Here is a 72,089-nt window from a genome sequence, read left to right as displayed (position 1 = left end):
GTAGCTTTTGATCGTGGGCTGATTGAAGTTTTATGTGGCTTTATTGCAAAAGTTACTGCTATGTGGGTCGAATTGTACATTTATTGTAGGAGGCTTTTATTAGTCCATAAGTTAGTGTAGTAGAAATGAATCAAAAGATGCAATAAAAAATGAGAAAAATAGCAAAAAAAGAAGAAAAAAGATAAATATCAATGGAGGTCATAGAGAGGTGTCACATAGGATTGTCTATGCCTAGCTTTATATTATATATAGATTTGAAAAATTATGAAAATGACTAAGGGTATTAATTGGGGAGCGGGTGAACTGAATTTGGACGAATTAAAATGAATTGAGTTAATAAGTGGACTAGTTAATTACTTAGCTTGAAATGGGATGAATTGAAATGGGCTATTAAGTGAGTCATAATCCAATCCATCCTAATCTTACTCAGTTTCAAATTTTTTTTTCTTTTCTTATAGTTGAGTTAAATATCTATTAAACTTTACCTTTCTTTATATGTTATATATAACGCATCAAGCAAAAAAAAAAAAAACTTTTAAATTATACATTAAAAAAAATTCTCATGAGTCAATTGAGCTACAAATCAACCCAAATTTTAAATGAGCTAAATTGAGCGGGTTAAAATGAACTGAGCTAATAAATAGGTGGGCCATTAATTCTAGCGGGAGAAATGGATTTTTGGCCATTTACAAACTTTTTTTAGTTTTATGACATTTTTACAAGATATCTTCATTTTTTACACATAAGAGATCTGAAAAAGATATTTTTTTCTGTTCAAATTGTAAGAGAACAAGAAATCCTATTTCCTCTACTATTTCAACTATAACTGATGAAAAATGTCTATTAATAACTTCACCCGATTGACACCACATCTTATTACTTGTAGGAAGATTAAACCACATCTTATTACTTGTAGGAAATAAATCATGAAATGAAACTCGTGATGACGAATTGACGATGAACCATGGGCCATGGTTAAGGCAGAATGTCGTCAGCAGGCAAAGAAGATCTTGTATGACAACGAGATGAAAAAAGCAAAATCTTTGGTTTCTATGACTTTAATTTTGTTGGTTAATTTGGTTGGCCAAAATTGAATAATTGCTCCGTCTCAATTTGTTTGTTTTACTTTCATTTTTATTCTGTTTTAAGATGAATGCCGTTTTCCTTTTTTGGCTACTCTTTAATTCAACTTTTCACATGGCATGTTTAAGATTATATGGTTAAAGGACACTTTCATACATACTACATATCTTTTGTTTAAGACAAGAAGATTTAAAAGTTTTATTTACTCTCTTAAACTTCTTGTCAAGTCAAAACCAAACAAGCAAATTAAAACGGAGAGAGTATTTTTAAGGTGTTGTCTGATCGTACCTATTTTTTTTAAGAATCATTTTCCTAAGATCTATTCAACTTGGCATACTGTGACTCTGTGAGATAGAGAGGATTGGAAATTGGAGAGGAGTTGAGGGCGTAAGGGATTCATCCAAATCCTTTTCGCTAAAAATTTACACTTTACGTATATATATAAGGTTAATTATTATTTTTAATTATATATAGTAAATGTCGAATTTCCGTGATTTCTTGATGTGCTTCCTTTTTATATGTGAATCCCCTTATTACAAATTCTCATTCCGCCACTGATTAAAAATGAGGTTTGATGGCTACTCCAATAGGTGCCACAAAATGTTATAGTTTTAGTGGCGAGCCTTGTTATTGCAACTCATGTGGAAAAATAAAATTTTAGTGGCGACCATATTAAGTTGTCACGAATTGTTCCAAATTCTCTTCCTTGAACAACAAAGCTTGCCTAAAATGGAATGGCAATCTATTAGAAGTTGCCGCTAAAGGCCATTTTGTGGCGACTTATACCCACTAAAATTGAAGCTTTTGTAGAAATGTGTATGGGACAATATTTTCAGCTTATTTTTCAAACATCATAAGATGACTAAGAAACACACTTATTAGATTTTCACACACACGCACATATAAACTTTGTGTCGAAAGTTATGAGTTCAGATCAGAGGTGAATCTAAGATTTCTAGAAGATGGCGCACTGCTAAAGAAAGAAGAAAAAAAAAACAACTGAGTATTGATCCTTGAACCTCTATGAAAATAACTTAGGTTCAACCAAGTACACCACTAAACCTTTTATAGCATGAGTGCCAGAAGGTAATACTAAATACATTTTAAGAATTATGCACATGATATACCGAGTTTAATCGGGTGTCCATAGGTTCACGTGAGTTTTTTTTTTTTAACACCTAAATTAGTCATTTGTTCAGATGAATCCGTAGCCAAAAAACTACATCCACCCTTGGACCTTGTATGTTTCAAAGGTTATCTTGTTATATTTTCTTTTATGTATATTTAATTGGCTATAATTAATATAAAGCATCGTTGTTCTATGGGGAATTGATCACTTAATGTAGTTTTCATATTTTATCGGTCTTAATTTATTTGTATCTCTACTTCATGATTGCTACAATGTCTAGCCACTTGTCTATTTCCCAACATTTTTTATTAGTGAATATATATGTATACATAGTGGAAAATTTTGTGAAAAGTCAAAAAGCACATAAACAAAAGGGGAATTTATACATTTTGCTGCTCGGCTAACATTAGTTTCAATCGCTAATATATTTTTTACTACTACTACTATATAATAAACGGCTAAGAGAGGAGCTTAGGGTCAGTCAGGAAATTTACTCCTTTTGCTGATCTTAATAGCATGATTGACTGAAAAGGCTTTTATTATAGCTATTGCATAGACTTCTTTAGTGACTTCACCAAATTACCCTTAGATTATGTCATCAACATCATGATCACTATCAACTAGCAGCCTTTTGAACAACTTCTTTTTACTTTTCTCTTTGCTATACCCGTTGACGTGGCTATTTAGCCTTTTGGTAGTTATCCTGGAAAAATTGTACTTAAAAAAACGAATTGAATTTCTACTTGATTATTATCATATATAATGTAAGATTTTCATTGATTATTTATGATAAATGTTAGATTCATCTGCGAAATTAATTTAATTTTCTAGACATTGTAAAAATTGAATTGAATTTATTATTATTTCCGTAAGATTGAATTTTTAATTGTGATTTAACTTTCTAAAATTAATAGGACAAATTAGATTATAAATTACAACACAATAAACATCCGCATTTTAGCTTCATCTCAATTTACGTGGCATCATTTCATACTAAACACAAAGTTTAGAAACAAAAACACTTGAAACTTCTGCTTTAAAAGATGTCATATAGTTGTGTGGCTACAACTCATCTCATTAAGAAAAAAATGTAAATTTTGATATTAAAATTGTTTCTTCATATCAAAAGTAAACTATTTTTTTGGACAAAACAGTATTTCTTGTCTTGCAACCACAGTACTTTGAGTTAACCAATATTTATATCATTTTATTAAAATTTTGTTCAATTTATTGTTAGTTGTTGATTGTTGAGTGATCTGTTTCAAGTTTAAAATTTATCATAAATTCATAATATACATTCTGTTAGAACAAGAAACAAATAAAAAGGGTTATTAAGATTTGTAACTTAATTATACTTTTTAACGTTATCATAAAAAGAGATAATGTAAATTCATAGACAATTTAATCACCAAATTTCAACATTTTCAGCTGAGTTTGGGCCCATGCGCAACACGGGGTTTTGTAACTACTCTCTCTGTCCCAATTTATATGATACACTTTTCTTTTTAATTTGTCCCAAAAAGAATAATACATTTTCTTATTTAGCAATAATTTAACTTTAAACTTTACCTTTTACGCTTAACGAGATGATTTATAACCACATAAATATCTTTAGCTTGTTTGAAACGGAAATAGTAGTTATTATACATTTATCTAATTCTTTTTGATGGGCAACTATTTAAATTAATTTTTGTTGTTGGGCCATGAAGAGCCTATTGGGTACTAGGCCATGTGACTAAATTTGCATGACCCTTTTAAAAGAAAGGCTCTTTCACCCCAACGAAGAAAAGAAAAAACTAAAAGTGGTTGGGGGTGGATTTGGGTGGTTGGTGGAATGCATTTATAAACTTGTTTTCTCTATTTTTATTAAAAAAATTATTTATTTTTCAATTTTTTTTATCAAAAAACATGAAAAAATTAAAAAATATTTTTCGAAAAATATTTTCCTGCATCCCGAACACACCCTAGGAGAAAATGATGGATAGTCAAAGAAAGCATTGTACGGTAATGCTTTTATGAAAGTAGTAGTACGATACAACGTAGAAAGAAGCAATTGGCTTCAAATCCATTATTGCGAGACACCGTGGAGAAATTTTCACAAGTTATTTTTCTTTTGGATAATTATTTAGTAAACTCTGCCTATTAGATTTAACCGAAACTATTGAGAAACAAATTAGCACGAAATTGCTTTTAGAGATATAATTTTTGTAGTTTCAACTATTTTTAGATTCTGGTACAAGTTTTTGAGGTGTAGTTTCTGCTATTTTTTATATTTTTTAGTGTTCAGTGCAGTTTTTTGTGTTGCATATTTTAGGATTTGATGAGACTTTCTTAGTGTTTATGATTAAATAAGTTGTCTACAATTTTCATTACATCTAACAAACATAAATTGTTAAATATTTGACAAAGAATAAAAGTGTTAAACTTTGACGTACTTAAAAGACCAAAACTGTTCAGTACATATTTAAAGGACTATTTTGAACCTACCATCAAACATAAGTGACCATTTTTGTCATCACTTTCTCTGGGAAAGTATGTAAATTTTTATTACCTCCGAAACTTTTGTATAAACAAAACTGACTTCTGCATTCTCAAATTATCTTCTCTCATTTGTATCTCTTTGCATGATGAGTTATTCTGGAAGCTTGCTTAAATTGACATGGTGGTTAAAATTTATCAAAAGAGGGCAAAATCATTGGCGAGATTGGAACATTGTCATTAAATAGCTTCTCATATTAACCTCTTAGATACTCCCTCCGATTCATAATAAGTGTCTACTTAGCTTTTTATTTTGGTTTCAAAATAAGTGATCACTTACATAATCAAGAAGGAGTTAACTACATATATTATTTTGAAGGAGTTAGTATTTTCTTAAGAAGTGTGCAAAAGACTAAGCAGACACTTATCTTGAACCGGATTATATACATACTTTGTGAATGCCTTAACCTCTTTTAATCAAAGCTATTTTGTTGGTGCCCAAGATTTTGAATCTCCTTTTTTCTGATTTTAGTTTATTGGGAATTTTACATAAATGACTACACTTTGGGGGTTTAAAATTTGTCATAGCTACAGTTTCAATATTTACATTGCGTAGCTACAGTTTCCTCGCTGTATTCAAAAAATGGCTCGTTGTATTCATAAAACGGCCTAGCTGTATTCATGAATACAACGAATAAAAAAAATTCAAAAATTCCTTTCACTGTATTCAAGTCATGTGTATTCAACTCAGCTGTATTCATGTCAAATGTATTCAACTCAGTTGTATTCATCTATAGCTACTTTTACATTGTATTCACTTTATTGTATTTAAAAATTAGTGGTATTCAAACAACATAAATACAAAAAAAAAATTGTATTCAACTTGCACAACTGAGTTGAATTTTCCCAAAAAAATTAACGAATTCACTCAAATACTGAATACAAAAAAAAAAAAAAAAAAAAAAAAAAGAGAGAAATGTCCCCGCTGTTAAAAAATTATAGCCGACTATCATTGTAAGAACTAATTACGATTTTTCTGTCGAATTCCCAGATCCCCGATCTCCCCTTCCAATCCATAGCCTTGCGCGTGATAGAGGATCTCTAACAAAATATCGCGGTGATTTTTACCCATAAATGATGATTATAAATCATGAATACAAACAAAAAAGACTAATAAAATGCATTTCAACAGTAAGACAAAATCATTTTTTTTTTGGATTTCTTAAATGAAAAACATTTTGGAGTCTAAAACCCCTTCTGAATTATTTTTTCGACATCTGGGAAGAAATTTGCTCGACTCACACTGACTGATAGCATGAGTCCACACTTAGCAAGCACTACAAGCTTTATTATTGAGATTCAATCCGCTGAAGAGACCTTGAGGCTTGCATATTGGATCTAGGCAACCTAAATAGAAATCTGAATGTGTAGTGGTATTATACTTAGCAGGCATTGACTAAAGAGCTTTCTTCTATGTAAAGGACGGGAAAGTGACTCCATTGAAGTAGTACAAAGAAAGATGAAAGAACTAGGGTTGCTAAAGGAGAGAGAGTTGAGGGAGAAGAGAGAGAGGATTGAGGGAAAAGAATGATACAGTGGGTAGAAAAGTATATTAAAAGGCATTAGTTACATTGTGTAATTGATATACAAAATTTAGCTATGATATGTAATTAAAATAAAGTATAGCTACTAAATGTAAATAACTTCTAATGTTTGTCACACCATGTAGATTTCCCTAGTTTATTTCACATGATTATCGATTGGGCCTTGGGCTAGGAAAGTGAATGGGTTCATTGGCACTTATGACCCTATTTTATGCTGGTCTTTAATTTTTGTACCTCATAACAAACAACTTTTTTGCGGAGCATAAGTTTATATTTTCACATCATAATATCCCACAAGTTATGCCCCATGCCCTGCTAGGCATAAATTCAATTGTGAAGGACAAAAATTAAAGACCAACCCATTTGAAGGACAAACCGTGCAATTTCTTCGCACTTTTTAGTTTAATATGACTTTAACCAAAAAACAAAGGGCAATTTACACATTTGGCCGCTCGGACAAAAATAAGTACAGTCGCTAGCCATATATACACTATTATATATCAAAAATGTATACTTTATGTATATTATACATTAATATACAAAAGATATATATATATATATATATATATATATATATGTGTGTGTGTGTGTGTGTGTGTGTGTGTGTGTGTGTGTGTGTGATGGCTATTATTTATGTCAATTTCTCAATTGAGTATAGTTTTCTGGGCCAAAGTAGAACAATAATTATTATGGGCCTGAGTTGTGGACACTATAACATAACATATAGGGCAAAAAACATATATGTACATACTAAGAGGTTATTTATGGAATATGATGATACTTTTCCGTTTACAAAATATATCAATAGATTTGTTACAAAATCTATACAAATCAGGTAAATTAAAAAGAATTAAATAAAACACATTAAATAAGGTAAGAAGATTGCTTTCATTATTTTATCCAATTTTCTCTCTCCAATCAAAATTAAAATATATTGATACCTGATTTTCTCCATGCTCCCTTATTTCATCCACTTTTATCTCCCCATTCAAAATTAAGAGATTGTTCTCTAATTTTCTTCAACTTTTATTCAAAAAGTCAATACTAATCGGTAGTTTTTATATACATCAGAAAACATATATGTATAATTTTTATATGCAATATGTATAACTGTATAAATTTGTTATAATTTTTGTATATGAAATATGTATTAAAATTATGTGTATTTTGATTATGATAAAGTGCATATAAATTGTATAAAATTTAATCAAAGTATGTATAAATTTTGAGAAAATATGTATAATAAATTTGTAATTGATACAAACCATATTCCATACAAAGTTCATATACCAGAAAATAAATTTGTGTATGCAATATGTATAAATGTATAAATTCGTTATAGTTTTTATGTATGAAATATGTATAAAAGTTGTATGTATATTTTGATTATTATAAAGTACATATAAATTGTATAAAATCTAATCAAAGTATGTATAGATTATGAGAAAGTATATATGTATATTAAGTTTTTTGATTGATACAAATCACATTCCATACCCGTATAATTTTCAACATTTTTTAGATTAATTTATATCGAATTTATTCGCATTCCATACACACTATGCCACATATATCTAAAAAATGATAGTATATAGCAGATTCCATACACATTTCATACATATACTAGTTTTCAACATTTATACATATTTCAAACACACAATGATCGTACATATCTCAAAACGATACAATTTTTATATACAATTAATACACATGTCAGTAATAAAAAAATATTTTGTAATATTGGTTTGAAAATTTATATTATGAGAGAAGATGAATTTTAGGTCTAGAAATGGTGTCTATCATAGAGGGAGAGAGAGAGAGAAAGAGAGAGAGAGAGAGAGAAGAATCTTTTAAAAGGGGAGAAGAAGTTGATTGGTAATTATCCTATAATTAAGTTCACATTTAAAATCAGATTATTTTCCTTAAAAAATGCTCAAAATCGTGGGTATCTCATTAAGTCCAAATCTGATATTCTATTTGGTATACTTTGTAATTTTGTTGGTATATTTTGTAAATAAGAAAAAATATCTTTATATTTTGTAATATAGAGTTTTAAGTAGTATTATTAAGTTATTTTTCCTAACATATATACAGGGTATACGGCAGCAGGCAAGATAAACTTAAACTTAGGGCAACACTTGATGATTATAAATGCAGGTCAAACATGATTCCACATTAATATTCTGACAACATTGATTATTTTTTGTGTGTATAATGAGCTTATGCTATCTGAATATGTGGTCCTTGTATTAAGCTGATGTTCCACTTATTGAATTCCAAATTAAATCTGAGGTCCCCAAAGAATTCCTAATAACAGTTCACTACGAGAACATAACATTCTCTATACAAATATGTTCCTAAAGTCAAAAGACACCTAAAATAAAGCATACATATTTTTAAGTTCAAGTATAGTAGAAATAAACAACCAAAATATACATAATGGAATCTTCAATTATCAACATTAATAGAAATGCTTCTTAATTTGGGTAGTTGATATTGAAATAAATTTTACCCCTTTGAATTTGTGGGACCTTAATTTTCACCTCCATTATAGCTTTGCCAGTTTGTGGTACAAAGAATCAAAAGATTGGCATGTCATTTTGCATTCAATGTGCTCAGATATGCCTAGAATTGAACCATGGTATAAAAATTCGTTTTGGATAATTATCTAAATTTACTATCACTTTGAGTAACCTAATGGCTGCAAATTAAAAGCCTAAAAGCTACTATATGTAGTGACAACTTTGAATATGTCACAGAAAGCAAATGAGCCGGTAGAGCTATTTGCCAAATCTACCAGCTCCACAGGTGCAACTACATAATCACAACGTGCATTTTTTTTTTTTAATAATTATAGTGTTCAGGTCGTCTTGCGTATACCTTAATTCTCTTAATGGATATTTGTTGTTATTACTAACATAGGTGTTAAATATTTGTGATACTTAGGCCCCGTTTGTCCATAGATACCAATTTTTTTTTTATTTTGTTTTTGGAATTTTTGAGTTGGAGTTGGAGTTGTGTTTGGCCAAGTTTTTTAAATTGTAGTTTTTTGTAAAATGTAGTTGTAAAAAAGTGAAAAAAGTGAAAAATTTTGAAAAACAAGTTTTTTGAGTTTTTGGTATTCTGGAATACAACTTCAAGTTGTATTTGGAATTCTCATGGCCAAACGCTGATTCCGGAAAAAAGTGAAAAAAAATTCCGGAATAAAGTAAATAATTCTTATACCCAAACGGGAGCTTAGATAAATGGGGGAAAAATCATCTAGCTATATATTTTAGTTTATCATGAGATTGAACTCTAATCTTTCGTGATTTTCACCCATCAGTACAGTGAAGCGTCAACTAGGGGTGTAAGATGGGCAGATTCATAGAATTTGTATGAGTCAAAATTAGCTGAGTTAATAAATCTGTGGATCATTAACCCGCCTAAAAATTACTTGTGCGGAGATATCTGAATCAAGATGAGCTAAACAATAAGTCGTAACTAATTTAATGTCATCCTTTCTTTTCTTATAATTTGCTTAAATATCAAATAAAAAAATCATTATTATGATTATATATAACATATAAAATTTTAGAAAAATATTTTGACAAGATTTTTATGTATCAATTTGGACTATATATTTAGTCCAAATCACCCCCAACTTTTAGATAGGCTGAATTGGATGAGTCAGGATTGATTAAGTTAACTGCCCAAATTAACTTATACACGTTAGGTGAGTCATCTTTTCATGAGCTTTGTTTGTCACCCCCAGTCAACTTATTATTGTTGCACGCTACATAAAGCATCCATGAACCCAACCTTCTCATTATATATATTAAGAGTTAATAGCACTATTAATTCCTCAGTTATTGGTAAATTTTAATTTTAGTACTTGTGATATACTTGACTATTAAACACATCTAATCTTCAATTACATGAAATATCCACTTTTAATCTCTTTGCTAGTGAATATTCATATAAATTCGTGATTATTAATCGTTCCAATTTAATTACACATGTGTTATGTTAAGATTGTATGCTTGCTTCATATATTTGGAGGTACTATAACTTCTAAAAATAGTGCAAATATAACATATTAAGGGACCAAACACACATTTTAACTAATTAAAGATTAAATGTGTTGAATCATATATCAGAAGGACCAAAATCATAACTTATCAATAACTAAGAGATCAATCCTATATTTAATGTTTACTATTTCCATTTAAAGTTCAATGATAGTTCAATGATGCAGTGAAAACGCTTTTAATACGATTTTCCTTAAATCACATTTCACCCTGGATTTTTGTTTATATTGTTTTAAATGTAGTCATATCCATCTTTTTGAATTTGGACTTATAGAAAAAAGAGTGAGAGAAATGAAAATCACTTGGACCCATAAGTTTTACTTTAACAGAGAGTAATTAATAGAATTAGAGAGTCGTAACTCCCAGTATCCTCATTGACATCAGAGATGGCTTTGGAAAGGAAAAAAAAAAGACGTCGGCATCACATGAGTCTAGCCAACTCAAAAGGCACGACCAAATCCAAGACGAACACGACCATCGTTATTGCTTGTCTTTTCAAATTTCAGGTTCTATGAGAATGTAAAGCTAGCTCAACTAAGCCAATCTAAAAAGAAAGAATAACAAAAAAACATTCTATTAATTTGGTTTAAATTACTCCCTTCGTCCATTTTTACTTGTCCTATATTATCTTGACACGTCTTTTAAGGAGTCATAAATAGAATGATAATTTTACTCTATCACCCCTAATTATTATTAAGTCATCTAATTATTGAAATCAATCACATACTTTAAAAGTTGTGCAGTTACTAACAATTTTTTGAAGTTCCCAACCAAATAATTAATGATAAGGGTAAAACAAGTATGAAATGATAAATTATCTCTTGATTTTTCAAACTGAACAAATAAAAGTAAATATTTATTTTTAGTTTACAGTACAAGTAAAAATGGTCAGAGGGAATATATTAAAAGATACTCAATTCATAAAAGTTACTTCTGAAAAAAAAAACTATTCAGTTAAAAGGAATCTTATGGACCAAATGGCTCCTTCTTGAGATGTTTAGAAGGGCGACGTAAGGCTAAGTAATCCGACTTCCGTGTGATCACTATCCGCCAACCTGAGGTCCCCTCTACACGCTAGACTAGACTGTCAGTGTCGTGTAGGAAAACCGTGTCGTTAACAATTTGCAATGAGAGAATTGAAAACGAAAATGCTTGCTTGTATTAACAGAGAATTGATTACAAGAGAGCTGGGGTGTTCGAGGGGGAGAGAACACCTTTGCAGAAGATTTGAATGCTTTTTGATTTCACCAACTATATCCCCCCTAATAATGCTTTAAAAAAAATAACCCAAGCTACAGGAGTAGACATAAAAAAGCTAGAGAATCATACTACAAGTACAGAAAGTAAACTACTCTATATTTACATCAAAAGTGACCTAAACTAGAGTAGGTCCATTACAGCATCTTCGGATCATGGCACTGTCGCGCGCACCGGGATGCGGGCACGGTCGGGCGCACGTGGGCGCTGGCTGTCGTGCGCAGGCGCTGGCACTGTCGTGCGCGCGCGGGCGCTGGCTGTCGGGCGCGTTGGGGGCACAGACGGTCGGGCACTGCGCGCGGGCTGCCTGGCATGGGCGCTGACTGCAGGCAAGCGTTGAGGGCGCTGCTTGCTGATGGGCGCTTTGGGCACAGCCGGCTGGTGGGCTCGGTCACGAGCAACCGATGGGGCGACATTGGCATAGGCGTTCTTGTCGCTTGGTGCGACCGAGACCACGGGGTCGTCCATGACACTGGGCCATGGGGTGCGAACAAGGGGTCATTGGGCATGGCGGTAAAGCCACCCATGACATTCTCCCTCACCTGATTTGGCGACGTCCTCGGAGCCTTCCTTGCAAGGTAATCATCAATCAAGTCCTGGAAGGCCTTCAAGTCTTTCGCCCTTTCCCATGTGTTCTCCTCAGCATCGCATCCTATCCATTTCACCAGGAACTCCTGGTGGTCTTTGCGTGATGCATGAATCACCCGGTCATCGAGTATGGCTTCTACGGCTCTTTTTCCAGATGTTTTGTTTGCTCGAATACCGGGTATTGTGAGCTGGCTCCTTGAGGGATCATCCTTGTCTTCCTGAAAAGGTTTCAATAGGCTGACATGGAAAACTGGATGTATGTTCCACCAAGCTGGGACATCAACACGGTACGCCACTTCCCCAATGTGTTTCACAATGGACAAAGGTCCAATATATTTTTGCAACAGGCGAGGGTCGTTAGTCCCCGCAAATAGGTACCGCTTTGGGATTTTCACCATCACTTTGTCACCAACTTGATACTCTACGAAACGGCGATTCTGATTAACATGTTTCTTCATCCGCTTCTGGGCCTTCTCAAGGTAGCTCCGCACTATCTCTAGGTTCTGCTTCCATTCCTTAGAGAAGCAGGAAACTCTAGGAGATTTGGACACATTTGGGGCATCAACAGTATGTGGGAGGAGTGGTTGCTGCCCGGTAACAATTTCAAAAGCGCTCTTGTTGGTACTCGAGCTCTTTTGGGCATTGAAACACAACTGAGCAGCATCCAAGAGCTTCACCCAATTCCTCTGAGAACCAGTCACAAAGTGCCGAAGATATTCCTCCAGCATGCCATTGAACCGTTCCGTCTGGCCGTCAGATTGGGGATGAAAACTCGAACTATGGCTCAACTTGGAACCCATGCACTTGAAGAGTTGGGTCCAAAAGTTGCTAGTGAAGCAAGAATCACGATCACTAACAATATCCCTGGGTAGACCCCAATATTTAACAACGTGCGAAAAGAAGAGTCGAGCCGTCTCTTCCGCTGAAACATATTTAGGGGCCGCAATGAAAGTAGCATATTTGGAAAACCGATCCACCACAACCAGAATGGTGGTCAGATCTCCGACCTTGGGCAAGCCAGTGATAAAATCTAGCGAGACACTTTCCCAAGGCCTCATTGGGACAGCTAGAGACTGCAGCAGACCCGCTTGGGTCAAGCGATCAGACTTGTCTTTCTGACATACTCAGCAAGTCCTCACATACTGAGCGACATCATCTGCCATCTGGGGCCAATAATATGCACGACGCAACAGCGTCATGGTCCTTTCCTCTCCCGGATGGCCTGCCCAAAGAGTATCGTGGCATTCCTTCAGAAGGGTCCTCCGCAAGTCACCTCCCTTAGGCACATAAAGACGGTTCCCTTTGACTCTGAGAAACCCATCTTCCATATAAAACTGGCGAGTTTTTCCCTGCTCTGCGAGGCTAATCAAATGTTGAGCAGCAGGGTCCTTAGGGAGTCACTCCCTTATCAGATCTTTTATGGGTGTGGAAACTTCGCTTCCCCTAATGGCGGCGAGTAAACACACCGACGCTAAGTCAGCCCTTCGACTCAGCGCATCAGCAACCTGGTTAGTCTTCTCGCTTTTATACTCCAAGTTAAAATTGAACTATGCGAGAAGTTCCTGCCATCTGGCCTGTCGCCCGTTCAGCTTTGGCTGGGTCACGAAATGACTGACATCCGTGTTATCCGTCTTCACAACGAACGGGGTCCCCAACAAGTAGTGCCTCCACAGGCGTAGGCAATGGACGACAGCCAATAGCTCTTTCTCATGGGCAGCATAGCGAATCTCTGCATCCTTTAGTTTCCGGCTCTCGTAAGCAACCGGGTGCCCATCTTGCAACAACACCCCACCTAAGGCGAAGTCTGAGGCATCAGTTTGTACTTCAAAAGGCCTGGCCATATCAGGAAGGGCCAGGACTGGGCTACTAGACATAGCCATCTTCAGCAAATCAAAGGCCTCTTGGCGCTTGGGAGACCAATCCCACGGCGTGACCTTCTTCAAAAGTTCTGTCAGTGGCACAACAATGAGTGAGTAACCCTTCACGAATCGGCGATAGAAATTACACAACCCAAGGAACGACTTCAAGCCATGAAGATCCTTGGGCGGCGGCCAGTCCGCAATCGCCTGAATTTTCTGTTGGTCCATCTTTATCCGCCCCTCTTCAATGACGTGACCAAGAAAGTCAATCTGTTTTTGGGCAAAGGAGCACTTAGATAGCTTCACATACAATTCATGCTCCCTTAGCCGAGTCAGCACCTTCCGCAGATGCTCAAGATGTTCCGCCAGTGTCTTGTTATAAATTACAATGTCGTCCAGGTAGACCACCACAAATTCGTCGATATATTCCCAGAATACCTGGTTCATCAAAGTGCAAAACGTAGCAGGAGCATTTTTCAAGCCAAATGGCATGACCAAGAAGTCAAACGACCCATATCGTGTCATGCAGGTCGTTTTCTGTTCATCACCCTCGGAAATCCTCACTTGCTAATACCCTGTCTTAAGATCGATCTTTGTAAACACTGTGGCACCACCCAACCGGTCAAACAGATCCGCCATCAACGGGATAGGATACTTGTTCTTCACTGTGATCTTATTTAGGGCTCGATAATCGACACAGAGCCTTAAGGTACCATCATGCTTCTTTTGTAACAACACTGGTGAACCATATGGAGATTTTGATGGCACTATAATCCCTGCGTCCAACATTTTCGTCAATTGCCTCCGAAGCTCGGTGAGCTCGGGTTGTGACATTCTGTAAGGTGCACGAGCAGGTGGCTTCGCACCCGGCACCAGCTCGATCTCATGATCCACATTCCTCCTTGGCGGTAAGCGCTTTGGCAGCTCCTGTGGCATCACATCTTCGAACTCCTTCAAGAGCTTCTTCACGGCCGTAGGCATAGGGCTAGGAGAACGCTCAATATCCTCAATACACAAGGTAGCCAAGAACGTGTGTTCTTGTCTCTTGACCCCCTTGTTCAGTTGAAATGCTGAGATGTTCCCGTCCTTCATCTTTCCTGGTAGTGCAGGGATGAGGCAAGTCTTGGCCCCATTTATTCCCAACACCAACAGTGCATCCGCAAATGGAAATGGGATGACATAATTTTCCCTCATAAATTCCAATCCCAGTATCAACTTGAAATCGTCCATGATGACAATGGACATATTCATCTTGCCCTCTAGAGAACTCAACTTGAACGACACTCCCTTTGACGCTCCCCCAACTGGTATGGATGGAGAGTTGATTGCCTTGACACGACCCCGACCTTTCTTCATAACAAGACCAAAATACTCCACCTCAGTGGAAACTAGATAGTTGTGGGTAGCACCTGTGTCCACCATGGCCCTAACAGGCTTACCATTCACTCGCATATCAACGAACATCAAAGTTTTTATTTTGCTAACATAGCGTTGGAGTATCTCCTTTGGGGCCTTCTTTGTGGCAGCAGGAGTAGGATCTTTCTTCTTGCGAAGGCTGGCACTAAACTCGCCCTCTTCCTGACATATGGCATTGGGAAATTGAGTGAAGGCACCCATGGGTTCCTCAATTTCCTCTATTTCTTCGATCTCCTCCTCTGCATGACTCTGCTGGGCAGCATTCAACTTTCTAACCTGAGGACAATCAGCCCTCATGTGCGGTCCACCGCACTCGAAACATCCGCCCTTTGGAACATAGGGCGTTTTCCCACGATTTTTATTTGGAGACATAACACTCACATTGCCAGACGAGGAGGTCCTAGATTGGTTGGACCCTCGGTCTCCCCCACTTCTACTGGGACCACCCCTGTTGTTGTTGTTGTAATTGTTGTGTTGGCCTCGTCTTATATTCCCTCCTCTAGGAGGTTGTTGTGGCTTGTCCTTTCGAGGCTCCACCTGATAGTCGACAAGGCACTCAGCAGCTTGCATGGCCTTTGTCACTGTGTCCACCCGTTGCCTTTGCAGTTCTGCGCGGGCATAAGGCTTCAGTCCTTCCATGAACGTGAAAAGCTTGTCTTTCTCACTCATGTCCCGAATACTCAGCATGAGTGTGGAGTACTCACGTACATAATCCCTAACCGACTTGGTCTGGCGCAGCTCCCTAAGCTTCCTGCGGGCATTGTACTCGACATTTTCTAGAAAGAATTGCAAGCGGATCGCCGCCTTTAGTTCCTCCCATGTCGTTAGATTCTCTTTCCCGACCCTGATGGCTTCAAACTTTACCCCCCACCAAAGCTTAGCATCGCCTTGCAAATACATGGTAGCAGTTGCTGCCTTTTTTGGTTCCTCCAACTCCCCCACGGCCTCAAAGTATTGTTCAACGTCAAAAATGAAATTTTCAACTTCCTTGGCATTCCGAGCACCGTGGTAGGCCTTTGGCTCCGGTATCTTGATTTTTTGGGGCACAGGCGCCTGATTTCCAGCGCCCCCACCCTGATTCCTCCTTCTCGGAGTACTCCATTTAGGGCCGCTTGAAAGATATTAAGCTGGCCCGTCAACTGATCAATAGTTTGTTGCATTGCAGTTATGTTAGCTGCATTCTCAGTTCTTCCTTGTCGCAACTGCTCCACAATCTGTCGTGTTCCCTCAAAATCACGACTCATGTGCACGATGTCGTTGCTAACCATCGTTGTCTTACGGTCCAGGTCATCCATCCTTTCACCCATACTGGCCCTCAGACCGGGAACAGTATCATTTAGCTGTCTCAGTCCCTCGACAGCTGCTTCGAGGTCCGCAATGCGTTCCCCTTGAGTCCTCACCATGGCTGGTGATAAAACCCGTCAAAAAAATTCCTTCGTTTGCTAGCCAACCCAAAACTTGGCTCTGATACCAACTGTTACGCGGTGCCTTCTTGAGATGTTTAGAAGGGCGACGTAAGGCTAAGTAATCCGACTTCCGCGTGATCACTATCCGCCAACCTGAGGTCCCCTCTACACGCTAGACTAGACTGTCAGTGCCGTGTAGGAAAACTGTGTCGTTAACAATTTGCAATGAGAGAATTGAAAACGAAAATGCTTGCTTGTATTAACAGAGAATTGATTACAAGAGAGCTGGGGTGTTCGAGGGGGAGAGAACACCTTTGCAGAAGATTTGAATGCTTTTTGATTTCACCAACTATATCCCCCCTAATAATGCTTTAAAAAAAATAACCCAAGTTACAAGAGTAGACATAAAAAAGCTAGAGAATCATACTACAAGAACAGAAAGTAAACTACTCTATATTTACATCAAAAGTGACCTAAACTAGAGTAGGTCCATTACAGCATCTTCGGATCATGGCACTGTCGTGCGCACCGGGGTGCGGGCACGGTCGGGCACACGTGGGCGCTGGCTGTCGTGCGCAAGCGCTGGGGCGCTGGCTGTCGGGCGTGCTGGGGCGCAGACGATCGGGCACTGCGCGCAGGCTGCCTGGCATGGGCGCTGACTGCAGGCAAGCGTTGAGGGCGTTGCTTGCTGATGGGCGCTTTGGGCACAGCCGGCTGGTGGGCTCGGTCACGAGCAACCGATGGGGCGACATTGGCATAGGCGTTCTTGTCGCTTGGTGCGACCGAGACCACGGGGTCGTCCATGACACTGGGGCCATGGGGTGCGACCAAGGGGTCATTGGGCATGGCGGTAAAGCCACCCATGACAGTAGTAGTAGAGCATATGAGTAATAAAATACTTGGGCAATTAATATGTCTTGGGGTTGGAGACTGCAGTGTCCATAAACCTTGGCGATGCATGTGCCCCGATGCAGAAAAGTGGAGGACCACTAATATTTGAGTGACAAATATTAGCACAAGCCTAGTTCTAGGAATAATCAATCAAGTATCGCTTCCCGATAAAATAATTAATGTTTGGACAAACTCACTAACAACCCCCATTATGGAGAAAAACACTTTCTTTTCTCCTAAATATATAAGGGGGATTTTTAAAAACTTTCTTGATTAATAATCTAACCAGTCCATATTGCATTTGTTTTTAAGGAATTTGGACACCCTTTAAAAAAGATAGTTGATATTTTTAGGACACAACATAAAAATATTTGTTTAAACATTTATTTATGGTTAAAAATCTCACTTAATAATTAAACAATTAACTTACATAGTTAAGGAAGAGCTAGTTTTTGTTTTTTCTAAAATTTCAAATATTGTGAAAGATATTATGTTGCAGGTTAAAATGATTAATAATTGGGATCAGAAGCAATAATCCGGAATGATTAGTGGTGGCTAATCAAATTTTCTTTGATATGACCAGTTAAATTAATATTAAGGGTGTGTTTGGTATGGAGGAAAACATTTTCTAAAAAGTATTTTTAAATTTTTTCATGTTTGTTGGTCAAAGGTTTTGAAGAACATTTTTTCTAGAAAAACAAGTTCATTTAAAATGAAAAAAATGATTCTCTAGTAGAAGTAGGAAAGACCAACTTTCATAAATGGTCTGCCATATCGATTGTCCCTCCACCTTCTAACACAGGCGCCACCTTCACCCCGACCTCTCCATAGCCCCCACCCCACTATCCGCACACCCCTAGCTCCCACTTCACCCCTCATATAATTTGGCTAGATTAAATACAAATATTTTTGAGATAGTATTTTTTTTATTTACTTATCAAACATCAAAAATAAGTATCAAACTCACTTATCTTTCCATGCAAGATTCTTAACAATTTTTAGTGTAAATCTTTAAGATCATAATATATATAACCTAACAGAAAAGTAAAAAGTGTCAAAGTTGAGAGGAGAATCCTAGCGCCTCCATGAAGTTAGTGCCTTTTTAGGGTTTCCACATCTTACCATACTTTTATTTGCTTTTTGTGGGTGTTAAAACTTAAACCCACCACAATAATAGTAATTTTTTGGAAATTAAATCATACGTACAAGAAACCAAGGCAGCCTTCTATTCTGAAACTTATAGAAGTCCAATCACGCCGAAAAGAAATTAGATTTTGAATATAGTCCGTGTCAAGTCAAAAGCAAATAAACAAATTGAAACAGTGGGATATTATTAGTTACCCAAATGTTCCAAATTTTTCATATGAGCGAATGTGGGTATAAGTTGTCAGAAATGTTTTGGACGTAAGTATTGACTAGACATTAAAAAATATCCACTGCAAGTTCTGATGGTATTTCTTCAATATTCTTTGTTTTCTGATGTCTGACGTAGTTGCCTATCGAAAATCAGTGTATTTTTTTGATAGCGTCTCCATCTATTTTTCTTTTCTTGTTAAGTAAACACCAATAACAGTTTTACAAGAAATGTAACATGCGGATCCTAACACATTGTGTGTAAGTGCAGGGCGAATTTATATGTAAAAAAATGAGTTACATAAACACATAGTCACCCGACTAAGTTCGGTATATTACGTATATAATTCTTATAAATATATCTAATATTTATTGAAAGAACATATGGTCAAACTAAACCAAATGAAGCACTGCTTAGACGCTAGGCTCAAGTGATCAAGGTTGAGGGATCGAATCCTTGCTCACCTTTTGCTGCACGTTCTGTTCCTTTCATTTCTTCATTTTCCTTCTTCTAATGCAAATAAAAATGTAGTGCTTGAAACTTGAACTTGGAACCTCAAGGTAAATTTTGAATCTCCTAAACCATCGAGCCGACTTCTAGTCTTGGGCTTATGGGATTCAAAATTTATATATGTGCATAAAAATTAAAAATATTACCATATATATAGTGTGTATTTGTCGAGGGGATTCGGGCGAATACCTTTCCGCCCCTGATGGTGAACCCATCCTCTTAAATTCCTGGATTCGCCTCTGTGTGAGTTCATAGGAACCCAGTAACTTTTGCTCAAATCTCATAAATTTATTAAAATAGTCACTAAATATTTATAGATATATTTGACTGTGAACCGAGTTATATATATATATATATATATATATATAACTTGAAGTCGTGTAGGAAACCGCAAACTTCAAATTAAGAATCCGCCTGTGAACATAAGTCATTGCTGAGTCTTAGATATTCAAAAACATCACAAGTAAAAAATTTAAATTTATTTTCCAAATATGGTGGTGGAAAACTGGAAATGGATTACACAATACACAATTTGATTGACTATTCATCAATACTACAGAAGGAACGTTTTATAAATGTTAGTCTCCGTCTAATAGAATAGAACTAGAGAAACCCAAAAAGGATTTGATAGCAAAACAATGAGTATACCTCAGTACTGCTAAATATATCGTTCCTGTTATAAGGTGAATTTAAAATTCATAATATCTTACGTATATTGACCATTGGAAATAGAACCCTAGAAGGATAGGGATAATATTTTATTCGTCAAACACATTTGTTTATTTCACACTGGCTAGAACTAGCTAGCCAATAACGATGAATAGTATCACACAAACACACACACACACACACATATATATATATATATATATATATATATGTGTGTGTGTGTGTGTAAACATACATTTGCATTGCATACGTATAAATATGGCTATGAGCCATTGCATAGCATAGCATTGATGTCTAGTCACTATTAAAAAAACTGTATTTTTCGATCTGAAAAAAGGGTCATTTCCGACCTCATGAGGTCGGTTTTGGGCAAAAACCGACCTAAAAACCGACCTCAAAATTAGATCGGAAAAGAGTGGGTCGGAAATATTACCGACCTCATGAGGTCGCAAAGAACCGACCTCATGAGGTCGGTAATATTTTTTAGTCAGATATTAATTATATGAAATACCGACCTCATTATGTCGGTAAATTATATTAATAATATAATGATATTAGTTTACCGACCTCCTGAGGTCGGTAAGTTATATGAATATATAATATATTGTTTTAGATTTCAGTCGTCGTGAGATCGGTATTTCTCAGTTTCCGCAAAATATTTACAGAAACCCGACCTCATGAGGTCGGTAATTTGCAATTTTTGAAAATATTTTGTAGAAAACCGACCTCATGAGGTCGGTAATTTGCAATTTCTGAAAATATTTTGCAAAAAACCGACCTCATGAGGTCGGTATTTTATGTGTCTGGCCCCAAAACCGACCTCATGAGGTCGGTACCCTGCAAGAAAAATGGCAGCACCTAGCTGTTTTTCCAGCTGCTCCCCTATCAAGATGAAAATAATTTTACTTTCAACTAAAACCAGCACAAATAGCTGCCAACAATACACCAAACTACTATAAATACATAAAACATTAAACTACTATTACAACACATATACTACAACCACCAATACATCAAATTCAATTTGAAACTACTTCAAAGTTGAATAAAAACATCAATCAAACATTCACAAGAGACTTAAGCTACTTCAACTTTCGCAAACATCAAAACAACATTAAACTACTTTAACATTTGTAAACATCCACAAAAAATTAAACTAGTCTACATTAAGTTATTCTACAACATTAGACTACTTCACCCCTCACAAACATCAAGATGGTTGACGCGAACATCCAAAGTCAAGTTCTGCTGCTCAGCTGCCTCAAGTTGCTGCTTTAGAACTGCAACCTCATTTTCTGACTTTTCCCAACCTACCAAATATTACAAAATGATGGAACTAATCAAGATTAAAAGAAAAGAAAAAAAGGCCTTTTTCATTTTTTGGCTCGTCAGCCAAAATTAATTACAGGATCGGCCAAAATATACAAAACCTATACACTAATTATGTATATCATATGCATATTTATGTATATTATATGTAGATTATATGTATCTTTATACTTAATATACAAAACTTATGCATTTACCAGCTATTATGTTTTAGAGCGGTCCAAAAATGTAATTATCCCAGAAAAAAATGCATGATTGATCAGAACAAGTTCCAAACGTTATTCTACGTGTGATTCAGGTACCGCAAAAAGATTGGAAATATTCTAGAAACTATTTCTAAGATTGCATTCAAAACTTATGGAAGAAAGGGAAAGGTGGAAGATACCTGCAACGACTTCTTCTGCCACTTTAGCATGCTGCTTAACTAAGTCTTCTTTTGCACTAACATTAACTAGAGTAGCTGATAACTTCTCTATCAGCTTCTTTGGACTTTCCTTGGCTTCATGCCCAATAGTTGCAGCTTTTGAGGTTACTTCTGGTGATTGGCTGTCATTATCTGGAGTTTCTTTTAATGGATCCTGCTCCAAATAGCAGAAATTGCAAATGTTGAAGTGAGAAAACATAAGCTAATAAGCACTGGCAGGAATTACCAGGGGAAAAAAGGCAAGGAGAAAACAAATATAGAGTAAAGGCCCCAAGAGCGTGGCATAAATTATTCTAACAGGTGAACAACAGTCAAATCAGGCACAAATTTACTATGGGGGGATAGTTTGCTTTCGAGGACTTACAGCTACTATTACTATCAATGGGTTGATTTTGTTTAATTCAATTAACTTATATCTTTTCTCAGTTTATCAAAACACGTGTATAATGCGTTTGCCCTTCTCGGTGTGCTTTTTCTGTTGTTGCATTAGTACTATTTTACCTGTCAAAAGCAGAAACATTCAATGCTAAAGTTGATGAGGCTTTCATGTACAATATTTTTCTGTGCATTGGATCTCTAGACTGGGAGAGTGACACACAACAATATCAAGTTTGGGTTAAAAATTCATCATTATATTAACTAATATGATATAAAATGCATTTCGAGTCAATTGGCAGTCATTATTTTTTCACTAGATAGTCTTCACAGATAATGAAAGATGCTTGGTTGCTTAACAAATGTGGGATTGACATAATCAACTCCATGCTGAACTCTTTTACACATATAATGATTTGTGTTTTCAATTCATGGATCTGAAATGCACGGTTTCAGAACTAGAATCTTTGAATACAGAGTTTGTTAATTAAACTAAAGGTTTACCATTATCGGATAAATTTTATGCAGAGTAACTTTTAGCAGAAATCATAACTACGAAATTTACATATGATAAATGTCATTTGGGAACCCTTTTACTAGGTGGATAGCTGGTTCCAACACTAAATGTCGTGTTCATACTTCCATTTTACAATTAAGTTATTGAAAGCTTGGATCAATATAAAGTTGAAGCTTTCAAGCATCTGGACTTGACCTCAAACTCCATGCACCTAGATAGAACCTTGCAAATCCTTATAGAATCATTTGCAGCGATTTTCCATTAGGCATACTTAAATGTCACATGGAAAATTTTTGGTCAATGGTTCGTCGAAAAATGAGAGATCTTGAAATACTCATATGAAACTTGAACCCCACAGTTCCACAAACTGGTAGACGCAAGGGAAAAGAGGCAGGAGAAGAATAGATACATGGAAATCGACCAGAGTCTCAAAGATATAGCATTTGGAGAAGGCATTTTAGAAAACGAAAGTTTCATGGAGTATAAGCAGTAACACTTCCTAACTATGAAAATTTGAGCAGCATATTTAGCACAACCATTATCAGCTTGAAATAAACATGCATGAAAATCTTGGCTGTGAGAAATCGGCCATGTATTTTTTTTTTCATGTGTGCAACGCGATTAGTTTCTTCATATCAGCACAACTAACTAAAAAGCCAGAAAATTTTTATCAAGACAACCTCATACTCAAATCTGTCCAGTATACCATATTCTAAACTAGAACCCAAGTAAAAAAAACTTCAAGCAAGGAAAAGATCAAAACTAGTAGTGCAAGTAATGTGTTGGCGCAATTATACAAAAAAAAAAAAAAAAAAAAAAAAAAAAGAGCTAACCACTTCTTCTCTTTCAGAAAGTTCCATTAGCCATTCTGTAATATATTTTACAGATCTGTAAGCTTTCTATCAAGTAATTAATTTTGAGTACGTGTAAATGAATTTAGTGATTGAATGAATGAAATATGGATCACTGAAATTAACCTTATTCTAGTTATGGTTTTCTGTTGGGTATTCAGTATTAACTAGTATATACATTAGGCACTGTATTTTGGGATTATAGCTATATGGTGGCTTTGGAATTTGGATAGCATTGTGTAATTTAAAGTATGCCAATTTGATCTTCTCCAAATCCTTTTTGAAGCTCTACTGTTGGATTGAAAGGGAGGTTATGGACACTAATGAATAAGAACATTTGAAACCCAAAATGTCCAATGGTTAAGAAGAATACGACTAAGAGGCAGATCAAAAGAAGTAAACTTATAGAACAATATTAGATTTTGTTGGAGTTAAATAAGGATAGTCCTATATCAGCTCCATGTGTTGTTGCCTTGGATCCTTCTCCTGCTTCAATGAGGATATTAGGTGAGCTCATATCTAATTATATAGTCATTCTAAAAGTAGCTAAGATATGCACTGAGGTGTGTCCAGACTCTTTACCTACTCTACTTCCTCCATAATGCATACGTAAAGTATATACTTCAGAGAAAATGATAGGATGGTTAGAAATTGGCAATATTTAGTACCCCAAGTAATATTTCTTTTCCAGCAAACAAGTTATCCTTTCTGTTGAATTACAGTCAAATCACAAACAATTTAAGCATTTAACCAACCAATCATAAATTTCAGGAAACTAGCTATAGCAAATCAACAACAAACTTGAGCAAACCCAACCTGATAATCACCAATTAAATTAGGAAAAAAGTTGCTAAAGACGCAAAAAAATATACTTAACTACATAATCTCATAAAGCCAAAAGACCTAAGTAAAAAATAACAGAACAACAAAAGTAGCAACCCACTTGATATCTAATCATATCATACTATAATGGTTGATTCTCAACAAAATCTACTTCATCTCCCTACTAGCTCTTCTGCATATAGAAATGTAAAAATAAAGAACAAAAATATAGATACCCCAAGAAAAGCAGAGAATCGCGAAATAAGATTAACCAAATATACCTAAAAGACAATGTAATATTTTAATCACTTTCAACTATAATAACAACCCTTGTAGTCGATTACAAATAATTTATATGGTATCTCGCAACAACTCAATTTTATTCCAACAAGACAAGAATAAGGATCTGGGTAACCAAAAGAACCAAGAAACAAGGAAGAAGAATAGTCGTTCAAAATCTGACCTGCAATTTTGAAGAAGAAAACAAAGAAAGCATACCTCAAATTGTCAGATAGTCCGGCGATGGCAACGGCATACGGTGGCAACGGTGACTTGCAAGTGGCGACGGTGACTAGCAGGCGGCGTTATCAGGGTTAGAGAGAGGGGGAGAGAAAACGTGAGATCAAAAGAGAGAGAAAAGGAAAAGGCCGTGGACGGCGACAGCAATGGCAGACGGCGGTGACCACACTGGCAGGTGACGACCGTGACTGGCAGCATCGTTATTAGGGTTAGAGAGGGGGGGGGGGGGGGGGGAGAGAGAAGGTGAGAGGAAAAGAGAGAGAAAGGGGAAAGATCGATGAAGGGTCTGTACGTATTTTATTTTATTTGACTAATTATACCGACCTCATGAGGTCGGTATGTATATTATTTTTTAATTTTATTTTTAATTTAAAATAATACCGACCTCACGAGGTCGGTTTATTAAAAATAATTTAAAATTTATTTTTAATAAACTGACCTCGTGAGGTCGGTATTCTTTTAAATTAAAAATAAAATTATAATATTTAGCATCAAATGAATGTCTGACGTACAGAGGTCGGTACTTTAATTTATTTTTTGAAATTTTGGTACAATATTACCGACCTCATGAGGTCGGTTTATTTTTAAAAATATCGAAAAATAAATATTACGACTTTACCGACCTCATGAGGTCGGTTTTTTGAGGTCGGAAAATACAGTTTTTTTAGTAGTGCTAGTACTTGAGCGGAGCGAAAAGGGTTTTCCATGAGATGAGAAATGAAAATAATTTTCCCCACACGAAGTTTGTGAATAAGTAATTGTCTGATAATGAGCAAGGAATATCCGTCTTTCTGCTAAATAGGATGAACTGAACTCATAATTCATTATATGCTTATTATGAATGTCAACTGACACTCTATGTCTTTGGCCACATCAAGTATAAAATCCAGGAAAACGAGCGGCTCTGGTATGTCTTCAGTTTTCTTCTTGTACACAAAGGTCTATGTAGCCCATTGGTGATCACATGTGGTAATAATAGTGAAGGAATTGTACAACTCTAACAAATCTCCACACCAATCACTTTCCAAGTGATTGATTTCTTGTTAGGAACGACGGCTTCAACCACTTCCGTTGCAATCTTATATTTTCCACCTACGACCAATAAAATTTAAAATACAAAAGATTTTATCACTAGGCTAGTTCAACTTTTCAAACCCTCGTAAAAGATATAAACATTCACACAATAACAAATTTTCATCTCATTTCTCTAGTTTTTCCTTTGTTTTCCATTTTCATTTTCTCCAAAAATTATCTGAAGCTCCCGAAATTGGACTTTCTACATTTTTCTTCGATAGAACTAACTTTAAAAATCTCATGGCATAGTGGAAAATATGGGAATTAGTAGGAAATCCCATAAATTTGATTATATTGTATTTTGTATGGAAAAAGTAATTTTCTATGAAAAGAAAAATTTGAGAAAAGTTTGTACAATATTTTACAGTGTTTGATGAGTGAGTGAAAATTATTTTATGGAAGTATATATTAAAGTTAAATCATTATTTTAGAAAATCAGCCAAATGTTTTGATAATTTTTTTGAGTACTAAGATTAAGTAGACGTTTGGCCATGAAAATCAAATATTTTTCACTTTATTTGGTATTTTGAATTTGGAGTTGAAGATGGAGTTGTGTTTGGTTATAGTTTTTGCAAATAATATTTGGTTGTTTGAATGTATTGAAAGTAAAAAAAGTGAAGGAAGAAAAGCGAAAAAAGTGAAAAACAAGTTTTGGTTGTTTTCCAAATTCCAAATACAACTTCAACTTCTATTTGTAAAGATGCGGGTTTGTCCACAATCTTCTATTTTTGCCAAGAGGTTAGGCTTCAGATACGTCTTTTGTGTATTTGACTTTGATAAATATACATGGTAGGGGTCTGCCTAACCCCCCACCAGGAAGGTGACTTAATTAAAAAAATAAATACAACTTCAAGTTGTATTTAGAATTTTTATGGCCAAACACCATAAAGTGAATAAAGTGAAAAAGTATTCCGGAAAAAAGTGAATAATTCTCACGGACAAACGGGACCTAACAATGTTCACATGTTAATTGGAGCAAACAGAGGCATATCCACCAGGATTTATATTTAATAGGTTGTGCAATTTCACCACTAAACTCATTGCACTTCTGCAAATATGGGCTTAGAACTTGATTAATTACTTGTTAAACTTTTACTATTGTTCACATATATATTTATGCTTAGTATAAAAATATTGGGTGCAATTGAACCCGGTGAATCTTATAAAATGTATTAGCCTTTAGAATAAATAATATGAAATTAAAATTTAAGATAATTAATTTTAAGAAAAATGACTTTTGCTCCTAAATGAGAAAAGTTATTTTCCCTTTTCTAATGTAAAATGTTTCTCCTCTGTTAACCAAACACCATCAATGTATAAAACAACTTTTATATGGAAAACATTCTCCTCAAAAAAGACTTCTCACATCCCAAATACACCTAAATGTAAGAACAAACATTGATGCAAGTGGTTCATATATATAGAGAGAGGGAAAATATGCATTACCAACATTATATTTCCAGCTAACAGCCGAACCAACCTTTACGGGTTCACCTCCATGAATTTCAATATGCTTGATCTTATCAGGGCATATTTTTGGTATTTGATTATTTTTAGTGTGAAAAATGTCATAAATCAAGTGTCTTCAATTGAAGCGATCAGTTTACCTTTCATACCCATATTTTCTTCTTCTGTGTGGCAAAAAGTTTTGAAAAGAAAGTGGCTATGAAATTAAATGGTTAAAAGTTATAGTCTTTATATAGATTTCAATTAGCTGTGCAAAAAGCTATTCTAAATAAATATTAGATAAAACATAATCCAAGACGACCACGACATATCAAGGAAGATTAATACTATAATTAGCCCATTACGTGTATAATTAGGTCTTGCCAACTTAATATTGCCGTTCACTGTGAAATTTGAACCACTCAACTTTTGGAGAATCTTATTAGCTCACTTAGTTGGCTGGTGAGGGTTCAATTCCCCATCTTGTAATTCCCTACCTCATTTTCTCTTCCCCTGCTCCCAATTAAGGGGGGAACACCCAACTTATATTTAAAAAAAAAACAAAGATAAAGTTTACACCTCATAAGGGACTCATTTTATGTAATTGAAATAGTGAATTAATGTTTCAAAGGATAAAAATCATCTTAGGATAAAGATGGTCAAACTCTAGAAGAGAAAACTCCAGAAGAGGCTACTAACATGACTAAGAACACGCCGGATTAAGTGATTGAAAATAGTTGATTAGCATTAAGAGTTGAAAGTATTTTTAAGTTCAAACTAGACACTGCCTAATTGAAGGTTGGGAACTCTACTATTGCGTACTTTCATAATGTTATTATAGACAGAAGAAGAAAGCTATATATTAACAAGATTTAAGATGATGAGCAACAATGGAAGGCACTAAACTTCAACAGCACCATCAATTCCATAGTTACTGATGAAGACAGTTGTTGAATTTGTTGAGTTGATCCCCCGACTAGTAAATTTGTCCATCGCTTCACGCGATTTAGTGAACTTCATTGAAATAATTTTCTTAAATTATCAGATAAAATTCTCCATGAATTTTTGAATCTTTGAACTTATAAACAATTTGAATTTATAAATATCTCAATTTTTGAATTCCTAACCGGCTTCCTAGATAATGTATTGTTTCTACATGATTTGTTTTTGTTCAATATGTGGTATATATATATATCACAAATATAAGTCTTTAATTTGATTTAGAGTTTAGAAATGCTACGCACCATATAACTAAACTCATGAGGCAGAGAAACGGTGATATATATATATGTTACATTGATAAGTTGGTATTTTATCAACTTATCTTTTCTTTAATTTTAGATTTTTGCTATGTCTAATTGATAAAATAGTGCATTTAATGTCGTTTACTCCCATTTTACAGGTTTTATATGATTGAGAAGTGATCGAGAAGAAACCAAGTGAAAATCAAGTCAAAATAGGTCAAATTGAAGAAAATGAAAAAAGTGGCTAAAATTGCAAAAATGGGCAGATCTGGAAATCTGAAGTTTGAAGGCTATTTTCGTCACTTTTTATTGGGAAATTTTTTGAAACTTTAAAAGCAACACTTGGGAGAAAATATTTTCATCTTTTGGCCATTTTACAAGTCTTGGAAGCTAGGTTCTTCAACCAACACTGTTTCAATTCCTTGTTATGTATTGTATATTTAAGTGTATTGTATTTTGTTCTCTCACTTGAATCTTGTTTATGTGAATATTCATTATAAAGTGTTGAGTTAAATCTCTTGTTTTGCTTATGTATTGAGCAATTTTTATTGCTAATGAAGCGGGTCTTTGTTTCTTTAATTAATCTTGATTTTTAATGCTTCTTAAGGGATTACCTAACCCTAGGACTCACTCATTTACTTCGATTTGAGCTCGGAAGAGGAAAATTGAGGTTGGAAAAGATTAATTAACAAGGATTTGGGCTTTAAACATCATCTAATAACTTGAGCTAGGAATAGGCTAGTTAATGTTATACCCCATTTTAAACGGGTCAAATCGGAGTACAACATATTGGTGATTCTCAAATTATTTAATTTAAGGAGTCGCCACCTAATTATTTTAACGGTGAATTAGAACACCTAATTATTAACTAAGGTAAAGCTAAACTAAACCTCCATTAATGATCTACTTAATTAGTGTGATTCTAGGTAAGGGTTCTAGACATCTTAATGGGAAGGTCTTAGGCATCCATTAAGATCCATTAAACACGGTTACCATCCAAACTTAAGTTAATTAATTAAGGCTAAAAAATGTAAATATAGCATTTTAAATATTTAAGAAAATAGCTTGTAAGTGTTGCTAAGGTTATAAATGGAAATATAATAATGCTATTTAAAATAAGACTTGTAGAAAAGATAATAATTTACATAAAAGACTTTAGTTATAAATAAACTAAAGAAAGTGCGGGATTATGCAACGTTTTAAAAATATTTGAAACAACTCAATGGCTAGGCATTAATTGATTTTAACAACTTAGGAGTATAGATAATATAAATAAATAGCCAATATAAATTTGGAAAAATAACTTTATAATCAATCTCTTTTCTGTGATTAAATTAGGCACTTGGCGAAAATGAAGACTTCGAAACATTGAAACTTATTTTCTTTTCAAAGATATACTAAAATACTTCCATTATCATATAGAAAAATGCTCTTTTTCTTTCAAAGATATACTAAAATATTTCGCGAAATGAAATAAAAAGAAACATTTCCATTATTATATAAACAAACGTCCCAATTAACCCCCACTAGATTAAGTATTCTAAGGTAGCTAAATAATCACCTACAAACATAATTAAATTAAACAAATATAAGATATACTTTAAAAAAAAAAAAAACGCAGCAGTCTTTCTCGTTTTTCTCCCCTCTTTATATTGCTTCGGCTTGGTCATTTTTCGAGGGGAGAAAGAGAAGTTCGAATAGAGAAATTTAATCCCGATCGTCACTGAATTTTATTTCAGCCGAATTTGGTGAACTAGGAACACAGAATGGAGCAATGAAATCGTTTGATCTTGCGGCGAAATCGAGTCTCATTTGAGACTCCTCGCAATCCCGGATGTCATGCAAAAGAAAAAGAAAAAAATTAGAGCGACGACATAATTTTATAATATAAGATTTTATGAAAAGATAACCAACATAACAGAGCATTTTCGATTTTCAAGACAAATAAGTGACTCATGTATACGTTATGTATATTTGAGTATACTTCGTATATACACATTCATAAGGATACTTAGAAGGTTAATATTGGAAAGCTTTTGCCCCCATCTTCCCGATGTTGCACAAGTTCCAAGGGATTTCATGAATCCCCGGCATGGCTAACATCGGGGAGGGTTCAAGCTTAATCCATAATGACCAACTAATCTCCCGATTAATGTATTAGCTAAGGTATACTGGTCATATACATACATATACATAATCTAACACAATATACTTGCAATACACAAACATATACGAATTTAAACAAGCACAAAATCATCATAGCATTCATACAGATCTGAACCCTTTATTCTTTCACTATTTTTGGTACAATTCAAGACACCAGCGGCAGCTAAAAAATATACCAGCAATGAATCAGCAAACCCAACAGCAAGGTAACGACCTCTTTTTCTTATTTCAGAAGCTTATACACTTAAAGGAATAACACTATCACTGGGGCAAATTCCACACTTAGATAGGGATCGTGAACCTTAATGGTCCAGTACAATCCAGTTTTTTTTTTAAAAAAGCATCAGTTCAAATCAATTTCTTGTTTATTAGAAATCTACAGTGAAGATGACGGGACACAGAATCATAGGCAGAATGCAAATGAGTAGAGTAGCAGGCCTTGAAACCCCCTTTTGAACAAATGATATATGATGGGTTCACAGACATGCATTACACTCAATTGATTTAAAACACCTTCTAGTGAAAGAACAGAAAGATTCACATAGGTGTCATATAGTATATTTCCATCATATTTCAACTCATTATAAATGTAAACTGACACTATATTTAAAGTGGGACATGGATCTTGAGGTATTTGAAAAAAATATTGCAATGTAAACTATCATAGGGTCTCAGACTTGTCAATTTTTTAAATATAGAGAAAAAAAGGGCCAGTCCTGAAGGATTAGCATACTTGGGTCCATAATCAGAAATATTAAGTATATATTCATGTAGTGAGCAAACTGCAGAATTCAGCCATTCCAACACAAGCAAAAAGAAGTTATGAGAGGAAACAAAAGAGTATGCAGCACAATTGAAATTGACTTTACGATTCGACATAGCCAAAGGCAAACCACATAAATGAACCAACTTACGAATTATAAGAAAGGGGAAAAACCGCTAAAAGGTAGGCTCTGAAAAACAATAAGACTAGACCAGGTTCAAGATATGCACATAGGATTTTAAAGCGATCAATAAGGCCAAACAGGTTTCCCTATACTCCTTCAAGCATCATTTCAATTCTGAGAAAAGGTTCGTGCTACTTTTAAATTCTCTTCTTTTTTTTTTCAAACCAAGATGCAACAAGTAGATTCAGTTTTCATTAAAAATAGGGCAATCTAATCAAGTATGGACACTACAACATACACAGGCCAAGTTTGGGCAAAAGGAGGGCATACAGGGACTTAAATGACCATTTTTCATATCAAAGCATGCTTTTATTTCAACTAAGTCATGGATGATCCCACGGATGCATAATAGTTTAACCATACATAACTAACTTACTTTTTCAGGCACATACATGTATCACAGACAATGGAGACTTCATATTAACAAGAAAGGACACATAAAAAGTGTTTGAATGATGGACCAAAACATAACAACTCAGTATTAAACAAACATAAGGCAGCCATCATGTTTATCTAAGTGATGCAAGTTAGAACAGTCCTGTTCAAATCTCTAAAGAACATTTCAATTTCCTTTATATGTAAAAAAAAACCTTTATTCACCTAGTTTGAACCTACCTGTGTCATGTTTTTTTTTTAAATCTAACCTCATACAAATCATCAAGGGATGAAATACTTTAATTTGAGTAAAACGGAGACTGAATCTGTCTTGAGCATCCTAAATGATACTATTAAACAAGATAAAGCATATGAACACTCATAAGCCATAACACTAAGCATTTTAAAGGTCAAATAGGCATTCTCTGATTCAAACCCCTATATGCATATCTAAACCCCAATTTTACTTCTTGAATACAGCCCCATTATACTACTAACACACGATAAGGACCATTAGTGTTAATAGGGATATCAATAGATTCAGGTCTAAACTAAACATAATGTAATCATGCTAAACATTGACATTCATTTGATGGTAAAGAGATTAACTGGTTTATAGGGTTGTTTAAACTAGGCCAAACCAGTTATAAGCAAGTTATTTACCCGATTAAAACTAAGGCTGAATCAAACATTATTCACCTAACTATAGCTGGCATATGAACATGCTTAAGCATACTAAACTAACATATGTAAGGTTACTTGATTAAGGTGTATTAAACGAAGCAAAAACATAACTCAGACATTTGAATAGCCTAAACTAAACTATCATAAGAAGTGATTAAATCCTAACTAATACTAACATGCAAACAGACTTTTCCATTAAACTAAAATAATTAACGTGTTTCAGTCACACATAATAACTAAAGAAACATAAAGAAAGCAAAAAATAAAAAGGGAAAAAGGGAGAATCACTGACCTTCTTCGGGTGCAGTGAACAGGGTGCGGGGGGTCTCCGATATACACTCGAATACTACAAACTCCGAGTTTGCATGCACTCGGATTCGAAACAGTAACAGAGCAAAAGAGAAAAAAGAAAAAAAATGTTTGGTATTTCGGATCAATATCAAGAAACAGTGAGACTGATGAAGATTAATATTTTCAGGAGGATTGAGGCGGCTAAAAAGAACACCCCAAAACGAAACTCGAAGCAAGCATTTATAGGGGTAGAAACCGCTAGGGTTTCATTGGGCGGGAATTTGAAACAAAAAAATTCAAAGCCAAGTCAAAAACTCGTGCTAATCTGAACGTTGAGGTTTTTCACGTGGTTTGCTTCAAATCTTGCTAAAAAATGACGGATCTTCTCTGGTATTTTAGATGTGAAGGTCAAACTTTCCAATAATGGAGATGACGACAAACTCGGATCTGCCATTAACAGGGCCATTCACGAGAGGGAAAGAGAGATGGCGTCTGTTTTGCTTAAGAGGACAGGCCTTAGGGTTCTGATAAGTACTTGCAAACAACAAAAGCTTGCACGAAAATGGGATAGGCAAATCTGTCCATGGCTAAAGAAGAGTGGATTTTAACTGGAAATAGAGAGGGGAAAGAGAAGGGTTACGCCATGAGAGAGAGAAAGAGGAGAGAGAGAGAGAGGAAAGAAAGGGGAGGCACGGCGGATTCTTTGTTTTAGGTTTAGGTTGATGAAGTAACGAGATATGGGCCGGGTCGGGTTAAATGAATAAGTGGGCTGCATCGTTTTGGACTAATTATGGGTTGAAATAATATTTTGGACTGGTTATTATTTTGGGTGCCAATGGGCTGGTCCGAAAAACATTTGTGGGTCGATTGGTATTTTTGTGTGAATCGGGCTACATGAAATCTCCTATCTCGGATTTAAAATGCGTTCTTCCTTATATTTATTTTGAGCTCCTAAATTAAGCTGAAAGGCACTCTATGTGCTAACTATATGATATCGTAATTGTTGTGCAATGATATTTATAAAGTTTTAAAGGTAAGTGAATGCTGTCGTATAATTGTGCAAAATGAGTGTGATGCATAAAATGTTAAAAACGATCATGGCGATTGCAATAGTAATCATAATAATAATAATAATAATAATAATAATAATAATAATAATAATAATAATGATAATAGTAATAGTAATAACGGCAATAAAAATGATAATGGCTAGTGGCTATAGTAGGATAATGAAAACGATGATATTAATAAAGTTAATAATTGTAGTAAAGTATAAATAATTATTTCTTAAGTTGCCAAAAATATTAGAAGCGCAAATAAATATTTTGGAAGAAAGGCGGGACAAAATTGGGTGTCAACAACTTGTCCCTCTTTGGCCGGTAATGATGAAAGAATTTTCGGGCAAAGACATTGACTCGGTAGCCTATTTTGTCCTGGCTAACAGAATTTGGAAGACTAAAGGTAAAGAAAATTTGAGAGAATTGTGGCCGAACTCTGGTCTCCGAGTTACCTATATATCTCGGGTTGCACGAGAATCAGGCCGTGTGTAGTTCTGGGATAACTACGACACCTATGAATAACGAGTCCCAATTGATGCGAATCTTTGCAAAATATTATCCCAGTGTCGAATTATGATGACATTGGGTATTATGATCGAACTTGAGAATTCTGAAATATGAATATGCGTGAACTCGATGATCGGATTATCGGATGTAAGCGAAATATTTGGGGCTAGAGACGAGCGTTCGAGGTAGACCCTCGACCCTTGTCGGGAAGTCTGATTATCCTTCCCAACAAATTTCCCCAGTTCACTGCCGAAGAAAAAGTTTCACGTTGCGCTAAAGTTCCTGCGAAACTTAAACTAGGTAAAACAGTTAGTAAATAAATATTGAAAGTAAAGCGGTGTGAAATAGCCTAAGCTGAGGCTAATGCAAATGAGGTTTTAGGCCGATGATTCATAAGAATGATGCCTTTGGCGATGGTTAATGAAAATGAAGCCTTAAACCAGATATGAAGATGAGGTTATTTAAACCGAATGATTTATGATAATGAGGCTTTCTAAGCCGACATAATGAGGTTTTCTTTTAAAACCCAATGATTGATGAAAATGAGGTTTTTAAACCCACATGATTCATGGTGTAAGGCATTTATGCAGTGAATTTTAAAGCATTTGTGCGGTGCGTGTGCATTTGCAAGCATTTATACGAAGCAGCTGAAAGCATTTGTGCAATGCATGTGCAATGTTTCTTAAACCAAGCATGCAAAGTATTTTTTAAGGCTGTTGTGCAATGTATGCGCAGTGTATTTGGAAGCAATATTGCAATATATGTGCAGCGTATTGAAAGCATTTGAAAGCAGTGGTGCAATGCATGTGCAGTGCATTTGAAAGCATTTATGCAGAGCATTTGAAAGCGGTGTCACACCCCATTTTTACCCGGAGGTTAAAATTAGAAGTATGACGTATTGGAGATTCCTGTTTTTGTTTGTTTTAAGGAGTCGCCACCTAATTATTTTATGGTGAATTAGGACACCCAAAGTTTATTAAAATTATGTTTAAAGTTAACTCTATTTAAGGTCTGTGAAACTTAGGATTCTAGGTAAGGGTTCAATTAGTCTAAAGGGAAGGTATTAGGCATCCTTTAAGACCCATTAACAATGGTTAACCGACCGGACTTATGATTAATTAGACTAAGTATAAATATAGTATTATAGAAAAAGAAAGTAACTTTGTAAGTATGACTAAAGTTATAGATAAACCTGTAAGAATACTATTTAAAATAGGACTTGTAGAAGATGATAATTTGTATAAAAGAGTACTTTTAATGCTATTTTGAAATAAGACTTATAAATGTTGTCAAAGTTTTAAACGAAAGTATAATAATTTTGTTTAAAATAATACTTGTAGAAAGCACAATAATTTGCGTAAAAGAAGATTCTAAATGTTAAATGAGACTTAAAGATATTGCTAAGACCTTAAATGAAAATATAATAATGTTATTCAAAAACGTGATTTGCAAAAAAAATAAGATAATTTACCTATGAATAATAACCTTTTAAAATATGATTTGACAATATGATATTTAGGTAAAGATGATATTATGTGAATATGGTGGTGTAAAAATGCCTAGACTTATATTCTTAATAGGATGCAAAGGAGGTGAGTTTTATTTTTTATTAACTTATTCAACTAATTCGGCTAAAAATATGCATAGTTGAATATGTCTTAAAAATAATGTTTATAAAGAATACTCGAATTAATATTTATATATTAGTGATGTTTTGAGGATTTTAAGATACTAAAATAAAGTATGATTCCTTTGCCTTGAAATATATAGTCATGCTATTTGAAAATCGATTACTTGAATGAATATTATAGATACCATAAATGGTTTAGAACATAACTGGCAGTGAATATGAATTCGTGAAATTAACTACCCATTATTAAACTACAACCCTTAATATACTAGAAATTATCCAAGTTAACAAAATAAGATGTTAGTCATACAAAACAGAGAGAAATACACAATCATAAAAATAAGGAAGAGAATAGAAGAATAAACGAGTTTGGCCCATTTATCATGGGCTCAACTGCTGAGCGGTTCACGTTTATAGGGCTTGGGCCCAAATAATTTTTTGTATTGCTGTTGTGGACCATTTTTGTTGGGCTTCGGCCCAGAAGTTTGTTTTTCCATATGACTGCAGATTGGGCTGATGCAGGGGAGGTTTTGTTGGGCTTTCAGCCCAACGCCAAACGCGGGAGGAGATAACGAGTTGCTTGGACTCGTACGCGAGATGTCATGCATAAAACGAAAAGGAAAGGATTAATATACAAACAATAAACGAGCTCAAACATGCGAAATATAACAAAAAAAATGAAGTAGCAGATTGTGTATATACTATGTATATTTAAGTATATCTCCTGTATACATGTTCATATGGAAGCCAACAAAACACAATACAGTACAAAGCAATAGAGAGATCAATAATTGCTTGACTGATACCTTTACAGCAGATAAACAAAAAGCAACAGACAAACTTAAAAGGAATACAAAAAAAAACATAAGGGAACACAGCTGGTTTTAATTCCAAATGTGCAGCTCAGTTGGATAAGAATATGGCATTAGTCCTAATGACTGAAATCAATTCGAAGTGCCCAACATTCAACAACGTTTAGGTTAAAATTGCAGCAGCAATCTGCTCTTAAAAGAGGCAGCGAATGGCCAGAAATAAAGCAGTAAATTCACATGATCTAAACAAACTATGTGTTATCAAAGAAGTGGTTCTAAAGAATCAAAGAGCATCCATAAGTTCCTATCCAGCTCTTGACCTCTAAGGAAATATCTAGACCCATAAATGCACGTTATTCAACATGGAAATTGTGTCATATAATCTGTTTTTCATGCTTTGCGTACAGACAGGACTGACCAGGTATAGACAAACAGTGATATAAGGAAGATTTGATTAATCTTTATTTGACAAGGCAAATCTGCCCACTAGATGATTATTGATGAATGATCGCCTTATATAACGAGGTGGAGAACAGGGACAATTTTCCACACGAGAGACTAGACATGTATCAACATTCAGGGTTCAAATAATGCTCTTCCCAGAGGAACATACATATAACTAATAACAACATTCACAAGAATAAGAGAGGAAACTCTTTCCAACAGGAAGGAAGACAGAGCATTTATCATTTTAGCAAACACTACAAAATTCCTAAGATCCAATTTTTGACTTAACACACTATTTTCAAGCCCTTAACTCTCAAAAGATTAACAAACAACTACTACTTCAAAAAGAATCTGACTATCTGACTATCACCCATTACTTTTACTCCACAAATGTAGGCATGAAACAATCAGAATGTTGTACTAGTCAAAAACCCCAAAAGGACTGTGAATGAAAGGAATAAAGACAGATCCTAGAAAATAAAAGCTTTAAACTTGAGATTTCAAAGCAGACAAATCTCAATATATCTGTGTAACTAACGAATGGGTAGTTTAGAGTGAGCAGGTAACACTATCATCACATTTGAACAATAAACCATCATCAATATCTCCCTCCTACACAGTTCACTCTGTGGAACTTTACTATTGATGACATAGTCATCGGGCAACCAAACAAATATTGGCTCATATGAGTACCAAACAATTTAAGCAGGATGCAAGTCATGGATATTTTAACAAACAAACAAATTCTTTTATTGAATCTAAATCAACCAAACCTAATTTCGAACGAATTCATAATCACAAACACATACAGTAATGCTAAGACAAAGAACTACATTTCAGCTAATCTTCCTAACATTAAGGAAAAAAAAAAAACTAAATCTGATTATCCTAACTTTAACACACCGTTGCAAAAAAAAAAAAAAAAAAAAAAAGGGAAGGTTGCACCGACCTTTCTCGTGAGCAGTGAACGGGATGTCGATATCGTCAAGTCTACACTCGAACCCGATTAGAGAAACTAAAGCTTCAAATCGAAAAGGTAAAAGTAAAGTAGTTGTTGGCTGTTTTTTTTTCAAGTGAGATTATCTTTGATGATTAAACTTGTGTTTTATAGGGGATTTTTGGTTCCAGATCCTGGGTTTTCCATCTGTTTCCCCCTTTGAAACGTCTTAAGAAGGTTCATTTATAGGGTTTCAATTCGGGTTTGAGGAAGAGAGAGAGGAGCGTATAAGGGAACAGTGGGGGACAGAGGGAAGTGGAGCGGAGCGGGTAACGTGGGAAGAGAGAGGAAAGGGTAGGGGTGCGGCGGCGGAGAGAAAGGAGAAAGAGGTGAGAGAAGCGGGAAGGAGAGAGGAAGGAGAAAGAGGTAGCGGCGGTGTGAAATGAGGAGATGAAGGGGAAACCCTAAAAAGGGTTTTCCCTTATTTGGACGAGAAAAATGGATCGGACCCGGTCCATTTGTGGACCGGGTCAAATTTTAGACTGGGTATTAAAAGGATGGACTAGTGAGTTAAAACATGGACTGGTCTAAAAATTGAGATAAAAAATATGGTCTAGTCCAAAAATATTAGGTTTTAATCGGACTTTGATTTGGGGTCCGGTAAGTCAAAATACGGACCGAGTGCAAGAAATAGTTCGGCTTTTAAAATTTGAATAAGAGACTCGTTCTGATTAACGATGTACTAAGGGTGCCAGAATATCACCTAATACGTAAATATGTAATTATAAAAGATCCGGATAATAAAATTATATGATGTTGCAATGACCGTGCAATAATATTTAATAACAAACAAACGCTGTCATTTAAATGTGCGAAATAAATGCGATGTGTATGCAGAAGTTGGTAGAACGTTGAGAAATGCAAGTTTCAATAATACTAAATAATAGCAGCGAATAAATAGCGGTAGTAATACTGCTAATAATGATAACAATAATGATAATGGTAATAATGATAACGGTGATAAAAAATAATAATAGATATAATAATAATAGTAGATAACAAATATGGATAATTAATAACAAAATAACAATAAGAATAATTAGTAATAATAATAAAGATGATAATAATTAACAATAATAATAATAAATAACAATTATTGATAATAACAAAATGATAATAAATTAATAACAATAATACTGGTAATAATAAAATAATAATGATAATAATAATAAGTAATAACAAATGATGATAATAATAATAATAAATAACAATTATTGATAAAAAAATGATAATAATTAATAATAAAATAACGATGATAATGATGATAAATAATTGATAACAAAAATAACACTGATAATAATGATTAGTAATTAATAATAATAATAATAATAATAATAATAATAATGGAAATAACAAGAATGATAATAATAATAAATGACAATTAATAAATGATAATTTAAGAATAATAATAATAATAACAATAATAATAATAATGATAATAATAAACTGCAGAAGAATAAATAAAACGTGGGTGTTAATAAAAGACTAATAATTATAGTAAAACTTAAATGCATAGTTTTTAATTTCTCGAAATACCATAGGTATTTCGGAGGAGATGCGGGACAAAATTAGGTGTCAACAGTATATAGAATGTAAGGATTTACAAAGTGTTGTCTTGTAATTAATTTGACGAATCCGAACCCGAAAACGAGACGATGACTAACCGTTTGAAATTTGTGATAAAGTAATGCTTATAATGTTCAAAAATAAAAGTTGTGATATTAATAGTAGTAGCAATAAAACATTGTGAAAAATAAAGTATTTAGCTCGTCAGTAAATTTAAAACCCAGGTAAATTAAATAAAAGAGGGACAAAATTGGGTGTCAACAAGCGGTAGTGCTATGCGTGTGTAGTGCATTTGAAAACAGTAGTGCGATTCATGTGTGGTGCGTTCGAAAGCATTTATGCAGTGCGTTTGCGGGGCATTTGAAAGTAATAGTGCATGTGCAGTGCATTTGAAAGCAATAGTGCATGTGCAGTGCATTTGTGAAGCATTTGAAAGCAGTAGAAAATATTTGTGCGTCGAGACATTTGAAAAATCATTTGCAAGATTTAAGCATTAATTTATCGTAAATTTCAAGAATGATCGACACTTGAGAGGCATAACCTCTCCTCAATGTTGTAAGAAAACTCAAACCGTTTGATGCATAGTCCTTGCAAGGCTGTAAACATTACGTATTTTCCGCTTCCGCAATTTGAAAACCTGCACTCAAATAAAATTTGTAAGTTTCGGGGGAGGTTGATTCGCGTTGACTTTAAGGATCCGGCTCTTGACGCTTCATGCTTCCAACTTTGTCTGGACTTGTAACCTCCGCCCATTTCTAAATCTTGGCTAACTAATAAAACTATTTGATTAAAAATCACATTATTTAAAAGGAAATACGCATAAAAAAATATATGTATATAGTGATAAATAATTTCTGCTGAACTTGGAACTGTGACACATTATGAAACAAAGCGAGCGTCCTTTCTCCAAAATATTTCCTTTGTCTGACTCTGTTGGCCCTAACTTTCATGTCTCTCGATGTCGTTTTGCAATGATGCCCTTAAAAATTATCCCAGTTTCTGGCATAGGAGGATACTGAATTTTTAAAATGACGAGACCGAGCCTTATATAGGCTGCCTACGTATCCCACCAAGGGAATCATGTCAAGCGTAGTTCAAAACATACAAGGCAAAATAAAATTGATGTTTTCTAATAATGTGACCGAAGCCTATGTAGGCCGCCTACGTATCCCACCGCGGGAATCAAGTCAGGCGTAGTTCATGTTACAAACAAATGGAAATTTCTGGAAATTTCTATCCTAAAAGCCCAAACCCGATATAGGCTTCTTACGTATCTTACCGAGGGAACGTAGCTTTCATTACATAGAAAGGCATTACAAGATATTACATATGAAATAAATAAAAGCTCCTAGACGTAGTATCTCTTGACGGCATCTGCATTGATAGCTTTCGGCCACACTTCGCCATCTATTTCTGCTAGAATTAGTGCTCCTTCAGTCAGCACTTGATGAACCATGTAAGGCCCTTGCCAGTTAGGTGCAAATTTTCCCTTAGCTTCATTTTGGTGTGGGAATATGCGCTTCAGCACCAATTGCCCCGGTTTGAATGTTTGTTTCACCGGAGGACAAAATGGATCAATAGGCAACTTATGCAAGACAATGTCGGTGCTTAGACCCGACATATCATCATAAGACCAAGCGAACACGTCTATATATTGTTTCAAAAGGTTGATCAATTCTTCCTTTTGTGACGGAGTTAAATGGACGCTAATTCTTGTTTCCCTCACGGTTTCTGAATCTCCCAAGTTTATGATTTCTGTTTCATCCAAATTTGTTTTTGGCTTATTCTCAAAATGTTCAAAATCCTTAGTTAACTCTTCAGGTTGCATGTCCTCTTCATATTCTTCAGAGTCTTGTTCGGCATTTACGATGGGCTCGCTTGTTTCATTACGTGTCACATTCACAGTATCAGCAGATTTACTAGTTTGATTGCTGGAAAATAAGAGAAAATTAATTAAATAAAGACGGAATAAGAAATAGAAAAGCATAGTTTGGATTTGGCATTTGAGCTTTCAAAAGTTGGAGGCAAAACACAGCAAAAGCATAAACACGATTTAGGCCTCAAATTTGAATCGCGTTGTTTCATCAAATGCTAATACAAATCATCTACCAAGACTCCCGGAGAACCGGGGGCGGGGTACAAGTCCAATTGTTCAAATCATCTCCAGGCTCAGCATCCCAGATAGTTGGAGTTTCAGGACAATCATCCAGAATCACGTTGCATTCAGCTTCTTCTTTGGCAATGAATAGATTTTTGAGACCTTCCACGAGGTTGTATTCAGCTGCTTCCTCTGATATTTGGGCGATGGACGCCTTGAAGAATGACTGATTTAGGAGAGGAACAGGCTTTGTCAAGGGAATATCGCCTTTTCTTTTGAGACTATCCAATGAGATTTCTTCAAGAGTGGGTTCGTATCCAAGACCAAAAGTATCCTTCTGATCGGGTAATTGAATCGGTTCCACTATTCCATCCAAGTTCACTCCGAGACCTCGACCAGGCTTAAAACCATTTTTCAACATTTTCCAAGCTACCATCATAAGCACACGTGGCAATTTTACCCTTTCTACTTGAGTAGTATACATGGTTTCTTTGATATGAAAAATAGATCCATCTAGCCTTTCTACACTTTCAATGACAGGAATTGAGTTTTCGGGATAGATCGAATTGCTGCCTTCTCCATGGATCACAATTTCCTGATGATTCTAGACAAATTTAAAATTTTGATGCAAGGTAGAAGCGACTGCACCAGCCATATGGATTCATGGTCTTCCTAATAGCAAGTTGTAACTGGCGGATATGTCCATCACTTGAAATTCCACCGTGAATTCCACGGGTCCAATTTCCAATGCTAAATCAATCTCCCCTATGACATCTCTCTAAGCTCCATCAAAACCTTTAACTCTCACATGACTGTCGCAAAGTTTCTCGATATCAATTCCTAAAGCTCAGAAGGTAGTGACAGGACGTATGTTAACGGCTGAACCCCCATCGATCAACACCTTAGAAATGAATTTGTCCTGCATCTGACTGTAATGTTCGATGCCTTGTTATGCCCTAAACCTTCAGGTGGCAACTCATCGTTATGAAAAGAAACTTTGTGGGCTTCGAGGACTTCTCCAACCATGGCTGAAAATTTCTCGCTAGAGGTCTCAGATGGAACATAAGCTTCATTCGGTACCTTCACTAAAGCGTTCCTATGAGTTTCAGAATTCATCAGCAATGCCAATAAAGAAATTTGGGTTGGTGTTTTCTTTAGTTGTTCTACAATATAATATTCCTTAGTCGGCATTTTCCTCCAGAATTCTTCATCTTCAGCCTCGGTCACAGCCTTTTTCTGACCGTTTTCCTTACTCGGTGCTCCTCGTGCTACCTCTCCGGGGGCATAACACCGCCCAGATCTTGTTAATCCAGTAGCAACAGTTTCTACAACCAATTTTTCCTTTGCTTTGTTCCTTTCATCAGACTGATAATTCCAAGGAACTACTTTTGTGTTGAAAGAAGGTGCCTGACAACTAAGGCCGTGATCCTAAGCCTTGAAGTAAGCACTTCCACTTCAATTGGGGCCCTCATTTGGACCGCGATTACTGGAGCAACAAAGGCTGATGATTCAACCTTTTTCTCTTTTTTGACCGATACAATAGTCCCTTCCAAATCACAATCTTCATCAATGGTAATCATGTTCACATTCGCATCACCATGATTGGGCAGCGGATTGTTGTTTATATTTGGGGGAGCTCCTTTGAGCTGGATGACTCCTTCTTTGATTAATGCCTCGATTTTGTCTTTGAGAGTAAGGCAATTTTCAGTATCAACAGCACCATCAATTCCATAGTTACTGATGAAAACAGCTGTTGAATTTGTTGAGTTGATCCCTCGACTAGTAAATTTGTCCATCGCTTCACGCGGTTTTAGTGAACTTCATTGAAATAATTTTCTTAAATTATTAGATAAAATTCTTCGTGAATTTTTGAATCTTTGAACTTATAAACAATTTGAATTTATAAATATCTCAATTTTTGAATTCCTTAGTTGGTGATAATTTCTTACTTGTTCGATCACCTAGTATATTATTCCATGTGGGATTCGACCCCGATTCATAGTTGGGTAAAATATATTGTGACGACCGTGTACACTTTCTCACTTGAGGAGTGGATTTGGACGTTAATTCGAATCTGTAAAATGATGTGCAAGAACTATATAAATAAAGCATGAAAAAAAGGCATGCATATCATGATATCAACAAAAGTCTTGCACTACATGATCGATGTAAATTTACAGTTGAATTAGTCAATCCGGGATAAAGCAACCAAAATGAAGAAGTGGCATTAAGAACTCAAGAAAACTCAAGTTGTAAGATCAAACTTTCTGTGGGTTCACATTTAGTTATTTAGTTTATATTAAAGCACTTGAAGGACAAGCTTTTTAACTTCCAAAAGTAAAAGAAAATTGTAAACTTCCATAACATACAGATGCTCTGACAAAAAGTTATAAAATGACGGGAAAACTCAAATTATAAAAATAAAAAAAAGAAGGAAAAAAGATAAATAAATTTCTTGATCTTTCAGAGAATGACGATAGGAAGACAGTTATATCAGGTACAAACCTCATAGAACTTTTTCGAAGGACTCTATAGAAAAAAAGGAAAACATTGCAAACAACCTTAAGGGCCTATTTGGAAAGCCACCAGGTAATTGAAATTGGGGGTAATTACACAGTTTGATCTGTTTGTTTGATCAAGTAATTGCATAATTAGGTAGGAATTGGGTGTAATTACACTCTCCAATTCTCAAGGGGAAGGGGGGGGGGGGGGGGGGTGTTGAGAATTGGGAGTAATTACACTATGTCATTCCAGGGTTACTTTTTAGTTTCTTTCTTTTTTGTTGTATTTTAATTTATTTTTATTTCTATTATTTTAATTTCTTTTTTCTTTTCTCTTTTTAATTGTTTTTATTTTTTAAAATATATTTTTCGTTTTATATTATTTATATTTTGTAAAAAAAGACCTATAAGTTGGTAGATATTTTTAACAATTACTCTCACCAACCATTTACCAACCTCATTAACTTTCACCAACTTTTATTTATATCTATCAACCTTTATTTATGTCTACCAATCTAATTACTATTCATGTTAAATTTTCGATTTTATTGAACTAAAGTTTGATCAATTGATGTTGTATTTTTTAGAAATGTCTTCTAGTAGCGTATTAATTTTGTTATGAACTATGACTTGCTCATTGGTAAGATTGTATAAGAATTGGAAATGTTTTGATAATTTTCACAACTTGTGGAGTTTTTATATCTATAAGAGAAGATACAACTTGAGATATTCAAATTTGAAATCATGGTTTCAAACCATATACAAATGGCTCCTAAGAAGACTACAGGCGGCAAGGTAAATTACTCTCTATAGGGGGGTAGGATCACTTTGATTAAACATGTTTTGCAATCTCAACCTATCTATCTTTTATCTGCCTTAGAACCTCCTAAGGATATTCTTTATGATCTTAAAAACTGCATGGCTAGATTTTTTTGGGATCTAATGAGGGAAACAAAAATATCATTAGAGCTCTTGGGATGACCTGTGCTACCCTAAGGAAGAAGGAGGATTGGGATTTAGAAGAATCCTTGATGTTAGTAAAAGTTTGGCAATGAAGAGATGGTGGAGATTTTCTAATGGCCAAACAATGCTCTATTCACCCTATAGCTATCACTATCCAGCGCTCTCAATCTCTTTCTGGGAGGCATTTAATTAATTAAAGACTTAGTTGAAGATCAACTTCTATGGAAGATCAACAGGGGCAATTGTAATTTATGGTGGGATAATTAGTCCGAAATGGGAGTTGTTGCTCAAACTATACATAAAGAGGATATCAGTTATGATCAAGTGGTTAGTGATTGTATTCTGGATGGTAGACGGGAGATTGATCAATTGTAGTTGCCTGAATATGTTGCTGAACATATCCAAGCCATTCGAATTGGAAATCAGGACGTTCGTGATAATCCTATTTGGATGTAGAATAGCACTGGGATGTCTCTACATCTACTGCTTGGAAAAGAATCAGACAAAAAAGAGAGTTAGCCCTCTATTCTTTTTAAGAACATTTGGTATAATAAGCTGCCCTTTAAAATGTCATTTTTGATGTGGAGAATTTTGAAAAGAAAGTTGCCTTTTGATGAGATCATCCATGCTAAATTTAAACTTGAAGTTGACACTAGATGTTTCTGTATCGTCATAGAGACACTCTTCATCACACCTTTAGCAGTGGATGATGAATTGCTGAAATTACTTGGAATTTCTTTGGTAATCCTTTGGGTATTACTTGAGAGGATATTCCTATTAGATGCATGATTCAAAGATGGTCGGGTATAAGATGGTCGGGTATAAGCCTAGTAACTCTTTGCATCAGACTATACTTCGGATCACTCTTGTGGTCATATGTTGGGGAATATGGAAAGTCAGATGCTCAGTTATATATGGAAAAAAAAAGAATGCTATGTGAAATGAATTCATTATCAAATTCTTTCTCATATGAAATGGGTGATTTCTAAGGCCAATTGTGATTTGCAATGGAAGACTAGTTGGCAGGATATATGTCATCAGATCATGTTGCTCCGCCCCAAGATTGAGTGTATTGTAGTTAAATTGTATAAACCTCCCGAGAATTTGATCAAAATCAACACCGATGGGATTTGTAGCAATCACAGAAGTAATCTTATTATGGCTTTTGCATATTCTTTTGGTCACTACTCTAGCAATATGGTTGAAGCCAAAACTGCCTTAATTGGTATGTAATGGGCCATTCGTAATGGTCATGACAATATTATCCTAGAGTCTGTGATTCACAAATTGTGGTAGAAATGATCAAAGGCAACTTCACTGTGCCTTGTCAGATGAAGAAGTGTATAAAATAGATCCAAGATTTTGCTACAAACTTACATTTTGAAGTTCGACATTGCTATAGAGAATCAAATCAAGCCGCGGATGCTTTAGCTAAATGGAGTCTCTTCAATGAGGACTTGATGACCCTTTGACAATATGATCTCCCATCTACAGCTGTTGGCGCCTTCAAATTAGATTGCATTCAAATGGTTTCCCCAAGGCATAAATAAAGGGAAAATATTTTTGTGGTAGATGATGAAGATCCAGAAAGCTTGTTGTAGTTTTTCTTTTGCCTAGATACATTGGATCCTCATTTGTAGCTTGTGTTTAAAATTGCATAGATGTACTTCAAGGCAGGGAGTTTAGCCCTCTGTTTTTTATTTGAGGTAAGGACGTATTGTCCCCCTCCTCCTTTGTAACACTTTTTTTGGTGATATGGGAAGGTCTCGCCACCATATGGTGGGAAAAAAAATTATAAAATAAAAAATAAGAGATATTTAAGAAGAAAATAAAAAATTGATCAATTCCATGATACAGAGATATAAGAGAGTAAATATGACAATTTATACAGTACTCACCAATACATGCTACCTACCATGCATACATGAGACGAAATAACAATAGTTAAGTCAAATTCATAACCAATTGCATGCCCAAAAAGATTGTGCAGAGAACAAATGACTTTTGAAATTGGTCTGGTGGTTTCGAGGAGTTTCAAAAATAAGAATGGAAATAATAAAAGTTAGAGCAGTACTTTAAAGCTGAAAATTTTAAGCGTTTTTACAATATGGATAGGAAAAGCTCGGAGTAGTAACAACTGAGGCATTTATTCGTACAAGAAGTATGCACATTTATTCATACAATAAATATGAAGGCATTTATTTTTACAATTATAAAACATGGTATGACAAAGCAAAACTGAAAATCTATTTTTTTTTCTTTATTCTCAAGATTCAAAACAAGTAAATTTACATTACATTTGTATGTATATATTCTTAACAACTATAAGCATATGCAATTTGAGAAATGGGTCTGTGTGAATATTGCATAATTTGTCCGAAAAATGGATCAAAGGATAAACGGTTGTTTGATTTTGGTGGGTTTTTTTTTACTTATTGACTTTTTTTTTTTTTTTTTTCTTAACTTTTAATTTTAGCCATTTTTTTCTAATTATCCATTTCAAGCTTGTTAAGCGCGTGAAATATACTAATTTTGTCTAGCTCAGCCATCAAACTGTTACATGTGTTCGGTCAAATGTCAGTGGTGTCTATGGAGTAGTTTTGTATTGGTTCAGGAATTTAGATGAAACTCCGTAGAGTGCAGAGGCCCGTGATGTCAAACCTGGACAAGTACGAGGATCTCCTATATCATTCGGTCTGAAAACAAAGGGGCAATTTGCACGATTTCCCTTCATACGGACTGGTCTTTAATTTTTGCCCCTCAATTCGTTGGTCTTTAATTTTTTCGCTTCGCTTAAAAAGGTGGCGAGGTTCTAGGTTCGAAACCCAGTAGAGTCGAAAATAATAATAATTTTTCTATGCCTATTCGGGCGAAGTTACATAGAACCTATGCCGGAGACGGTAGACTTTGTCTTGTAAGGCAAACTTTTAGTTATGCCTTAAGACAAAGTCTCCGGTAGACTTTTAGTTATGTCTTAAGGTAAAGTCTGCTGCATAAGGCAGACTTTTTGTAAAAGCCTTGCCTTGCGAAATCATTATTTTTTTGATTGAGCGAGAATTTAAACTCAGAATCTCGAAATATTTTTAGCACTACCAAAAAAGCGCCTTTTAGCCACGGTTTTTTAGCCACTGTTCCAAAAACCGTGGCAAAACTAACCAAAAAATGATAAATTTTCTACGGTGTTAGAACCGATGGCAAAATTTCGTGGGCAAATAAGGCGGGTACTAAATTTCACTCCCACCCTTTATTTTCATTTCCCCCCATTTATTTTTCTTTTGGTGTTTATTAGTTTTCTCTTTCAACAAAAGCTCTTTCCACCCAAAAACTTCACCCAAAATTCGTACTCCACCAAAATCATTCGATTGCTTCATGAAAATTCAACTGATTCACCGTGCATAGCTTCGAATAGTAGCGGAAAATTGTAGAATCGCTTCTTCCAGGTAACAAATGTTTGAAAGTGGTAAATTTTTTTGTTCAATCTTCAATGGGTTCCTTTTAGGGTTTCTTTTTGTGCAAAATCTGAAAGTTTTTAGGGAAAGGAACAATTTTGGAAAGAAATTCCCTATGCATGAAAGAAATTTGGCTTTGGTCGCTTGTGTTCGTGAGTTTTACTTTGAGGTACTTTTGTGTGTGGAATTACTTTTGTGATTTTTGATTAATAAAACTACCACTACTGGGAGCGAAGCATCTATATGTAACACCAACTATGGATTAAGTGTAACTCTGTTTTCATAACTCAATTTCAATGGATTTAAACTATAGGCAAGTGTAGCCTATGTTGAAACTGTTTGAGAAGTGAGTTGAGAAAGTGTGACTTTATTATGGTATTAGATAATTAGAAGAAGCTATTCGACTATTCGATCACAGATTTATATTAGCTACTGAGTCTTTGCTGAACTTTGAGTAAGTGCTATGCGATGCTTGTACCGTTTGGTTTCTGGAAGATGAAATATTTTGAAATTTGTACCGTTTGGTTTATGGAAGATGAAATATTTATACTTTTGGAAATCAAAATTCAAGATTTCATTAGAAAGTTTTGATCTTTTTTGAGAATCAAGATTTTCCAGCAATTTACCTCGTGTATTTTTATTTAGCTGGCAAACTGATAAACATAAAATAAGGATATACAGATTAAAGTCAGAACTTTCTATAGTATCCATTCTCTATAACAACATTTCACTGTAAGGACCAAGTTGTTCTAGAACAGACTGTTTATGTTATGTTGTAATATATGTTCTTTATAACAACATTTGGCTATAGTAGCCAAAATATATCGGAACAAACGATGTTGTTATAGAGAGGTTTGACTGTACTCTAAGTAAGCTATATACATTGGAAGTGTAAAGTTCTGAACCACAAATTTCACCTTGTGAAATGGGAAAAGGTTATCCTACCAAAGAATCAGGGTGGGTTGGGAATAAGAGATCTAAACAAATACAACAAGAGCCTACTAATGAAATGGTGGTGGAGGTATGGCCAGGAGACACCTAGCCTCTACCTAGCCTCTGGAAAGAAGTGGTCAACATGAAGTATAGGAAACTTGACAACTGGTGCACCAAGAAAAATGCAGCCCCTCATGGTGTTGGTCGCTGGAAGTACATTAATAATATGAAGGATGACTTCTTCCAGGAAGTGTCCTTTAGGATTGGAAATGGCACCTCTGTAAAGTTTTGGAAAGATAAGTGGTTGCTTAATATTCCCCTGAAAGACTCTCTTCCTAATAGCAACAGAACCAGACTCCACAGTTGCAAGCAATAGAACTAGTGATAGACCATAAACCTTAATTATGAACATTATTATAAGGAGTTCAAATTGTCAAAACGGAATAAAAATTGATTTTTTCTTATTTTCCTCACTTAGCAGTGTATTTAGCATCAGAGATTTGCTTATTAAAAGTATCATGTCTTATATGTTCATACAAGTCATGAATGAAGAAATTTTGTGTTAAATGGGTTATTTGAATTGCAATCCTGCAGTTAAATGAAATGCCGGAGAGAATTCCTAGCGCTATGTGTTATAATATGCGATTCTACTGTTGTCTAGCTATTGTTATTAATTAATTCCACTGTTGATCTGTATACCTAGTATGAATGCAGCATATTTATTCATATTTCACAAGAGCATACCTCTGTTTACTTCTTATTGTTTGCTGGCTGTTCATCGAGTTTTGGATAGTGATTCGAGAAGTTACGGTTTGAACTGCTATTGGATATTGGTTGCTGGATTTCTTATTCTTAATCTGCTTCTTCTCAACTGGTTAGTATCGCATCGATGTAATATCAGTTCCTTTGTTGTAGTTTTCAGCCTTAGTTTACGCATTTGATATCATTTGAATGCTCCCTAAATTTCTTTAACTCAATTATTTTGTATTGTATAGAAGAAGGCAAACATTCCCATGAATGAATTGTTTTTCCTTCTCTCTTTTTGTTCTTTTTTTGGTTGTTGAGGGATGCAGATTAGTGATTTCTAGATTTTAATTTGTGTTAATAGAAATAGGTGTTGTAAAGTTTGATGAAGTTTTTTTCTTTTCCTTGTTGTGCGGGTAAGAGGTGCTTATAAAGGCTCATCAGGGGTGAGTCACTGTTAAAAAGCTAGCTTTTCTTCTTTGGTTAAAACATCTGGTGAGTCTTCTCAAGTGCTAGTAGCTTCCTTTGCTGGTCACTCCTTAGTTAGTACTGATATTGGTTTAATACAGTGATAGTCACACCCATTTATGCTCTGTATTTGCGCAAGGATTTGACTCATTTAGTTTGAAATTTCTCTAAGCTCATCAAGTTGCATACTAAGGAAACTAGTTTTAATTGGTGAAATTATCTTCACACAAAATTGTGTCATGGAAATAGAACTAGGACCTGTTAATCTACTTGGCTTGTTTCAGTTTATTCTAGTTGTCCTTGTAGTGTTGTCTTCTCCCTCTTTTCAATAGATTTAAGTAACTTAAAGTTTTGTATCCTTTAAAGTAACCTCTGCATGAAAACTATCATATTCTAGGAGACCATGAAAAGAAAACGCAAGAATTCAGCTCAAGCACTGTTGGAAAGTCTAAGAGGACAGCAAGCTGATAATAATAGCCCAACTTCTCAAAATCTGCAGCAACAAATTAGTGGTGATCAACTTGATGCCCAACATGAGAATGAGAACATAGAAACCCCTACACTCAGTGATGACAACTTAAATTCTTCTTCAAGCTCTAATGAAGCTAACTCACAGCAGAAAGAGAAAGAGGAGCCCTTACTTGTCAATATCAGAGGTTAGAGATAAACTTAATGCAATTGTTGAATTGAAATAATGGAGTTTGATTGGTTGTTTAAAACTGTTATATCTTGGAAGTTTTTCTGTTTGCTTGTTCTTGTTTAGGTATGGAATGTGTGTTTGTGTGTGAAATGAAGACTCTAACTCTTCATCTTATGTTGTTGTTAACAAAAGAATTGAATTCCACTTTCCTGGAAACATAAGAATGCAATTCCGCTTTCTCATTAATGATGATGATTGCTTGTTAAATGATAGATATTTCGACTGGAGAAATTACAACTCAAAAGATGCAAGCAGATCGAGTTTGGAACTTGGAAAAAAATAAAAAAATTATGGTGGAACTCAACGGGGATGGACAAGGAAGTGATAATGGTTCAAACTTGCTTGTTAGATTTCTTGGCAAACTTTCTCAAAAGTCAATAATTTGTCCAATATCAGTTGAGAGATGGGATAGAATGCCAGACGCGAAAAATCGCCTACAGTGGCAGCTTATTGAGGTAACTATCTTAATTTTTTCAGGTTCAATTAGTATATCTTTTTTCATTAAATATTGGTTCATGAATGTAAATTCATTTGAAGGAGAATTTTGAGTTTGATTATGCTGTTGGAATTAAATGGGTGATGCATACTTTACGCGATAGATAGATGGAGGGCCTATAAATATACATTAAGAAATAAAACCTTCTACCCTAACAAAAGTAAGGAAGAGATACTTGCTAATCCTCCAGAATACGTGGATTCTATTGAGTGGGCTGCTTTTGTGCATCACTATCAAGAAGAGAAGATGAAGGTAATTGTTCTTTCATAAAAGTCTAGTTATCTCACTTAATTCATGTCCAATAAAATCAATATATATATAATTAATTAAATTGATCTTTGAGAATCGCAGAAACAAAGTGAACAAAATACAAGAAATCGAAGTAAACTTAAAGTCCCGCATGCCGGTGGTAGCAAAAGCAATGCAAGGAGAGGTCGTCAAATGGTAAGTTTCTTTACCTTGAATTTTGTTTTGAAAATCACTTTATTATACCAAATAAAATGTGTTGCATGCTACTTTGTTTTTTAATCTATACTTGATTAATGATAGGAGAAAAAACATGGAAGGCCTGTGTGCCGAAGTGAGGTTATTTTGTCAACTTTACTGAAAAAGAATGGCAACTATGTGAATGAAGAAGGGAAGATTATAGCTGTAAGTTCCAAACACTTATCCATTTTCAAATTTCAGTTATAATGTTGTTTTCTGGTGATAATTTTCTCAAAAATGGACTTTATTTGTTTCCCTTTATTATGTGTATCTGATGAGAACAATGAGTTTGTGAACCTTCTAGTGCTCAACTATAAGTCCTTAATGGTGTAAAAAATGCATCAACTCTGGTTTCCCTCCTGAACTCAATAGCTGACTAAGTAAGTGAGTGTGGAGTGCTGAACTTGAAAAATAGGAGTAGGATTTTGGGTGCAACTACTATTTTATCTCACCAGTTATGCATTTTGACATGCTAAATGTATAGGGAGTGTGTGTTTGTCCTTTTTTTTTTTGTTGTCCTTAAGGCATGAGCTGTGTTTTAGGCTCTAGAATGTTAAAATATGTTAAGTACCAGTCTGTCCTTGGGTTTTAGCCACACTCTTGCCATCTATCTGATAGGATTCAATACAAACTTAATACTTACTATTTCTATGAAAACATTCAGTGTACAGTTACAATATATATAGAAAACATTCAGTGTACAGTTCTAATAACTCTAATGTCCAGAACACCCCACACTTCTAATTGCTTTGCTTTCTCCTAGTTTGTAGTTGGACTTCTAGTTTAGTGATAATGCTTTCTTTTCCCCTGGGATGTTAGCAGCATTGGTATGAAATATCTCATTTATTTTCTTTTACTTGTAGGATAAAATATCAGAACATCTATGTCAAGATCAAGAACATGCTGCCACTTTAGGTGTTCCGTTGAAGATATTGGCTCATCCTAATGATGCTATTGGAAAAGTATATGGAGCTGAACATTCTGGTCGTGTGCGTGGTTTGGGTGGTAATATTTTCCCCTCGACTGCTTTTGGAATGCCTAAACATTCAATTAGTCATGCGAATCTTGGTGGTTCTAGTAATATGTCTCATCTACGTGTTGAAGACCTAGAGAAGCATGTAGGAACCTTGAAAGAGAAGCTCATTGGATATGAAGAGACCAAAGAAAAACTTGAGGATACCAAGGAACAACTTGTGGAGACCAAGGAACGGCTTGCGCAAAATGAGAATCACTTGGCAACTCTTCATAGGTTTTTACAAGCTAAATTTGGTAGTGAGTTGCCTAGTTTCAACTTAGATTCTTCTTAGCCTTTTGTGCATAGTATGTTTTTGAACCACTAAATATGTAGTGTACATAACTTTTTGTATTTCCATTACACTAGTAATTGTGGTGGCTTTTTTGTCTATTCAACGCTTGAAACTTATGTTTAATTTGAGATATATGATAAGTAGAACATTGAAACTTTGATCTTGTGTATTATGCCCAATGTATTAGTGAATGCTTATCATTATGTATTGATACCAGGAAAATGTAGGGAAATAATTCTATTTAAAAAAAAAAAAAAACTGAGCACATTTGCCACGGTTCAACCGTGGCTAAAAAGTATAACTGAATTTGTATACTACTTACATTATCCCTTAAATTAGCCACGGTTCTCGTGTGGGTAATTAAAAATTCCAAATATATTTTCATTTTTCTGCTGCAAAATTTAGCCATGGTTGGACCGTGGCTAAAGATAAAATAAACCGTGGCCAAATAAAGGTTACCACGGACGCAAAAATCGTGGCTAATGCGCAAGCGACGCCCCTGATGGGCACGCTTGTAACTGTGGCTAACTTACTGTGGCGAGATACTGGTAGCCACGGTTTAGGTGCCCTTTAGCCACGATTTTTCGCGTGGCTAAATGCCGCGTTTTTTGTAGTAGTCATCTTTTTAAGCGCCAAAAATTAAAGACTAGCCATTTGAGGGACAAAAATTAAAGAACAACCCAGAAGAACGGCAGTCCATGCAAAAAAATTGAAAAGAAATTGCGATCCAAAATCTATAAATTAAATTTTTTACCTCCACTTGTGCACTCCCCCTTTATTAGTGCCAGGTGGATAATACTCCACTATGCCACTCACCCTTTTTATTGATGGAGTGTACTTCTCACTTGACCAAATCACTCATTTATTGGTGATGGGACACAAAGAGATTCCATCTACCTAAAATATCGAAGAACTATCCAAAAGTTCCTAGATTATGAGTCCTTTTACATAAATTTAAAAAACACAATTAAACTGCTTTAGATAAGTTAAGTTAAATAGACCTAATTATTTTTTTAAACTTATTTTAAGCACAAAATAATTTTAAGTTGGCTAGCCAAACATTCAAAAAAGCTGAAAACAACTTATAAGCAACTTATAAGCCAATCCAAACAGGCTCTATATACTCGATGGATGGAAATAAATTCTTCAGATGTCTGTCGAAAATTTCATGGTATTATCCTAGAAATTCAAATCTCAAAGTAAGCTACCGGAGTTTTCTTGGACGTCTGTGTTAACTAGACTTCGAAAATTACTAGTAAGAAGTTGTTGTTTTTTTTTTTTTTTTTTAAATTATTCTAAATTGGGGGTAGGGGTAAGGGAAATGGGGAAACGGATTACAAAGTAAGGAATCGAACCCTTACAAACAAGATGAAAGTTCAGGTAGGCAATCAACTTAACTACTATGATTCACCTCTACTAGTAGGAAGATTTGATTGTTTGCTAATGAAATTCTTGCAATGCGCGTGTTTAGATGGTCTCTTTCCTTCCCGTAATTTGTCGTTATTCTTTGTTTTTAGACGGTTTTCCGACGTAGTTGCCTATCACAAATAAATGTATTTCCAATAATGTCTCCTTCTATTTTTCGTTTCCTTTTTAAAAAATACAAATTAACGGTTTTTCAAGAAAAGTAACATAAGTAACTGTTGAGTCTCAGAAATCACAAACATGAATAGTAAAAAAATTGATTTTCAAAAAATGGTGATGGAAATGGATAACATAAGACATAGTTTTCTCGGCTAATGCAAATCGAATTTTATAAATGTTAGTCCCCATCTTATCACTAGTGAAGCCCCAAAAAATAAAAAATAAATAAAAATATGACGGTTGAAAAAGAATGAGAATAGCCCGCGGATAAATATTTGTTTTGTTAAAGGTAAACTTCAAACTTGAAAAATTCATAATGTCATACATATATCGGTACCATTGGAAAATCAACGTTATTTATTTCACACGCTAGGCAGAACCATCTAGCCATATCGTCGATTAGTCATCACACAAACAAACACACATATATTTGTGTAAACATACATATATATATATCCGCATTCATTGGATAACATCGGTCTTCTATCACTTGAGAAGGTGACCTTCTATATCTTTGGTCACATGAAGGACAAAACCCAAGAGAACAAGAGGCTCGGGTATGTCTTCAGTTTTCTTCTCGTACACAAATGTCCATGTAGTCCATTGATGGTCACAGGATGTGATAATAGTGAAAGAATTGTACAATTCTAACAAATCTCCTCCAATCACTTTCCAAGTGATTGTTTTCGACTGAGGATCGACGGCTTCAATCACTTGCTTACATGTCTTGTCTTTTCCATCTACAGCCAATAAAGTTAAGAATACAAGAGACATTACTAGGCTAGTTCAGCTTTCCAATCACTCATAAAAGATATAAACATTCACAATAACATATTTTCATCTCATTATTTTGAATTTGCTTTGATTTTCAATTTCATTTTCTTCAAAAATTATATGAAGCTGGATTTTCTATATTTTTTCCTAAATGGATTTATATTTAAAAATCTCAAATATAAAAATGTGTGTGTGCGTGTGTGAAATTAAAAAAATAACAAAATTTGTATTACAAAATTCAATTGAACCTGTTGAAACTGTAAAGTGCATCAATCTTTGAACCAAGTAATATGAAGTTAAAAGGTAAGATTCTCCCACAAATGAGAATTTATTTTCCCCCCATTAGGGTGTGTTTAGTATGAAGGAAAATATTTTCCTGAAAAATGTTTTTTTGAAAAATAAGTAAATTTCTTACTTATGTTTTGATATTTGATAAGTAAGCAGAAAATATTGTTCAAAGAGCACTTTATATATAATCTAGACAATTGTGTGATGAAGTGTGGGAAAGTTGGGTGGGGTTGGGGCTGGTTTAGGTAGGGGGTTGGTTGGGGGTCGGAGTGGCTGTGGGTTGGCGTTGGGGTGGGTGCAAAAATATATTTCATATGATTTATAAATTCATTTCACTATTTAAAATTGTAGAGTTTGATGATGTGATATTTGTCTACCAAAACAGCATTTTAAATACTATTTTAATTTTTTTTCTATTACCGCTATTTACATACATAATAAGTCCACCTACATTTAAGAAAGTTATATCTGAAAGTTAAGTATTTGCACTGTTTCATTAACAGTAATCTTATTAATTTACACAACTTCCACAACGTTGTATGGGCTTGGTGGGGCTGGGCTTGGGGTTTTCCTACTTCAATTAGGGGGGGGGGGGGTGTCATACTCCTGATTTTTACGAAACTTATTTTTCTAGAGAAAAATATCTGGGATAAGGTGGGAGCGGCCTCGATGGAGACAAAATGCGAAAAGAGAGGATTACATGGTTCTAGCATGTGAAGGAGAGATACGGATGCCCAGTGGGGAGGTGTGAGAGGTTGACTATGGATGACTTAAGAAGAGGTAGATGTAGACCGAAGAAGCATTAAGGAGAGGTGATTAGACATGACATGGTGCAGTTACAGCTTGCTGAGGACATAACCTTAGATAGGAGATTGTGAAGGACACGGAGTAGGATAGAAGGTTAGTAGGTAATAGAGCATTGTCTCGCTTTTCCGTTCTTACTAGTAGTCGTAGTTTCTCATGTAGTTTCTTATCCTTTAATTTTTGTTACTATCTATTGTCTTTTGTCATTTGCTTAGCTTAATGTTTTGTTGTAGTTACTATTCCTTTTTCCTTTTTGACCGGCTTTGTGTAGTTTTGCTTTATCTTGAGCCGAGGGTCTCTAGGAAACAACTTCTCTACCTCCCAAGGTAGGGGTAAGGTCTGTGTAAACCTTACCCTTCGTAGACCCCACTTGTGGGATTATACCGGGTATGTTGTTGTTGTTGTCGTTATTTTTCTAGAGAAATATTTTTCAAAAATATTTTGATCAATCAAACATAAAAAATATTTTCTGGAAAGTGTTTTCCTCCATAGGAAACACACCTTTACTTTTAAAATGGTTTCCCTATGCATGATAATCAAACGTCATCAAATAATGTTTTTACAAAAAAACATTTACTTAAAATAACTTTTGGCATATCAAACCGACCTAAATGTGAAAAATTGAAATAAGTAAATCATGTATAAAAGAGGAAAAATGTGTGTTACCGTCATTATATTTCCAGCTCACGACTGAACCAATTTTTATGTTTTCACCTTCCTGGATCTCAAAATGGTTGATCTTACCGGGGCATATGTTCGGTATATGATGAGTTTTGCTGTGAAAAATGTCATGAACCAAATGTCCTCCACACTTCACCTCTACTGATCCAATCAACTTGCCTTTTACACCCATATTTTTTTCTTTGGTATAGCAAATTAAAAGTTTTGAAAAGAAAGTGGTGATAAAATGGTTAGAAATTGTAGTCTTTATATAGACTTCAATCAGCTGTACGAAAAGTTATTATTATTATAAATAATATAAAACGTGATCCATGACATATCATGTTTTTAATTATTGGAGCGGGAACACTAGTGTTAGCTTATTACGTGTATAATAATTATTAAGTATTAGCAAGTGAATATTGTCCTTCACCATGAAACTTTAGTTTGACCACTCAACTTATTATTTTAAAAAGATGCTGAAGATAAAATTTACAGCTCATGGGGGATTCATTTTATGTAACTGAAATTCAGATATCTGAAATCAACGACAATAATAATTGCCTTAATAAATTACTATGTTATATCACAACAAAGATGGATAGGTACAAAAAAATATCAATGATAATGTATGTATTAATGTAACGCTAGTATTGTGAAAGATGATGAGGATCTCCTTTTTTTTTTTTTTTTTTTTGAAAATGGGTCAAAAATGCCTCTAAACTATGCGAAATTGAACAAAAATGTCTTCCGTTCATAATTTGGTCCAAAAATGTCCGTGAACTATGCGAAATTGAATAAAATTGCCCCTATTGTTAATTAATTGGGTCAAAAATGTCCTTTTACTAATAAAAATATTGTTTCTTTTCCGTTTAAGCACATTTTTTTAATAAAAATATTATTTTTAAAGAAAACTTTTTTTTTGTTTCTTTTATTTTAAATCGTTTTAACTAATAAAAATAGTGGAAGTGATTTATTTTTCTTAATCTCATTTTTTCAATTAAAATGAAATTACTCCTTGTACTTTTTTATCTTGTAATATAGGTCATATATATAAATTATAGTTACCCCATCATTAATTTTTATTTAGATAACGATAAAATTCTTTTCCATAATAAAATAGGAAATATTTTTTATTTCTTAATCTTTTCCAAATTGAAGCAGAATAGGCATTTGCTGATATAATCCTTGGTTTTAAAATTAAAATGAAAAAAGGGTCAACAATTACTCCATCGATGATATCTTAAAGATATTTTGTGATTTGAAGCAATGCACTAAATTTTCTTGTTTTATGGCATTATGATTGTTGTATCTTAACTTTAAAACCAAAGATTATATCAGCAAATGTTTATCCTATTTTTATTCGGAAAAAGATTAAGAAATAAAAATGTTTACTATTTTATTAGGAAAAAGAATTTTATCATTATCTAAATGAAAATTAATGATGGAGTCACTATGATCTTATATATATAACCTATATTACTAGTTAAAAATGTACATTTGCTAATTTTATTTTTATTGATAAAACGAGATTAAATAGAATAAAAATTACTTCCCATTTTTTAATTAGTTAAAGAGATTTTAAAAAGGGAAAAAAATAAGAAAAGCTTTCTTTAAAAATAGTATTTTTGTTAAAAAAAAATGTGTTTAAAAAGAAAAGAAACAATATATTTATTCGAAAAAGGGCATTTTTATCCAATTAAGTAACAATAGGGGCATTTTTGTGCAATTTCTCATAGTCTAAAGGCACTATTGGATCAAACTATGAACGGAAGACATTTTTGTTCGATTTCGCATTGTTTAAGACCAGTTTTTACCGTTTTTCTTATTTTATTTAAGCCACTGTTATTGGTGGGGAGTTAGGCATACCCTACCATGTGTATGATGATGCGCATCGTGAATGATTGAAGAGTGCGCAAATAAAAACTGAATAGTGATTGGTCAAATTAAAAGTTTACAACCAAGATAGAATTAAATTATCTTGAAAAATAAATAGTTCTTAGACTTGTATTCCCTGCACCAAAGGATGTCGAGCTAGTGAGATGCCAATATAATTGATATTTATGTGAAAATGAAACAAGAAAATAAAATCGTTAGATTATAGCACAAGATTTTAAAAATATTCTCATGTCGGTGGATTGATCAATCACGTAACAATTTTTTTACTAGGTATAGCGTATGTGCGTTGCACGTGTCAATAAATTAAATATTCTATACAATAGAACAAATAATATAAAATAGCGCTGGACGTTAAAATATATGCAACATTCATTTAAATCACTAAATAATGTTATTACATTCATCCAATTGGTGTTAGAATAATGTTAAAAGGCATAAAATTTAAAATTAATGTAGGTTTTTTATGTTACTCCGGTTGCTCTATCATGATCAGCATTTATATCATTTGATATTGATGTTCCTCTTGAAAATTTAGCATATACTTGTCCAAGTTAGAAAACATGTTGCATCCAGTATAGCCCGACATCAACAATATTTTGACCATATGCTTTACTAATTGTTATGAAAAACACAAACCTATTGAAAAAAGATTCTGATAAATTTAAATGAATATCCTTCATTTTTAATATTTAACTTCGACACAACAATGACTAGGTATTGTTCTAAACCAAACTTAATCAAACTATACAAATGAAAAATGAATATACATGGACTTCTTCAAGTCTTCAAACATACACATAGCTTCTTCAAAATCTCCAAATCTAATGAAGTTGAAAACAATAATAAAATTATATATTAGTTGTAATATTATTTTCGTTATTTATCTTAATTGTTGAGTGCAGTTCTCAAATATTATATAACAAATCGATGAAGAAAAATATTATTTAAGTAGGAAATGACTTTAAATATAATATAAATTAGATGTATAATAGTTTATATTCAAAAGTAAATGGAATGAATGAAATTTCTCTTATACTATCAAATAAGAAATTATTTATATTAGTTAAAATTATAATTATTGATTAAATTCCTGAATATTGAAAAAGGATTGTCACACCCCATTTTAACCGGGTTGATTTAGGAGTATGACGTATTGGTGATTCCTATTTATTTGTTTTAAGGAGTCGCCACCTAATTAATTTAACGGTGAATTAGGACACCTAGAGATTAACTAAGGCAAAGTTAAAACTAAACCTCAATTAATAGTCTGCTTAACCAGTGTGATTCTAGGTAAGGGCTCTATATTATCCTAAAGGGAAGGGGTTAGGCATCCTTTAGAATCCGTTAACTTACGGTTATCCGACCAAACTTAGGTTAATTAATATAGACTAAGCGCAAATATAATATTAAGAGAATAATTTGTAAATTATTGCTAAGGTCTTAAAAGAAAAAAAGAAGAAGTAATAATGCTATTTAAAATAATACTTATAGATATTACTAAGGCTTTAAATGAGAAATATTAGCTAGAATAAGACTGATAGAAAATATGATAATTTATATAGAAAGGAAATTTCAAATGCCGTTTTAGCAAAAGAAGGTTTGAAATGCTAAATAACACTTAAAGATATGTTGATATGATTTTAAATACTAATACTATTTCAAAATAAAAAAAAACTTGTAAAAGATAATTTGCATATGAGTAATAGTTTTAATAGAAGACTTCGCAAATTTGAACTTTGAATAAGATAGTGTGATATGAATATGACTATGTAGAAAAATCTAGACTATTTTTTAAATGGAAAGCAAAAGGAAATGAGTTTTCTTTCTCTTTTAATTATCTTTTATTGACTATGTTTAATTAAATGCATGATTGATTCGAACTTGAAAAGTTATTTATGAATATATTTGAGTTTATATTTACGTATTAGTGACGTTTGGAAACGTTTATGATGAAAGTATGATTCCTTTCACTTAAAATATATAGTCATGCCATTTTGCAAATCAATCATTCTCAAATGAAAAAATATTAGACATTTAGCATGAAAAAGAAGAGAAATAAACTAATGGGATGAATTGTTAGTCTTTCTTAAACTAAATTATCCATTACTAAACTAAGCCCACTAATACACTAAAGTTCAGCTAATTTAAGAAAATAGAGCGGGATAAAGGATTAGTTGCATAACACAAGTTAAATGCACAAAACAAAATAAAAGAGGTAAAAAAAAAAATCGAATGGGCCAGCCCATTTGGGAACTGCTGGACCTATTTGCTGTTGGGCCTCAGCCCAAAAATTTCATCTACATTGCTGCGGGCTGCTGGTGTTATCTACATGGGCCAAGGCCCAAATATTTTGTTTTTCTTTGCTGCGAATAGGCCTGATGGGAAAATGACTCAAGAACAATGCGTTGGGCCTTTAGCCCAACACCGAATGCAGGAGCGATGAATCCCTTGGACTCGTATGCGGTGGTCATGCATGAAACAAAAGCAAAAGGAGATTAGTAATTACTCCACGAACAAGATTAAACATGTAAAAGGTAAACTCAAACAAATAAATCAGAGGTCTGTATACATGCTATATACATTTATGAACGTACAACAACATAACATGATTTTAGTGAACACATGACGACAGTCTATTGACTACTTAGAAACTTAATCAAAACAGCAGCCTGCTTTTAGTGAACATATTAGCCGCTTCTGAATAAACGGTAAGAAAAGAGTTCAAACAAGTGCATCAGTCCGGTCTCCTATGCTCATATTCGAAATAGTTCAAGTCACGCAGAATGAGATAAATAACCAAACAGATATACATCACATGCAGGCCTCATATAAAGTTGGTGTTTCACGAAACAAGGAAACTAAGAAACATTAAGGTCTGCTACCACAGAAGCAGTGAAATCAGACATGCTTTCCATTGAGAGAAGATAAACCAGCCAAATACAGGAACATGAAATCCGATATCGTAAATTATAGGACGAACTAAATTGAAAACAGGAGAAGGAAGCGTAACGTGATATGGCTAAGTTAGGCAGGGATAAGAGCAGAAGATACTGAATTAAGTTTTTTTTTTCTTAATACATTGCACACCGTTGTAATAACATGTAGAAACTCTTATGACCAATTAACCAATGATCACACCTTAACACAAAAGGAGGGGTTTAAGTTTAGCATACAATTAACAACAACAATGTTCATGGATTTAATCTTTACTTCACGATCCAGTAACTATTAACACTAAACACACTAGATTACTCCTATCCTATACAATAACTAGCATCAGATAGACACAGAACTTGTTACACAGATTCACTTCATAATCAGCTACAGATCAAATCCATGGGCATTCACATTTGGAACCGAGGCTAACAGCATGTTCAGGTTCATTAAGCAGTGGCTAACATTTAAAGGAACTCATTGGGACATACTATTTCTGCTAAAAACACCCAAATCCAAACATAGAGCCATCTCGTAACCAAGGCAAGATTTGACAACTAATTTAGGCGACTAATCATATTGATGTTTTGTTTAATCACATTGTGAAATAGATAAGCCAAGATCCACTTAATAAATCAAGAGAAATTAGCCTAAGCAGTTAACACTTATCATTTTTATCCTTAAACAAACTATAAACATAAGCGGTCCGTCAATAATCGAGTCATCTAGGCATAGGTTAATATTCTTCATTTCAGGAAGAATTATGAAATTAAGTACATGATTAATTGACACAAAAATTCAGTTAGACTAACAATCTCCACTGAACTTAGCAAAATAATTCAACGAGTATGAGGTTAAGCATTTTTTAGAGTTAAAACCTATATGTGGATCTAAACACATAACCACATAAGCATGTTTATTGACCAACAAAAGAGTAGGGCAAGCAGGTTAACCAATAGGTTATTAATAACTGAGCATCAAAAAGGGATTTGAATAGAAAATCTTGGCTTTTAAATCTGTTTCGCAGCATTCAGATGGCATGTTTAGAAAAAGGGGCACATTAACAATAAACCAAATAGATGAGCAAGGGGGTGAACAGATCTTCATAGAACACAGAATCCAAACAGAACCACTTAAGATACCACCAGCAGCAGGATTTGATCAATAAGAGCGACACTAATCCCATTTAGTTTAAACAGGTTTCAATAATAAGTGAAAGCATGGATCACATTAAACTACTACTAATTAAGTACTGAACAGAGATACACTAAACATGCTGAACTATTAACAGGCAATCAACTTGTAATGTGATTAACAAATATGCTGAATTATACTAAATATAATTACTAATCCCCTAGAAATAACCATAACATCTTAGTCATACTTAAAACTGTTTGCAACAAAGGAACTAACTAACAGCAAACTGAATGGCCATTAATCATGCCTAAACCGCTACTAATTAGAAGGCTAAACATCTAAATAGGCATACAACAATTACTCTATCCTAACCTAACCACCGGAGTTTAACTAAACATAAATAAGCATGCGGAACTATATTAGGCTTATTATAACATTTTAAAACTACAACGGCGACCAATGTATACTCTAAGCATGCCTAAAATCACTAATAGCAGATAATTAAGCTAAACAGCAAACTTAGAGCACTGTAAGAAAAACAAAAAATAAACCTAGAAATGACTAAGTGGAAGGAAGTTTACCTTCTTCGGGTGCAGCGAAGTGGGTACGAATCCTTCGATATACGCTCGAAACACTCCAAATTCGAGGTTGCGAGGCTCGGATTCGCAACAACCACAGAACAAGACGAAAGAAAAAAAAATCGTTTGAGTATTCTTATCCGATATTTTGACTATCGCAACGGACTGTAAATTTTGATATTTGGAAAGCTTTTTGGGGGTTTTCGACTTTTATCTCTAAGGGGTTCTGCTACTAAAACAAACCTATGCTTGGAGGATTCCTTCTAATCCAAAAAAAAACCCCTTTAATGGATGATGAGAACAAATATTTATATCCCCCTTTCCGGTTTTGGTTTTGATTTCTTTTTGTGAAGGAGAAGGAAACGGAACGTGGGGATGTCAGGGGCGTGGTGGGGACAAGACACGGTGGAGTGGAGGCGGCAAAGGGGAGTGGGGGTGTCAGAGGCGGGGGGGGGGGGGGGGACAGGGTGAAGTGGCGAGGACAGCGACGTGGGGGGCAGGAAGGGATGGGGGGTAGCAGTGGAGAAGAGAGGAAAGGGGAAGGCGGCGGGTGGAAAAAGGGGTAAATGAAGGGGAAACCCTTAGGGTTTCCCTTATCATGAAAACGAAAATGGGCTGGACCCGGTCCATTTGTGGACTGGGTCGATTTTTGGACCGGGTATTAAAAGAATGGCTAGTGAATTAGAGCACGGACTGGTCTAAAATAATTGGGATCGAAACATGGGCTAGTCCAAAAATATTTATGAGTTGATTGGACTTTGATTTGGGATCCGATAAATCAAAAATACGAACTGAGTGCAAGAAATAGTTTGGATTCTAAATTTGAATAGAAGACCCATTTTAATTAACGATATATTGAGTGTGCCAAAATATCCCCTAATATAAAGTATGTGTTTATTAGTATTTAGATGAAAATAAAATGACGCCATAATAGCTGTGCGAAAATATATTTGAAATTCAAAAGTAAGTAAATGCTATTATTAAATTACGCGAAGGTAAATGCGACGTGTGTGCATAAAATAATAATAATAATAATAATAATAATAATAACAGCTATATATTTTTTTTAAAGTTGCCAAAATATTAGAAGCGTAAATAGGCATTTCGGAGGAGAGGCGGGACAAAATTGGGTGTCAACAACTTGTCCCTCTTTGTCCGGTAATGATGAACGAATTTTCGGGCAAAGACGTTGACTCGGTAGCCTATTTTGTCCCGGCTAAAGGAAATTTGAGAGGATTATGGCCGAACTCCGGTCTCCGAGTTGCCTACATATCTCGGGCTGCACGAGAATCAGGCCGAGTGTAGTTCTGGGATAACTACGACACCTCATGACTAACGAATCCCGATTGGCGCGAATCTTTGCAAAATTGTCCCAGTGTCGAATTATGATGACACTGGGCATTATGATAGAACTTGGGAGTTCTGAAAACTGAATTGCTGGAATGCAAGAGGAATATTTGGGGTTAGAGATGAGTGTTCGAGGTAGATCCTTGACCCTTGTCGAGAAGTTTGATTATCCTTCCCAACAAATTGCCCCAGTTCGGTGCCGAAGAAATAGTTCCACGAGTTGATGTGTGATGCCAACTTCGATATTGTCAAAAGCCACAAGCTAAAAACAATTGTTAGCAACAAAGAAATATATCTGTAAATAGGACAGGGTTGGAGAAGTTTACACTTGTAATCCCTGTTTCGAAAGTTGAATCCACAACATACTTTGGAGATGAATTAAATTTATGGCTTCCAATTAAGTCGACATTGATATCCACTTTAACGAGAGCTAAATCCACATCCACGTTTATTTTAAGGAAATATAAATATAAATCCACATCCACTTCCGCTGTACAAAAATATAAACCCACATCCACTTCCACGGTGTAGAATAAACAAATCCACATCCGCTTCCACGAAAAAAATATAAATCCACATCCACTTCCACTGAAATTTAAAATACCCGCATTATGAGGTGGGTACCTGAACTGAAATTGAAAATACCCGCATTATAAGGTGGGTGCCCGAACTGAAATATAAAATACCCGCATTATGAGGTGGGTGCCTGAACTGAAATATAAAATACCCGCATTATGAGGTGGGTGCCTGGATTGAAATTTGAAATACCCGCATTATGAGGTGGGTGCCTGGATTGAATTTTGAAATACCCGCATTATAAGGTGGGTGCCTGAATTGAAATTTGAAATACCCGCATTATAAGGTGGGCGCCTGAATCAAAATTTGAAATACCCGCATTATAAGGTGGGCGCCTGAATCGAAATTTGAAATACCCGCATTATAAGGTGGGTGCCTGAACTGAAATTTGAAATACCCGCATTATAAGGTGGGTGCCTGAACTGAAATTTGAAATACCCGCATTATAAGGTGGGTGCCTGAACTGAAATTTGAAATACCCGCATTATAAGGTGGGTGCCTGAATTGAAAATTTGAAATACCCGCATTATAAGGTGGGTGCCTGAATTGAAATTTGAAATACCCGCATTATAAGGTGGGCGCCTGAATCAAAATTTGAAATACCCGCATTATAAGGTGGGCGCCTGAATTGAAATTTGAAATACCCGCATTATAAGGTGGGTGCCTGAACTGAAATATAAATCCACGTCCATTTCCACGGTACCAAAATGTAAATCCATATCCACTTCCACAGTGCAGAAAGATAAATCCACGTCCACTTCCACAGTTCAAAAATATAAATCCACGTCCGCATTTCACGGTACAAAAATGTAAATCCACATCTACTTCCACGTCCGTATTATACGGTACAAAAAATAAATCAACTTCCACGTCTGTATTATACGATACCAAAATAAATCCACATCCATTTCCACGTCCGTATTATACGGTGCAAAAATAAATCCACATCCGTATTATTCGGTACAAAAAATAAATCCACGTCCACTTTCAAAAAATAAATCCACTTTCCACGGTGCAAGAAAAATAAATTCACCTCCACTTTCACAAACTTTAAAATGAATCTACTTCCACGTCCATGTCCACAATGTTCATATGAATACACATTCGTTTCCACGATATGAATCTACTTTCACTTCCACGTCCACAATGTTCATATGAATCCACATCCCCTTCTACCATTTTATTTTTCTATAATATAAATCTACTTCCACTTCCACGTCCACATCCACAATGTAAAAAAATGTAAATCCACGTCCACTTTAAAATAGTATTGTAGAAAGGTATCCACGTTTATATCCCAATCCATGTCCCGTTGTGATGGAAGTTAGATCTATAATTATCCCTCAATTTAATATATGATGCAAGATCTCGATCTTGTCATCTTAGTAAATATCACATTCTAAAAAAAATAACTTGTTATCAATTTGAAATAAATAAGTATATATAAAGTGATGAAAAAGTTGAGGAATTTAACCCGATAATAGGTGACCATGTCCGTATCCACCTTGAAGAAAGATAACTCCACGATTATGTGCCCTTGATCCATCGAGAAATGCCACGAGCTAAAACAATTGTTAGTGATAAGAATATGTAAATAGCTGGGTTTGAAAGAATTATGCTCATAGCCCTTGGTTGAGAAGATAAATTCATGTCCGCTGTTGCGACCAAAATTTCATGAAGAATGGAACAACATCCACTGTTTAGCGCAAGCTAAATTTACATCCACATTGAAGAATATTTGCCTTTTGCAGAAGGCTAACTCTTTGTTCACGTCCATAACTAAAATTTGAAGAAGAGTCAAATATGCGCCACATCTATGTTAATTGAAACCTGTCTCATCAAAGAAAAGTTGTGAGTTTAAAGAAAATTGGTTGACTTGTGCTTGTTGGGGAACTTGGTCCTTGAATTGATTTTTGCTTCGGTCGCGTCCACGTTCTTCGATGTCCCACCAGATATTTTTCTTTGCCCGGGAGTTTCAGTTATAAGTAATAAAAGTGTATTTTGAGAATAGCGAGATTTGGATGACTTCGAAGGGAAATACTTAGTGGCTCTAATAGATAGAATGATTGTGAAGACTCGAATTTGAATTTATCAACATTTTTAGAAAGATATGGGCGGACTTTTATTTAGAATCGTCAAACATTTAAGACCACTTTTGTGCTAACTTCTAAAAATTGTCCCAGTTTCAAGTCCTGGAGGCACTTGGTTCTAAACGATTGGAAAGTGAGAACTTATAATGAAAGTTTTTTGAAGCGATTTGACCGATTTCAAAATTTGTCCCAGTTTCAGGATACTAAGACACATGAATTTAATACAGTGGGAAGACTCAAATCTTATAGAAAAATCCTTATGTATCTTATAGGAACTAAAATGGTTTGGACAAACCGAAGATATTGAAAATTTTAAAATAGAAGGGCCGAACCCGCCTCGGGTTGCCTACGTATCCCAAAGGAATCAGGCCAGACGTAGTTCGTGATTAAAATAAAAACTTTTGAGGTTTTTTTTTATTTAAAAGGAGGGCCGAACCCGATGTGGGTTGCCTACGTATCCAAAAGGAAATCAGGCCACACGTAGTTCCAACCACAAAACAAAGACACTGAAATATTTGAAAAGAGTGGCCGAACCCGATGTGGGCTGCCTACGTATCCAACAGGAAGTCAGGCCAAACGTAGTTCGTTACAAAACAAATGACAAAGTCCTAATTTAGAAAGGCCGCAACAAAACATAGAGGCAACATGACAAAAGAAACTAAATGTTCCAGCTGATGCCTCCGGCCTATTACAAAAAGAAATTTAACTTAAATTACTGAAACTCACGGTGGACCGGGGCTAAGATAAAATCCAATTCTTCAACTCAGGTCCTGGCTCAGCAACCTACAAGGTCAGTATTTCAGCAAAGTCTTTGATTACCACAGCAGGATCATCTTCATCTTCCACGAACAGGTTCTTGATCCCCTCCACAATATCATCATAGGCAACTTCAACGGTCAGATCTGAAGTTTTGAAGCTGGCAGGTTTTGAGAAAGTTTGATCAATGGTAGGAATGGGTTTTGGCAGTGGAATATCCTTCCCTTTATTCTTTCGTGCTTTCTTCATTTCTTCCTCAGTTGGCTCATATCCCAAACCAAATGTAAACTGTTGCATAGGGAGAACGACTGGCTCAACCCGCCCATTTAACGTCTTACCCAGCCCAAATCCAGGTTGGTACCCATTTTTCAGCATTTCCTTTGCAACCATAATTGCGGCGCATGACCTTTTAAATTCTTGAGTTTGACACACTTCACCCACTTTAGTGACATTCACAACCTCCCAAGCATGGTAAGTTGCTCCATCGAACCCTCCTGTTGCCTCGATGAATGGGATGGACTGCTCTCGATAGATAGACGTGTCCCCTTCTCCATGTATACATATTTGCTGTTGATCCCACTCGAATTTGACAGTTTGGTGCAAAGTAGATGGTACAGCTCCAGCCAGATAGATCCACGGTCTTCCTAACAGCATGTTGTATGTCGTGGAAATATCAAGTACTTGAAAATCCATAATGAACTCAACAGGCCCAATCAACACTTTCAACTCTATTTCTCCAATAGGACGCCTTTGAGCCCCATCAAATGCTCGAATATTCACATCACTTGTCTTGAGCTCACTAACATTATATCCGATCTTCTTCAGACTTGTTAATGGACAGATGTTAAGTCCAGAACCCCCATCAATCAACACTTTAGCCACAAACATGTTACGACACTTGACAGTTATATAGAGCGCTTTGTTATGCATGCATCCTTCTGGCGGGAGTTCTTCATTATCGAAGCTGATTCGATGGGTGTCAAGTACACGCTCAATCATCCCGGCTAACGCCTCACTAGTTGTTTCGCTTGGAACATATGCTTCATTCAAAATCTTCAAGAGTGCATTTCTGTGCACATCCGAACTCAAAAGCAAAGAGAGAATAGGAATTTGGGCATTGGTCTTTTTCAACTGATCCACAACTTAGTACTCACTAGCCTTAATCTTCCTCAAAAATTCTTCTGCTTCTGATTCTGTCACGACCCTTTTGGGAGGTACATGGGTTTCCTTAGCTTGCCCCAATCTAGCTAGCTCTTCTGGAGTATAGCATCTTCCATACCTTGTCATTCCTGATGTCTTAATCTCCATCACAGCTTGTTGATAATTCCACGGTACGGCTTTGGTATCGAGCACTGGTAACTGATTTGGTGCTTGAACTACTTCCACAGGTGTTGATGAAGCTCCTAATATCTCGACAGGTACACAACCCTTTATCACTACAGCTGGAGAAGCAACGACTATAATACCATGATCTTCCACGCTATCCACAGGCACTATGAATTCGGCTGGATCGTCATCATTTTCATCTATTCCAATCATATTTATCGTGGCCCCATCATGGGTCGGGAGTGGATTGTTAACCACATTTGGTGCCGGTTGTTTGACCATGATCTGTTTTGCTTCAATAAGATCTTCAACCTTATGTTTCAGTGCGTAACAACGATCAGTGGAATGACCTTTTACCCCCAAATGATATGCACATGTTTTAGTGGGATCAAAACTTCTAGGTAGTGGATCTGGAATCCTACCTTCCACAGGATATACTAAGCCTGAAGCTTGCAGTCTTTCAAAAACAACGCTCAATGGCTCTCCCAATGTTGTGAAATTGCGAAACGGTTTATTTGGGCGAGTTGCGGATGCATTGTTTGGATGATGAGATTGTGATGGTGGAGCTGGGTATGTTGGTGGTCGTGGAGCTCGGTATGTAGGCTGGGTGTTGTAGACGGGGTAGGAAATTTGTGATGATTGAGGTTGGTAAGATGACAAAGCTTGGTTGTATGGATGTGGAGAATATTGGAAATATTGTGAGTGGTGAGCGTTAGACTGATATCGCGGGGGTTGCTGATGGTGGTATGATGTGTTTCCCAAAGCCATTACCGATGCCGCTTCTGTTTCCTTTTTC

At 34.9% G+C, this 72,089-nt stretch overlaps 3 protein-coding genes across 6 annotated transcripts; 1 reads left to right on the top strand and 2 right to left on the bottom strand.

Moving 5' to 3' along the window:
* Positions 1 to 21,274: 21,274 nt before the first annotated feature.
* LOC132615977 (filament-like plant protein 1) lies at positions 21,275 to 25,536 on the bottom strand. Of its 2 annotated transcripts, XR_009572920.1 has the most exons (3): positions 25,131 to 25,536; positions 22,029 to 22,221; positions 21,275 to 21,624 (listed from the first exon to the last, which is right to left on the bottom strand). XR_009572920.1 is itself a non-coding variant. In XM_060330576.1 (2 exons), exons 1-2 carry the CDS (start codon positions 22,264 to 22,266, stop codon positions 21,509 to 21,511), a joined length of 354 nt encoding a protein of 117 aa, XP_060186559.1. In that variant the 5' UTR covers positions 22,267 to 25,536; the 3' UTR covers positions 21,275 to 21,508. The 2 variants fall into 2 exon arrangements, 1 of the variants encoding a protein (XP_060186559.1); XM_060330576.1 differs by having other exon boundaries at positions 22,029 to 25,536.
* A 23,611-nt stretch (positions 25,537 to 49,147) lies between these two features.
* Positions 49,148 to 54,698, top strand: LOC132614501 (uncharacterized). Of its 3 annotated transcripts, XM_060328964.1 has the most exons (8): positions 49,148 to 49,397; positions 51,133 to 51,213; positions 51,949 to 52,207; positions 52,465 to 52,706; positions 52,789 to 52,999; positions 53,099 to 53,191; positions 53,297 to 53,398; positions 54,097 to 54,698. In XM_060328964.1, exons 5-8 carry the CDS (start codon positions 52,994 to 52,996, stop codon positions 54,538 to 54,540), a joined length of 645 nt encoding a protein of 214 aa, XP_060184947.1. In that variant the 5' UTR covers positions 49,148 to 49,397; positions 51,133 to 51,213; positions 51,949 to 52,207; positions 52,465 to 52,706; positions 52,789 to 52,993; the 3' UTR covers positions 54,541 to 54,698. The 3 variants fall into 3 exon arrangements, with proteins under 3 accessions (XP_060184947.1, XP_060184948.1, XP_060184946.1); XM_060328963.1 differs by lacking the exon at positions 51,133 to 51,213 and having other exon boundaries at positions 49,149 to 49,397; XM_060328965.1 differs by lacking the exons at positions 51,133 to 51,213; positions 51,949 to 52,207.
* Positions 54,699 to 56,381: 1,683 nt separating this feature from the next.
* Positions 56,382 to 58,902, bottom strand: LOC132615741 (kirola-like). The gene is made up of 2 exons (XM_060330350.1): positions 58,657 to 58,902; positions 56,382 to 56,864 (listed from the first exon to the last, which is right to left on the bottom strand). The coding sequence occupies exons 1-2, from the start codon at positions 58,841 to 58,843 to the stop codon at positions 56,611 to 56,613; spliced, it is 441 nt and encodes a 146-aa protein (XP_060186333.1). The 5' UTR covers positions 58,844 to 58,902; the 3' UTR covers positions 56,382 to 56,610.
* Between the last annotated feature and the right edge of the window lie 13,187 nt (positions 58,903 to 72,089).

The sequence above is a fragment of the Lycium barbarum genome, chromosome 10 (assembly GCF_019175385.1).
Source record: "Lycium barbarum isolate Lr01 chromosome 10, ASM1917538v2, whole genome shotgun sequence".
Lineage (NCBI taxonomy): Eukaryota > Viridiplantae > Streptophyta > Magnoliopsida > Solanales > Solanaceae > Lycium > Lycium barbarum.
The sequence above is the reverse complement of the archived record's forward strand: the minus strand, read 5'-3'. Positions and strand labels throughout refer to the sequence as shown.

Coding starts and splice junctions, on each gene's coding strand:
- LOC132615977 (XM_060330576.1), bottom strand. CDS start 22,266: ATGTTTTCTCACTTCAACATTTGCAATTTCTGCTATTTGGAGCAGGAT. Junction 21,625..22,028: donor GGCAGAAGAAGTCGTTGCAG/GTATCTTCCACC, acceptor AATATTTGGTAG/GTTGGGAAAAGTCAGAAAAT.
- LOC132614501 (XM_060328965.1), top strand. Junction 53,192..53,296: donor CAAGGAGAGGTCGTCAAATG/GTAAGTTTCTTT, acceptor GATTAATGATAG/GAGAAAAAACATGGAAGGCC. Junction 53,399..54,096: donor AAGAAGGGAAGATTATAGCT/GTAAGTTCCAAA, acceptor TTTTACTTGTAG/GATAAAATATCAGAACATCT.
- LOC132615741 (XM_060330350.1), bottom strand. CDS start 58,843: ATGGGTGTAAAAGGCAAGTTGATTGGATCAGTAGAGGTGAAGTGTGGA. Junction 56,865..58,656: donor GAGCTGGAAATATAATGACG/GTAACACACATT, acceptor TATTGGCTGTAG/ATGGAAAAGACAAGACATGT.